The sequence below is a fragment of the Mytilus trossulus genome, chromosome 7, assembly GCF_036588685.1.
Source record: "Mytilus trossulus isolate FHL-02 chromosome 7, PNRI_Mtr1.1.1.hap1, whole genome shotgun sequence".
NCBI lineage: Eukaryota > Metazoa > Mollusca > Bivalvia > Mytilida > Mytilidae > Mytilus > Mytilus trossulus.
Window position 1 is genome coordinate 70,895,516 of NC_086379.1, and position 72,089 is coordinate 70,967,604.

Here is a 72,089-nt window from a genome sequence, read left to right on the forward strand (position 1 = left end):
TAAAATTGTTGTATAGTCATTCTTTGTCATAAAATCGCTGGAACAGTTAAAGATAAACATGTTAGTAATTTCTAAACACGTTAATAACTGCTCGTAGTTCTTTGATCATAAATATTTCATTGTCATTGAGCTTTGTTTCTTTTGTTAGCTTCTCTGACATCGGACTCGGACTTCTTTTAAACTTAGATTTACTGTACGTATGTCTATGTGTATCTTTATTCGACATTGTTTAAAGGTAAAGGAGGCGTGTTGAGATTTCACAATTTGAAAACAAGTTAAAACCCGCCGCATTTTTGCTCCTGTCCCAAGTCACGAGCATCTGGCCTTTGTAAGTCTTTTACGATTTTTAATATTTATTTTTTTTCGAGTTAGTACATAAATTTATTTTACTGGCCAAGTCAGGACCACCTCTGAGTACGCGGGTTTCTCGCTGCAATCAGCTGTTGTCTGTTATTTGGTCGGGAGTTGTTGTCTCTCTGACATTTCCCAATTTCCATTCTCAATAATATCTATAAAGGATTGAAATATTTATGTTTGAACGTTTTGGGTGAAGGGTATTCAAAAACATTTTTTGGACGTACGGCGTTTACAAAGTGTTTTTCCACTTATGATAGATCGGTCACTTAAAACTTGTCATATCAATTTCCAGGTAGATTGAGTCTATTACGCGGCTGTAGTTGAGCCTTCAATAATTTTTACCTCTTAATTGATCAACAACCTCCAACTAGATTGCAAACAATATTTGGAATCATAGGTCCTATGAAAGGATCTTATCTCGTTTTACTCTTCATCTAAATATGACTGCATCACTCCAACAATATTTGCTCCTAAAATATCAAATTTAGCTAACCAGTTCTAAAAATCGTTAAACCCTTCATACAACTGTATGGTTATTGTTCAGTGAGAAGACTTTGTTATAAATTAGTTAAAGAAATCTTCTTTCAGTAAGTAGATTAATAAAAGTTTGACTAATTTGGAAAAGAATTTTAAGGTTGAAAGTTCGTTCGTAGAAAATTATCACAATTTTTAACCTTAAGTGATTTTTTTAAAGCATTTAAATCCCTCGTAGCAATTCCATTCTTGATTTTTTTGTAATGATTTATTTCAAAAACATAAATCGATATGATACATTCACATGTTTATTTTGGCGCAAATTATACCATGCAATTTTAAAATAGGTGGCGCAAACTTAACACTGGGGAAAAATAGTTATGGCGCAAAAGGACGCATTTTTGGCGTAAACAAATCTCTCTCCACATGTCTTGGGTACAAAAAGGCCAACCTAATTCTGGGAAAATATAATGCGTCTTTTTTTCCCTTCACTGTCACATGAAGATTTAAAGAGTATTTGTGAGACCATTAATGCAGAACTGATTAATTGTGAAATAACGTTTTTGGTGTCGTTTTGTTGCTCTATCAATAAACGTATACTCATCATCACCTTTACTCAAAACTGATATATCATTTTTCCATTTCAGACAAAAAGTTGGAACTGAAACTAATGAAGCTGTATTATTTAGAGGTAACGTTAATAACATTATATATAAGATGCATATATGATTGAGACAGTTTTTGTCGAGCCAGCGACTTTTCTCTTATATTTGTTATGAGGCATCCGTATACAAAGAAGGTGGAAAACCAGGATACCTCATACTTTATATGAATGCCTCATATTACGAAATTTCTGTCAGTCATATTTCCAATGTCGTTGTCCTCATTTTCATAGTTCAATGACTACTTGAAAAACAATTAAGATATTTTGTAATGTTGAATCCTTTCTTATTATAGGTAATAGGATAACTATATTTGATATGTGCGTAGCTTGCAAGGTCCTCATGCCCGTCAGACAGTTTTCACTTGACCTCGACTTCATTTCATGGATCAATGAACAAGGTTAAGCTTTGTTTGTCAAGGCCATATCTCAGATACTAAAAGATACTGAAATCTAGAGTTCCCTGTGAACGTATGCAATAAAACCATTGTCGATGAGTCTTCTTAAACAAACAATAAACACTGGCCTGGTAGTGTTTGAAAAAAAATATAATACTGAACAAATTTGATAACTTGCAGCTATATGTACTAGTTACTGAAGAATGGAAGCGGTAAAAAAGCGAGCATGTATTAACCTTACACAAAATGAATGGCATATGATTATTGTCGAGTCTGCGACTTTTGTTGCCGAAAGCTTGACATAGGGATAGTGATCCGGTGGCGGCGGCAATGTTAGCTGTTTACTTCTGAAAAGCTTTATATGTTAAAAGGTTCCAGTCCTAGATGCTTCATACTTTGTATATAGATGCCTAATATGTCTTTGATCTCATTTTGGTGCAGTGACGACTTGAAACAAAGTTGTTATTTTTGTATTGTTAATTTCTCTCTTAATATGAGTAATAGGATACCTATATTTGGTATGTGCGTACCTTACACGGTCCTTCTGCCTGTCAGACAGTTTTAACCTGACATTGTCATCATTTCATGGACCAGTATAAAAGGTTAAGTATCGATGGTCAAGTCCATAATTCAGATACAATAAGCCAAAGGTCTAGTATATTCTGTGTATGGAATGATTATATGGTGAACATGTATAAGTAGCAGGTGTCTGACGTTGGCTGACCTGGACCTCATTTTCATAGCTCAGTGGTTATAGGTAGATTCGTTTGTTTTAGTCTGTTTTTCTTATAGGCTTTGCTTTAGGTATACAATATAGGGTGTATGGAATGATTGTAAGGTGTATATGTCTAGCTGGCTGGTAGCATCTGTCCTTGGTCCCATTTACATAGTTCAGTGGTCAAAGTTTATTTTTTTAGATTTTTTTTAGACACTCTATTCAATATGTCGGTGTATGGAAATATTTTCTGATGTGCATGTCAGTCTCACATCTTTTATTTGACCTTGACCTTGACATCATTCACGGACCATTTCTCAGTGTTACGTATTTGTGGTTTTTTTCTGTTTTTATTGAACTATAAGCAAAAGGTCAACTATATTTGTTGTATGGAAGAATTGTAAGCTGTACATGTCTCACTGTCTTACATGGTTCATCTTACCTTGACCTTATTTTCATGGCCATTGGTCAATGTATAGTTTTCTTGGTTAAATCTGTTTCTTACAAAAATTAAAAGCAATAGGTCAACTATTTGTAGTTTATTGGATAATTGTAACCCTAAAAGGTATATTTCTTGTTTGGTTTATATGACATTAACCTCATTTTCTTTGATCTTGTTAGGTTTATGGGATAGTTGTAGAAAAACTTTATATTTAGGACTATCAAAATTATATCAATGAGACATTTCAGCGTGTGCACTCTTATTTTTATAGTGTACGATTTTTGTATGATAATTCGTATGCAGAAAAAAAGCACGTAAGACGCACCAATTTGTGAGCCTGTTATTTTTAAATAGAATTTCGCCAAACTTTTCTTTTTCTTTTTCTTTAGATAATAGACAAGACACAGATCCGATGCGTTCTCATAAACCTGTTTTCGCAGTTTTGATTTGTGGTGTCGTTGCAGGTAACTAAGTTATGAATCTAGCTCTTAATTTCAAAGTCAGGGTATCAGTTTATACAGTATCTATAAGTTTGACTATCCCTCTGGTATCTTTCGTTCCACTTGCATGAACATTATCTTACAGTGAATTAATTTATTTGCTAATAACCGTCGTTAAAAAACAACTTATTTACCCAAAAAAGTATAGCCTTGTCGAATTCCCCGTAAAAAGTTTGAAATTTTCTGAAACCCACCCATAATTCATGTCCCTTGTTTGAACGTCTGTATACATAGTTTCAACCCACTTAAAAATAACTCATTAAAAATAATTTATTGAAAGGTCCAAGCCTAAAATCCCATTAAAACTAATCAAATGCTTTTGTAAAATCTTTACAAAAAAAACCCACAATTGGTCCTTTATTTTGTATGTTTCTTCGTAGGATATAACATCTTGATTTTGTCTCAGATTAAACCACAAAAATCATTTTTTACATAACAAGAGTGGTCCTTATTGATAATATGTGGAATAACCTTTTAAAACGTTGAGCAATAAGATATGGCAAAATGTTCAAATCTATATTTAGGAGATATATTGTACGATTGTTTTCCATCGTTTCCCTTTTTTAACACATTTACTAGTAGTGATTTAAGTTTCTTCTAAAATATTCTATAAAATAGTATTTTCAGTCCATACCAACCTGGAGGTTAATTTATTCTATTTTTATTATGTGTGCATTTGTGTGCATTCCTCTTTTTATACTTTTGTATGGAACTCTCATATATATAGAGTGAAGGAGGACGTATTGATTAAAGAATATTAGGAGGGAGGATTAAAAATGATAGATCTATATAGTTTTACTATGGCACTCAAATCATCATGTATGAGAACGATTTATCAGAGAGATAATACAAGGGGTACAATCAAGAAAATACAACTACTAACTTGTCAAGCGGCGAGTTCGACTGTAACTTCCAGTGTGTGCATATCCATCACGTGATTTTGATTGTACCCCTTGTAATAAGTGGCAAAATATTTTGATGTCTGATATTGATTACATATACTGTTTTGTTGTGGTTTAATAGATGAACATGGATCTTTTATTTCATTAGAAATGTTACAGCAATGTAACGATATGAATGGGTTTTTTTTTTAATAACACGAGTGTTATTTCTGCTATTATAAAAGCAGGAAGTAATTATAAAAAAGATAAATCTAAGTTATTTTGTCCATACAAGTCTTTTTTAAAAGTAGAAAAGGTTCTAAAGATATGTATAAAATACTCATCAACTCCAATAGGACAACTTAAGTGGAGTGAAATAATTGGCGAGGATCTCATTTGCAAACACAAACTAAATTTTAAAGTCATTGTCAATACCAAACTACAGTGGCTTCAGTAAAGAATCAACCAAAAAAATTTCCACAAATACATTTTGGTGTAAAATTAAATTTATTGATAACTCGTAATGTACTACTTGCAATATATTTATTGTTATACTTATATAGATATTCAATGTATTGCTAATATTACTGTATGTTTGTTTGGTGTATTGTATTTGTTGTATTTCTCTAAAATAATAATAAAAAAATAATAATGCGTGCATTCCTGTAAGATAATTTATCCCTTCACATATAAGTTGATCATTTTGATCAATTTATTTTCTTAAGGTACATTCATGGTATACCGCCATCTTAGATTGCACTGTCGCAGTTCACAAACAATAAAGTTATTTACCGAAAACTGCAAATTTGTAGACAGGAGTGCAATTTCATTGGTTAGACTGTTTATTAATTTCGAGAGAACATTGCAAATTTAATGCAACATTCAAAATACCAAACATTTATGTTTTAGAATCATTTTTTTCAAATAATCCTTTTTAATTAATAAATATACTAGACTGATACAGAAATTAAAAAAAAATACTTGTTGGAATAAAACAAGTTCGGGAACACCATTTTTTAATTTTTATTTTCTTAGAACACATTATAAAACCTATCTTCTTGCATTTTATTCATAATTTTATCTCATCAACTTCTTTTTATGCAAAACTATTTTGTTGTTTAATGATAATTTTTATAATCAAATTCAGGCAATTTTCAAAGACTTAAAGCTTAAAACAATAGCACAGTAACCTAATCTTTTTATTATATTTACAAAAATTGCATAGTACAATTTTCATTTTGGTTAAGTATTGGGAAATTCTATCTCGGGCAACATATGCCTACGATCTAATTTAAGGTGGTATGGGTGTTATTCGCCATCTTGGATTGTAAAAAACAGAGAACATAAGGTCCAGTTTTTCAATCAAGTTAGCAAAATCTGATGCAAAAATGCAGATAACTAATGTGAATTTCAGTTTAACAGAACAAATTTATAAGATTTGAACTTTGAAATTATTTTACAAGTGAATATTATTATTGCTTGATTTTTAATATTTTTAAATTGGCATTTTAACATGTTTAAGAGAGGTTACTCTAAAATAGGGAAATCTAAATGGAATTGTTCTATTTTGTATTGAAGCCGGGAGAAACCTACTGTTTATACCTGTATTATCCATACAAAATGTGTCATTCTGTCATAACGCTGGTGACCTATTATTTTCATTATATTTTTGAACATATTCCAATGTATACTACATTTTGTCAAATGTTGAACAAATTTTATCATTTGTAATTTAGACTACATGTACCATACCACCTTTCATACAAAAATCTTTAATTTTGTTAAGGTGTTTTTCTTGATCTGAATTTTTTTCCGATTTACATGTATCTCCCACTAGCTTAATAATTGCTTTTTGTATTTGTTTTCTTTTAATTGTAACCCAAGGAAATAAGAATGTATTTTTTTTCATTAAACTCTACCCATTTTTCTCTAGATTTCACTTGACCTCCTTTCACCTTTTCTTCATATATTTTATTATCCTGTTATATTTGATGTGTGTCCTTAAATTTTATTTTTTGACCCGGATTTGTTTTTTCTCAATCGATTTATGAATTTCGAACAGCAGTATACTACTGTTACCTTTAATTACCTAGCTCTTCTTCAAAATTTTATACATATCTTTCCGATTTCATTATCATTTGTTTGTCCCTTGCTTTTATTTTTTCTTCCAAGTAATTGTCCGAAGTACGTCTTCGCTCTTGGTTGACTTTGTTTGAATTTTTTAGTTATTTGTTGTAGCCTTCCTCGCCGCAATTTTAAAACCAACCCCTTTTAAATTGAAATTGTATGATTCCTTTTCGACAACATATTTTTCTGTCAAATTTATGGTCAGTTCTTAGCAATCAATATCTTGCAAAACAGAATTATTTATTTTCCGATACCCATTGCCCCTTCTTGCTACCACTGGTTTGAATTTGTAAATTATACGTTGATTATCAGAGAACTAAATAACAGCCGATTTAATTTTGCGAAATTCTACAAGGGGTTAAAAATCTGACCCCATCAATATCATGTCAATATTATTGGCTTAAAACTGGTATCTTCTTCTCCATGTGAATTGCTGTTTTAAATCAGATATAAGCCTTTAGCTGTCCGTTCTATAAATATTGGACAAAATTTTATACCGCGACCTCATCCTGTCAAATGAGTAGGTTCAGTAAGACCCCTTTTAGGCCCCAAAATACAGCAGTTTTACAAAGTTGTTAAAATGTAAGTTTTTAGTTATTTATTGGACAGTAAAATGCTTCTGCTTCATAAATATGGGCTGTTTTTGACATAACAATGCACATATATCAGGTACTAGCATCACGAAGTCATGCTAAATTACTGAATTCTACACAATTCTAGCATTTTAGTTAGATTTAAGACGGTTTCCGTGTAAAACGAAAGTGGCCGCATTCGTGTTCATCCTTAATATTGAAATGTAAGTTGTATTTAATGATAATACATTACATATATAAAGGTTGAAGATGAACACGGATGCAGCCACTTTAATTTTTCACAAAAAAACATCTGAAAAGTGACATTTTTGGCATATTTGGTAGTTTTTCATATTTGAGCTTGAATCGGATCGTTTTTAATGTCTAAATCAGTTAAAATCTTTCACATTAACTAATTGATTCGAATGAAATAGACACTTTTAAAAGTGTTTAAAAGTGGTAAAAATCTTTCGTCAGTTGAACCTGAAATTTGAGGCCAAAATCGGTCCTTACCGGACCTACTCCTTTACAGAATGGACTGTAATAGGCTTTTACTGATTTGTATCATCGACCTCACAACCTTTATTCATTATAAAAGGATATCGACGTCTTTTTCCTGCGTTTTGTCCATTGTCTGACATACTTCTCGACCGAACCCATCAGTATTTTAAAATATTGTTTCAAATTGAGGGATTTAAGCTCTGAAGATGTCAACATGAATGCAAACGCTCATATAGGAACACAGTATACAACGTATATAATCATAAATGAAGAATGTTGAAAAAAATGATATATTTTAATGTGTTTTGTATTAATTTTAGGTATATTGGTAGTAGGTTTCCTTACACATGACAGTAAGTATAATAAAACATATATAACCATAATTGAATATCATCATAAGTATATTATATATTTATATAATAAAAACAAAACATTAGAAACAGACAAACACAAAAATACCCACCAAGAATCAACAGCACCACCCTTAAACTAAATCTACTTTATAAATTACCATGTTTCTTTTTTCTATACACCGTAATGATTGATCAGTGTTTTGCTTTGTACAATTGATTTACATTTTTGAAGTTACTATTTATAATACTGCCACTGACGGGTATGCACTGAAACCCGGACCGGACCAGACTCCGGACCCGGACTGGACGCCGGACCCGGACTGAATGCCGGACCCGTACTGGGTAAAAATTATGAATTTTCATATAAATACCTTTTCTTTTTTTTATTAAGGATAAGGAAGATAATTTTTGGAGAACTGTAACACATTATAATAATTATGAGATCATCAAATTTTGCTCTTACTCTTGTATAGTCTAGCATGCAAGTTAGACTTGCAATGATTCTGAATCTTCAATTTACAGTTGTACAATTACTTTAAAAAAAAACTATACATGTATGAATGTTTACAAATGACTTTTAAAAAAACAGAAATATTTTGTTTATAAATTATAGGGAGAAAGTGGATTTTCTTAAACTTATTTTTTTCCTTTTTTTGTTCATCTATGAAAGACATATAATACAATTATTATGTTTCTGAATCTATCCAGAAGGAAGTTAATTTTGGCAGAAATATACAAGATGCATTACATCTATAATAATTATGAAAATGAATCAGACCTGTATAACCGTGACAGTAGTTTATATGGGCAATAGTGACGCGATGCATGAACCTACATTACGTAATTGTGTAATAAGTGTTAAGTCCGACGGAAATGGCCAGAATACCTGGTCATGTCACCTCACAATGACTCTGGCAATAATTCCGTTAGTCATGCTGGTAATCAAATTAGGGAAGGACCGAATTATAAACAATTACTTTAAAGTGTTATGACCAAAACCCGAGGACCAAAATGATATTTTGAAAACTGTTTTTACACGGAACACCGCTTGTTTGACTTTAAACTATGAAACGATTTAAACAATAATCTTATTTATAATCCCAGACGTTTATTTTATTGCATAAACGTAGGAAAACATATTTTTAAAAACGACTATAGTTGGTAGGAGTCCTTTTGTGCCATTTAATGTTTTTCAAGGGTACTCTTACCGCAAGATGTACAACTAATAGAGTAGAGTTTGCGAATACACCTAGTCCGGGGTTACTTCAGGTCACCATCCGGACTCGTCTTTTACATGTAATTTTTTGGTTAAACGTCGGATAAATATCTAATATTTTTTTTTATGTATTACATGCTTGATTAAAGGTTCCGTCAATATACTTTAAGACAATAAACAGTTTACATACAGTTAGTCGTCGTAATGCAATACACGCAGGTATAGTAAACTTCAAACTAGTCCGGGGTCATGTCAGGTCACAGTCCGGACTCACCTGCAATCGGAACAACTCGGCCTTTCTGTTTGCACGAAGAAATAACCTCGTATGCATTAGGCGGAGGAATCATTGTCCGGAAAATTTTCCGATTCGATTCAAAATTATATTTTTTCGACTGGACTGGTACATTTTTTTTACCACTACTGATTTAACTTGCTCCTGTCCGGAAAATTTTCCGATCCGATTGAATTTTATATTTTTTCGACTGGAATGGTACAATTTTTTTACCATTACTTATTTACTTTGCTCCTTCTTTCGCGCCAAAATATTTGGCAGAGTTAAAATTCTTGATTACTGTGATATGTAACCAAATTATAGCGCCACCTGGAGGATAGAACTTCTTTGTGTCGCGGATCACTACAATTCCGGCCAACAATTTAAGAAGAATTTCTCCGTAGTGCATACGAGACTATTGTCCTGCGTAGCCGAGTAGTTACGATTGGACTCACCTGTTCAAGATTGTGTATTACATGGTTGATCGCTGCTTAAATATCTTTTATTGATTTTTCCGATGACTATCGAATAATTTAAGAAATAGAGAAATGAATAAAGGAAAAGTAGAAAGCAAAAAGGGAAAAAAATCTTTCAATTGAACAAATAATTTAGTATATTTGTATACAATCCGTATACTCCCAGTCCGGGGTTATTTAAGGTCACGGTCCGGACTCGCCTAGTATTTTTTGTTGATTCTCTGGTAAACGTCTTTTATTAATGTTTCAGACGACTTAGAAAAAACCCAAATGTTACAAGTTTTATGTACGAGAACATCACACGGCTGGAAATTAATTTGAATTATAGAATAATATCTACATTTTAATTTCAGTCTGGTCGTAAAAAGTTTCTATGTTCACTTTTTTTGTTTGTATTTTTATCCCTTTAATTAACGGGTAATCCCAACCGCCCATTCCATCCCAATTTAACGTTTTGGGTAGTTACTTAAAAAAGAAGAATAAAAAGAACAATATTTTCAGAAGCTGTTTGTAGATATTTTCGAACAAGGATCATCAGAAATGACGAATTTAATACCATCCTCGAAAACAATAGGTTATATTTTTATTGATAACGTTTTGTTTGAATTTTATAAAAGTTAACCAAATCCTTCGGATAAGATGTTTTTACGGATAATGACTAGTTGTGTAAGTCCTGTGAAGTTTACTTCTGCTAATCCTAAAAGAAGAAAGACTGATGGTGTGTGGAAAAATACATATTATGTAAAAGTTTAACATTCGGGCAATACATACGTATGATAACGGTCGAGAAAACAAGTATTAGTGAAGTTTCCCAGAGATTTATGTGCAACAGGGTGATACAACAACTTCACTTGATATTCTGCTTTCCTTTGATGAAAGAGTTGTGTAGTATCAGTGATACTGAAAACCTCACACAAGAAGGCAACAATGTAGCGTCTTTAAATTAGAAACAGAAATCCAAATATGTGAATATACATGTATGATCCACATGAGCCCTCAAACCCTTAAACTCTTAATGGTCTCACGCTAAGTTTCCTTGTAGTACGTATTTGAAAACATAATTTTTCGTGGGAAAACAAAACATTTCAAACGGACAGAAAACTACAAAAAAATTTGAGTCGTCTAAACGTGTTAATGTGCGCTATTTTTAAGTGAGTAATACTTTATCAATGTTGAAGATAACCACGAGAACAGGTTAATTTCAAAATGCAGTCAACCTTTCGGCATGCGTTACCAATCAGGTACATTTACTGAAGAATTTGAATATGATCTTGCTGAATAAGGATGCCATATCGGCTGTAAGAAATTTGAAGTCTATGTTTAGACTTTCAGAAGGACACCAAGGTGTGTCTGCAGATATCAAGGATACATTACCAGACTATCAATTACTTCACGCTGCCGCTTGCATTTTTAGGTGGGTGATTCAAAACCTCGCGATTTCCACCGTTTACTACCCTAGTGCCAATAAAGAAATATATATAGAAAATATACCCGCATCGCTTCTAAGGTTCATGTGTTGGATGATTGAATCAGTAGAGCATTCAGAAACTACGATTTACTATTAGAACAAGGGTTTCTAAGCCATTCAAGAACCCGGGGGTTGTTGATAATTGCAATGGGCTAAGCGCGAGAAGGAAGACGTAGACACTCTTTCCGAATGGACTAAGACAGTGAGGTCGTTGATACAAATCAGAATTAAGAAACTGAATAGGTCTATCAATGCCCATGCTACTTTAATCTTTAAAGACCCAAATGTTGCAAAACACCTATCCTACCTCCATGACAAATATGTTGTTGTCCCCGCAGATAAAGCCCCAAACAACATCTTTTTTGTGTGTAAATCTCATTACATTAACTGCTTGATAAACGAATAAGTTATTGACAATTCACTTGGAAACATATACCGTCACGACACCTACCAAAGAGGAAATCCTGGATAATCACAAGTCTGTTCTATGTTCCTTTGGAATTTCATCCAAAGATGAAGAACTGGATCTTCCATCACTGTATTGGATACCTAAACTACATAAGTGTCCCTACAAACAACGGTATATTGCTGGGTCTTCCAAGTACTCCACGAAACCTACTCTACTTTTCGCTATATAGATGATGTTGTTTCCCTAAATAAATTAAAAATTTGGTGACTATGTGGAACCCATCTATCCCATCCAACTAGAGATAAAGGATACTACAGATAAAGTTAAGTCGGCCTCATATCTTGGCTTACATCTAGAAATTGACAATGAGGATCGGTTGAAAACAAAACTTTACGACAAAAGAGTTGATTTCAGCTTTCCAATTATGAACTTTCCATTTCTAAGTAGCAACATTCCAGCAGCGTCAGCATACGGGGTATATATCTCATAATTGATGCGATATTTCCGTGCTTGCTTGTCCTATCACGATTTTCTTGATAGAGGGTTGCTGTGTTCACAATGAAGCTATTTAACCAAGAATGCCAAATAGTGAAGTATAAATCATCCATTCGTAAATTTTACGGACGCCATCATGAGTTGGTTGACCGTTATGGAATAACCGTTTCACAAATGATATCGGATATGTTCCTTACGTCGTAACTACAATCCCCCTCCCTTTCATGAGTGTGACCTACCGAACTAGACTATTTACCGGATTTGTTATCACATAAGCAACACGACGGGTGCCACATATGGAGCAGGATCTGCCTACCCTTCCGGAGCACCTGAGATCACCCCTTGTTTTTGGTGGGGTTCGTGTTGTTTATACTTTTGTTTTCTATGTTGTGTCATGTGTACTATTGTTTGTCTGTTTGTCTTTTTCATGTTTAGCCATGCCGTTGTCAGTTTATTTTAGATTTATAAGTTTGACTGTCTCTTTGGTATCTTTCATCCCTCTTTTATCGTCTTTACATGACAGGTATGTCGTTCTTTCAGAAGATAAAGCCGCCAATAATATTGATTCCACGTGTAAATACCAGTATTTGCACGGTATCGGTACAAGGCCATCATTCGTAAATATAACATGCAGACATCTTATACGTTTCAGGTATTTCACATCCAATGTATTAAGCACAACAATGTCATTATCTACATCAAAAGCTAACCAAACCTTTAAATAGACTCATTAAGATGGGATATAGTTACGATACTATTGTGATATCATTTAAGATTGCATATTTTGGCTTTGGCTTTAAAATTGAGTCACTTCTTATATATTTTATATTCATAACGAAAAACATAAATACCACCTTGCAATGTTCTTTAATTTTACTTTCAGATATCTTGATGATGTCCTTTCACTGAATAACCCATATTTCAGGCAATTCTTACAACCCATTTATTCCAGTGAACTTGAAATTAAGGGTATTACTAATACTAGAAGTACAGTATTGTTTGTTTATATAACAGTATTATATATGGACTAATGATTACAAATGAGAAGGCCGGTTTTATGAGGTGATATTTTATTGATTTTGATTACACAAATACACAAATAAAGGCCGGTATCCGGTTTAAAGGGGTGGCCGGTTTTATAAGGTTACCTGACCGTTTATTTACATACACGCCGGCCGGGACTTGCGGTTTTGGAAGGTATGAAGGGAGAACCGGTATTAAGAGGGACCGGTTTAGAGAAGTTTCACTGTACTGATTACTACCTTGATCTTTTCTCCAGTATTGACACATATGGAGGACTTCATACTAACACCTATAACGATTTCAGCTTCCCAATTAATAATTGCCCATTTTTCAACAGTAACATACCCTCTGCCTCCTCATATGGTGTAATCATATCTCAGTTGATACTTTAGGCTAGTGATATTCACACTTTATACAGGAGTGTGCTCCTTACGCATAAATTTTTCGAACAAAATTATGAGGAGGAAAGAAAAAAAAGTAAATTCTGGTAAGTAAGGACATCAACTTTTTAGATTATGATTTACAATTTACGTTGTCTCGTCTTTTAAGTACCGAACTTGATCTTTTCCCGAATATGACTGTTTTACTCAGTCTTAATTCACATTGATGTAAGGCGTGTTTCGGTATTTGTTTAGCTATCGTTCATGTATTCATTTATAAAGTTTGGTTGGTAATTCTGATCGGATATCGTTTTGTGTCTTATCGTTTGTAATTCTATCTTTTATTTTCTTCTCGTATAAAAAATTAAAGATAATACATACCCAGTTCATTTGAATTGTTTAGTTAAAAGCAACTATGTTAACATAATTTATTATAGGATGAAACGTTTTTTTAAAGGATTTTTTATGTGTGTAAAAACTCGACCAATTTACTCAGAAACAAACAAAAGTCCACAGGACTTTTATGATACTCGTATGTTTTTTAGTGGTTTGGTCCAGTTTATACACCAATAAATCCCTCTTTAGAGGGGTTTAATCCTTATTATTCTTTAAGATTGGAGATCAGAAATATATTTTCCCGCAATCGTTACCTCTATCACACGTAAGTTGTATATTTGTGTCTTTGATTAGGCCTGGCGCATGCATTTATTTGTTGGCTAACGCGAAAACATGTAATCCATGAAATTTGATATCTGATAGAAAATAAACTACAAAAACTCTTGTTATCATCCAAACGAATGTTTTCGTGTTTGTTATTTTATTTCAGTTAACGATAAACATTCATTCATTCATTCATTCATACTTTGTAAAGAATCACTCTGATTCAAACAAAAAATTCTCTGAAACTTATATTATCAAGATGCTTGATTTCTTGATTGACAACATATTTGTTACGTTTTGAGGACGTGTTTTTCAACATACTGTCGACATTCCAATGGGAACAAACTGTGCACCTCTACTTGCCGACTTGTTTCATACATTTGTTCTTTGACATATTAGACAAAAGCTCAGGGGAGAATTAATTACATAAGGATTTCTAATGTGCTCTACTTACTATGTGCAACTTCAAAACTTTTGGGAAAATCAACGATCATTTAAGGTTTTTCTGGTCATATTTTTTGTAGTCCAGAGAATGAAAAGTATGAAAAATCTGTCCAATTAGTTATAAATAATATAGTAGCCAGCTAGATAATAACAATGGCACGTATTTCATCATTTATTGGGAAGAACAAAAATCCAGGGTGCTCGCATAAGGCAGCTTAACTGCCTTAAAACTACATCGACCAAAAACTTAAACCTGTAGCGGGACAGACAGACGGATTGACAAACAGATTGACGAACGGACGAACAGACAGAAGCACAGAGCCTCTACTATTGTACGTTGGACATGCGGGGCATAAAAAAAGCTCCATCGCATTGACAAATCCATGAATAAAAGTGCGACTGATATTTTTCTATCAAATTCGCATTTTAATAAACGGTTAAAAAACTTGAAAAAACTTTCAAATGATTTACATTACATTAACTAAAAAATAAAATGTCAGTTTGCACAGTTCAAGATGCTATGCTAAATAATACTACATTAAATTTAATCCGGGTATAATTTTCAGTCTTATTTTTCACCTGTCATTCAACCAAAACTCTAATTGAAAAAGCCTTTGTTCTTGATTACATTTGATCTCATCTATCAAATTTGTTTTACCTGTACTACCTATAATTTTGGACAAATGATAATGAACCCTTATATGTAATGTGTATGACTTTTGAAATATTAATTAAACATGCATCTTATAACATAAACAGACATATAATAATAAAATTTTAACTGCATTTAATAAAAACACATTAAATCACTCTTAAACAATACAATTTTTAGTATAACGTATCTAGTATAAAATTCATAAAATTGTCAAGAGTTAGCAGCGTAGTTTCCAGCTAATTTAAGTGTTTACAAAGATTTTTTAGTGCTATAATATTTCGTACAGATAAAAATTGTATCAATTTATAAGTAGAGGGTTGTCTCCAATAATATAATTTGTTTGATTTATTTTATTTTAATTAAAAGATGAAATTCGTCTTCAACTTAATAAAAAAACGTTTTCGACAAGTTTAAGTTCCCCGTTATTTACACATAACACTGTCGTAAATGTCTGACAATTAGTTCAATCAATGATTTAATGTTAAAATATTGAAAGAAGAAATGTTCAGCAGTTTTAATATCGTTGTTTCCATCTCAATAGTGGTATTTTCCGTTTGACAAAATCATTATTTAAAGTTTGGTTTTGCTATACATAATCCAAATTGAATGTCTAAATTTCGACTTTTTACTTTCCTTTTACTGAGACTTGGCTAATTTTTTCTATCTTATGTAATTTCTTTACGAATTTTCTTATGTGTTTTTCACACATTAGGTTGTACGTTCTTCATAAGTAAAATTTTAACAATATTGCTATCTGGATGAAGAAAGTATTTGTTATACAGTACAGTACAGAAAAGGCATATAATATAAACCTAACTCTCTGATATCTTTGCAGGTATAGTTGGATGCCAATTGAGCAAAAATGTATGTTCTGTAAAAAAAGATAAGGTAATTGGACACAGAATTAACAGAAACATAGCAATGTTTAAACCCCTTTCAAGTGTAGAAAAAAGTGATGGACATAGCCGTACTCCTCTTATAGTTGCCTGCATCGAAGGTAAAACAGATCTGGCAAAAACTCTAATAATGAAAGGTGCCGACATTAATATCGCTGACAATGACGGAAATACACCATTGTATTGGTCCTGTGACGGTGGTTACATCGATCTAGTTAACTTATTGTTAAAAAACGGTTCTGAAAAAGATAAACAGAACAATGATAGAATAACACCTCTAATGCACGCTTGTGATAAAGGATATATATCAATAGTTAAACGTCTTATCGAAAAGGGTGCTGACATACACATTACCGACAAGGAAGGAGACACTGCAATTGCATGGGCTTGTAACGGTGGTAAAATTGAAATTGTAAATTTATTGATACGTCGCGGCTTAGATATACATAAACCTAACATTTATGGACGTACACCCCTTTTGTGGGCATGTGAACAAAGACATTTGTCAGTAGTAAGGCATCTTATTAACAGAGGTGCTGATATTTATATTACCGACAAACAAGGAGATACTCTTTTTTCGTGGTCATGTTATGGTGGTAACATTGATATAGTAAACATATTGATAGATAAAGGTTGCAATATACATAAACCTAACAATTATGGAAAAACACCTCTGATGGACGCTTGTAGTATAGGACATCTGTCAATAGTTAACCGTCTCCTAGATAAGGGTGCTAACATTAACATTACCGACAAGACTGGAAACACACCATTTTCTTGGGCCTGTTTTGGTGGTAACATTCATATAGTACATTTACTAATAGATAAAGGTTGCAATATACATAAATCTAACAATTATGGAAAAACACCTCTGATGGACGCTTGTGATAAAGGACATCTGTCAATAGTAAACTGTCTTATAGAAAAGGGTGTTAACATTAACATTACCGACATGAAATATAACACGCCGTTTTCCTGGGCCTGCGCTGGTGGTAACATTGATATAGTAAAATTACTAATAGCTAAACATTGTGATATACATAAACCTAACATTTATGGTAAAACACCTCTGATGGAAGCTTGTGATAACGGACATCTGTCAATAGTGAACTGTCTCATACAAAGAGATGTGGATATCAACAATACCGACAACGAGGGTAACTCGATATTTACCTGGTCGTGTTTTGGTGGTAGCATTGATATAGTAAACATATTAATAGATAAAGGTTGTAATATAAATAAACCTAACATTTATGGAAAAACACCTCTGATGAAAGCTTGTGATAACGGACATCTGTCTATAGTAAAGTTACTTATTGAGAGAGCTGTTGACGTTAACATCATCGACAGGGACGGAAACACAGCATTGGCTTTGGCTGCATCAAATGATTACAAAGATATAGTTAACTTTCTCACAGATAATGCTCGTGGTAGACATGATGACTGTGATACCGTAAACATTACATTACACGAAAACAAAGATGAAAAATTATATGAAAGAATAGAGTTGAAGAAAGGTATGTTGAACTAGTATCTCAACTGTTTGTAAAACAATTGAAATGTCTTTCTTGTAAACGTGATGTTTTCGTAATGTACTTTGTACGACCTTTCGTTTGATATACGACAAGCATACCTTCTCAAACTTTTCTCTTTTAGCATGTAATGACCTCATTTGCCTACATTTTCGGGATTGAAAGTATGATATATGTAACATAGACTTGGTGATTTCCTTTGACAACACCATGTTCTAGAAAATTTGTGTTTTGCACTTGATAACCCTATCCAACTAATTTTTGGTGGTCAGGAATTTGCTATTTCAAATGTACACATCATGACCTTTCATTTGATGTACACCAACCCTATCTTAAAAGAATATTTTTTTGGCACTCAATAACCCCATCCAACCCATTTTTTGGAGACGTCAATTTGAAAATTGAAGTGTACGCTTTATGTTCTTTCATTTGATATGCGACAACCTTACCATCTGAGAAATTTGAATGTTTGCACTAAATGACCCAACCTGTCCCCCTGGGATGAAAATTTTCATTTTTAAGTAGAGTTTATTAAGACCTTCAATTTGATATATCAGATAACCCCATTTGACAAAGTACAAAAAATGATATATTATTGCGATCCCTATAATAGTTTTCATAGATTCACCTGCAAGTCATCTGTCGATTTAAACTTTTGGCAGTTCTATTGTCCCATCTAACAAGTTCAACAGGTTTTGTTCTCTGTAGTTTATTCACTGGGACCTTTAAATTTCTTCTAAGAGAAAGATTAATTTACCTGAACAAAAAATTGAAATGTCAATAATGAAAAATACGTATACCAATACTAAGTGAGGACTCACAAAACTGCATGTGGTGTTGTATTTATTCAATACCAATAACTCGTTTTTGATGTGTTCAATATTAATATTGATTCAAAAATTAAAAGTTGATTTTTGATCAAATATTAATATTTTAGTGTGTTTGATAAATTAAAACTTAAATATTATTATTTTTAAATTAAGTTCTTCATAAACATAAGTCTATAAATGAACAACAACAAAAACATGCAAATTCATTGGAAAATACTAAAAAATGTGTCTGAAATAAACTTTTTATTATTAAACCAGATTTTATATTGAACAGATTGGAAATATATTAATGATATTTTGAATAAATACAATATTGCATACAGTTTATGTGAGTTTAAAGAAGAATTTCAATAAAAAGAAGATATTTTTTTGTTCAGAAGAAATTTAAAGGTCCTGGTGAATATACTAATCAGAGAACAATACCTGTTGTATTTGTTAGATGGGACAATAGAACTTACAAAAGTTTAAATCGACTGGTAACTTGCAGGTGAATCTATGGAAACTATCATAGGGTTCGCAATAACTATATAAATAGAAGTTATGAAACTTACAAAGTCAATGCAAAACTTGAAAATTTCAAATTGAATTTTTGGCGGTTTTTTTTCCATGGACTGTTTTGGGTATCTGGTCAAACTATGTTAACCTCTTCAATTTCTAAAACATTTTAAGTTGTAAGCTCTTGTTGATTCAGAAATACATGCCTCCGCTCGCAAAACTTCAAACTGCATTATCTCTAAAACGACAATAGATATCTCAAATCTTAAATGATAAATGATAAATGATCTACAGTTGAAGGACAACATTATAGAAACAGAATTGGGACAATTTCAAAGTTCACAAAGGCCACAATTAATCATCAAATATATGATGCAATACCAAACTTGAGGGCATACGATACAGTTTTGATCCTGTATTTACAAGTTCATGAAAATTTGCAGATAGGCTATTTTTTACTTGATTAAATCAAATATGTAATAAAAATATACCTTCATGTGCTACTTTTTGAGTAAAATGAGGTCGAAATTTTGTATATTTGCTCAAACAAGCGTTGTATGGTGTTTGTTGTTTCCTAACGCTACAAAAGTAGAAATTAATACATCGTTTAGTCAGTGTTTTCTGATCCTGTTTGAACTTTCAATAATGCATGCACATGTTGTTGGTAAACACAATTTTTAACAAACGTAGAACTTACGTCGTTTATTGAAGGTGAAGTTAGAAACAAATGTAGCGTTTATTCTAACAAACGACGAACGACGAACTGTAGACGCATTTTTAGCGAGGTCATACTTTGACAAAGTTTATGTAGACTTTGCAAACGTATGTGAATTAGAAAGAAATTATCAAAACATGTGATCGCTTAGCCGTTTGCATCGTTTGTGTAAGAAAGAGATGCACCCCTAATTTGTGGAAACGAAATCCTTAACTCTATAATTTGGAAGGAAAGACTTTCCAATTATTCATAAAGAATTGAATTTCTTTCCTTTTCCAAAGAGAGACTTTACCGTATATTGTCTGATTATTAGGGTTTTCTATTTTCCGTGGAAAGACCTATTGCTTTTGTTCTAAAAAACAATCTGCCAAATTTTGTTCCTTCGCTGTTTTGTTATTACGCAAGCTGTCGCTTTGGAATATGATATCGAACAGTTTATATGCTATTAACAGTCTTGCACTGCGTAAAAAAAAACTACTTTTCTGTGCAAGAGTTATCTCCCCGAACACTGTTTTTCTTGTTATTTCTAAAACTTTCCAACTGTTTAAGATTACGACAAATTTATTTGACCAAATCGTTAGTTATATCCTCAGGATGTTTTATTTAATCTGGACTGAAGTTTTCCGGAGACTCCATATGAGAGTTATTTCCCCTTATGAATTTGATATAAATGAAATCCATATAAACTCATGAACGATGATGCGTTTAAAACTAGAGTCGCTTTATTTAATATTGCCATAGATCTGCACGAAAGTCAGGGGTCACTGCAGGTGGTCACACTGCTTATATATCTGTACTATAGACTGGAATAGGTGCCTGCAGGTAATATCCCCATATATCTGCACTAAAGCCTATCATGGGCGCCTGCAGGTCACATCACCATAGATTTGCACTAAAGCCTATCATGGGTCACTGCAGGTGGTCACACTGTTAACATATCTGTTCTATAGACTGAAATAGGTGCCTCCAGGTCACATCACCATAGATCTGCACTTAAGCATATCATGGGCGCCTGCAGGTGGTCACCCTAGTACGGGTCTAATTTAAGCTTTTTTGTGTACTGGCCAGCCGGACCAGTGGATTGAAAACTCTACTGGTCCGGCTCCATTTCAACTGGTCCTACAAAAATGAAATTAATTTGACAAACCTTATATAAATGACAGATGTTTAATTTTGATGCTTTCGTTTACATAAGTTAGACCGTAACAAAGGAATAGTCTTTATTCTGATTTTGATAACGGCTTTGGTAATCTCAATGATTTTCTTTATCAAAATCAGGATCAAGGACAGAAAAAATATCAACAGTGTATGCCACACCGCTTTTTTCTGTTCCACATCGAATTTTGTTTTCCTAGAAACTAGGTCTCGTCTGTTTAATCAACCAGCCAAACAATCAATCAATAAACCAACCATTGCATGCATGTGTCGGTCCGATGTGTTTAATACGGGGTCCAAGATCTCATTTGTTTTATGTTGGCTTTCAAGAGACCCTTTTCACGTGTTTAATTAGTTAGTCAATCAATCAATCAATCAATCAATCAATCAATCAATCAATCAATCAACTAACCAACCAACCCCAACCAATCAATCAAACAATCAGTGAATCAATCAATCAATTAAATAAAAAAATAACATATCAATCAATCGAACAATTAATCAAAGATTCAACGACTCATTGGTAAGGTTATGGCCCTCTGAAAATAAACCACAGTATGTTGGCCACCAAAACTCAGAAACCGTCAGTCGTAGACACCTAGGATATTCACCAATCATGATCAATTCTTGTGACTTTGAAAAAATCGTCTAGGTTAATTTTGTTTTCTTTATTTTTCTTTCTTAAAATAATATCTTTATTACACTTTTCTTTTCTGTTATGCCAAATTACTCGACCTACAGCAGTTGGCAGAGTATCCCCGTGTATAAGTCACTGGATAACCAGGGAATTTATTCATTGAATTCATATTTATAGATAGTTTGTTGGTTTTACAATTCATGGTTAAAATTACATTTTGCAAAATATATTTGTCTAATGATAACGGAAAGTGTACAGTTTTGTCCGGTTCTGTTTCTAAAGATTAAAACCTTTTTGTTGAAAACTGTTAAAGGGAAAACAGTAGTATAACATTTTCCTAGCATTATGTTGGCCTTTTGTGTACCCAAGGCAGGTGAAGGAAGTCAAATTAGGAGCGCTGTGATTAGATGTTATGGTACACTATATTTTTTATTTATCTATGAATAGCTGCAGTGTGTATTTCTGCAATATAAATTTTGAAACATTTTGAAATATTTCCTAGAGAACTATTCGAAAAGACTTACCAAAATTTCATAAATTTGGTGCAAAATGACGGTGGGCATGGATAACATAAACAAGCTCCGTTGGAAGTTGGTCAGGTCATACTGCTTTTTTGCTTTAATATCTAACAGAGAATAATAAAGTACTAAGACCACATATAACTGTTTTATCGTCAGGTTTTTATCATAAAAAGTGAAAAAAATTAGAAAATGTTAATATTGTCGCCTATGGCAGAATAAATAGTACCGTTTTCCCTAAAGCTGGTTGATCAATTGTCCTGATTAATTTATACGAATAAAAAATTATTTTTAGTAAAGTGTCACGTTTTGATTAACATCTGAACAATATACAGTAAAACATATACAATATTTAAAATAATCAACACCCAGCCAAACAAATTGACTTATGAGACACTGTAAAAATATATTACAAAGTTATAAACATGTATACTAATAACCATTTTCATTTCATTGAATTGTTTCATCAATATTCTTTTTAAAATACTGGGTAAAAAAAAACTTTCAGGTTTAGAATAAAAATTAAAAAAAACAAAAAAAACAAGTAAAATATTCAAAATATGTGATTGACAGAGTATTTTCATGATAAAAATTCATAGACAAGTAATTTAAATACTAAACAAGATCAATAAGTTAATAAAAATATGTTGTTTACTTTTGAATAAAAGTTCTTCGATAAAAGTTGTTTACAAAAGTTTCGATCAGATATCTACATACAGTTTCCTTCGAGTGAAAAATTTATGCAGTTGTTTACATAATAGTTTTTGAATCGTATCACAATTCATTATTACAATAAATTTTTCGTCCATACTAATATTTTGAAAGTTAACAATATGTTTTGAAGCTTCATAAAAAATGTCATATCTTAAATCACTGTACAAGTCACATTTCATTAGAAAATGTTTGTCGGTTTCAACTTCTCTTAAATTACAGAATTGACAAAGTCTATTTTTAACTGGTACTGGCGGCCTGGAGTAACGTCGTCTTTCAAGCGCTAATGGTAGCGAGCCCGCGCGGAACATAGCCATAAGTCTTCTTTGCGATTTCGGTAAATTTTGCCGAACATATGGTTCCACAGATACATTGTTTTTGTAGAGTCTGTATGTGCGCAGTTTATTGCCGTTTATCTCGTTGGCTTTGTCATTGAATAAATCTGTTTTCCACTCCTGATTGTCTAATTCTAAGAGTTTTTCATTTGCAATTTTCATCACTAATTTAGTAGATAGCGTAGTGTCTTGTACCAATAAGTCCATATCAATCTTGTCTATCAGTTTGTTTACCATGAATGTCCATCCTTTGCGTCGACGGGCCGAATATTTCCAAATTTTGCTCAACATTCTCGTTTCGTCCAATCTATATAACTTGCACAATAGACGTGTGCAGGACTTCCTCTGTTTGGTTTCACAAGATGTCCAACCCATATCCCCTCGAGAGGATAGATTTGAAGTGTTTTTATTTTACCGACGGATAGAAAATATTTACACGCACGGTTCTGTACAGATGTTATTTCACTGAAAGTCTTTGTTCCCCATATTCCACTTCCATACAAAAGTATCGGCTCAACAACTGTTGAATAAAGCTTCGTATAAAAGCCATGTGTCATTCCACCAGCAGCCACAACTTTACCGCACAATGCACCTAATGCTATACTGGCTGATTTTGACAGTTCTCTCGCGTTCTTCCGAAATGTTAGATGCTCGTCTAACCATATTCCAAGATACTTGTATGAATCTATTTTCATTATGTTGTGTCCATTACATTCAAAACTATACTCGGATATCGCTATCGATTGAGGACGAAAATGAACAACTTTTGTTTTATCTGCATTAACGGAGAGTTTCCATGTTCACACCATTCCGTAACAACGTTCAGCATTTGCTGCAGACTGTCTTCCTCCGGTGCTATCAGTGCTATATCATCAGCATATAATAAAATGCTCAACATAGTATCGTCTATACGTACACCACAGTTCAGCGCGTTGATCTGTTCTGCTAAGTCGTTTATATAAACGGAAAAAAGAGTTGGTGACAGAATACATCGTTAAACCAAGGGGTTAAGTCATCATTTAATCAGACAGTGCATTTGACGTCAGTGTAAAGTGACTGTATCGCTTTAAGAAAGCTTCCGTGTATTCCCAAGGCTTGTAGTTTGTGCCATAGTAGTGTTCTATTTACGGTATCAAACGCTTTTCGCATGTCGATAAAGGATACATGTGTGGACAGTCGAGATATTTTTCTATCGTTCAAAGTCAGGAATAACGCTTGGATGTGTTCTTCACAACTCCTACCCTTGCGGAAGCGATTTTGTTTTTTCGCATAAATGATCGTTATCTTCTAGCCACTTACTAAGACGTTGATTGAGAATAATACAGTATATTTTAGATGGCACGGATATCAATGTTATTCCACGGTAGTTAAGTGGTTTACGTTCATCGTCTGCGTTCGGTTTCAATATTGGATTAATTATTCCCCTTGTCCATTCTAATGTGACTTTTCCGAGCTGAAAGCATCCACTTATTATTTGGTACAATAGTTCTATTGCTGTGTCATTTTTAAGTACTTCCGCGGGAATATCATCAATACCTGTAGCTTTTCGGACCTTTGCTCTGGTTACGGCCGTTATCACTTCCTCTCTAGTGATCGGTTCATTTAATTCCGTTATATCCCGATTGACATTTTGACTTTCCGTTGATTGTGGAATCGTTTCTTCGTTGTTTTCATCGGAGTTAAATAGTTGTCTAAAATCTTCCTTCCATCGATCTAAAACGTTAACTTTGTCCGTTTCTATAGTTCCATCTTCATTTACAACAGCGCTAGGTATACAAGATTTCCGTTCGTTGCATATTCCTACTACTCCGATTGATCGCCAGAAATCACGTTGGTTACTTGAATAGAGTTTATCTTCTAGTTTTTGTCGTTCGTTATTCTGATATCGTCTTTTAAATTTACGGTTCATTCGATCAAATTGTTTTTCGTTCTGTACAATAAAAATCTTTTAATTTGCGCTTTTCACTGTTTGAACCGGAATGTTTTAACCATTTTTTTTCAGACATACATACTTTATTCCATTTGTCACGCAGAATATCGTTCCAATACGGTTTTAACATAGACTTTTTACGCTTATTACTTCTGTTATAATCTGTTTCATACACAGGTAATTTATTTTCCATTTCGCTTTTTATCAAAGATTGGAACTGGTCATAGGCCATTTGAATGTTTTCATTTATTTGAATTGAATTTTCTATATTGCTAATAGTATCGTTGATCAATTGAGTTATTATACTCGTCAATGCAGACACTTTAAATTTTCGTTTTAATCCTGTTGTATTACGATCACAATAACTCGCATTGCTAACTGCCTTCGGCAATAAAATGTCACAATACATTAAAGAATGATCTTGGATCCTATCAGGCATGACATTTAGTTCGTTAATTATGTTGAACATCGGCATTATTTTAAAATCTAAAATACATTCCATATCTTCATATGGAACGCAGACATAATCGACCACTGAACGTCAAGTCGGTGAAATATATGTAAAATCATTGTCACCAAAGCGACCATTTAACATCGCAAAATTAGCGTCACTAAGAAAATTTATAAAAGCATCACCTTGATGATTTTCTGTAAAGTCTACCACACTTCGGGGTTTAATGTTATCAACACCTTCGATATAATCTAAATTTCGCCCTACTCGAGAGTTGAAGTCGCCACAAATAACAATTCTTCCCATGTTTTGGTATGTATACACTTGTTCTAATAAAGTTTGAAAAAATACATGATGGTCCAGCGCTCTGCACGACTCGGCTGGGGGTAGGTAACATATTGCAATGCATAAACTTAAAAAATCTGTTTTAGTTCTCATTTTAATCCATAAAATTCCGTCAACTTCAGAGTCCAAAGTTTCGAAAGTGTAGCTATTGTAAATTTCGTCCTTCACTAAAATCGCCAACGCCACCTGATCCTCTATTAGCATTTCTGTTTATAGTTTTCCGATTGTTGCCAAAGAAAGTAAACCCCGGAATGTTCAACTTTTCGTCTTTTCGTAGAAATGTTTCGGTTAAGGCTAAAATGTCACAATTTGTGTATTCAAGTACTTGTTTGCGAAATTGAGAATTATCGTTACTTTTAAGCGACCAACCCCTTACATTCCATACTCCAAGCCGCAACGATTCTTATCTATTTTTAACTAAACGGGTTCCGACGAATTTGTAGTCTTTATCTTTACCTAGTTCTTTCAATACAGTTCTAATACTGGCTTGTATGTTTCGTGATTCAGCAGGCTGGTCATTATTTATGTAGACATTTTCATAAGCCCTGTTTGCCCTCAACTTCCGCTTGTTTTTCATAATTTTCGATTTATTGTCAAAATTATCTATTTCTACTATAACAACACCCGGATAGGAACCTCTACTTTCTTTTCTACAAACCGACTTAAGTGTAATGTCAGAAAGAGTAAGACCGTCTTTCAATAAGGCTTGCACTTTTTTCTTAGTAATATCTTCATTTTCTTTCTCTCTCTCGTCAAAATTCAAGTTCTTGATGACTATCTTATTTCTGCTTTCACTTTTCTCACCTATAGTTTTTGTTTTAACAGTTTTTTCTAACTCATCTATTTTATTTTGCATACCTAAAATATCAGATTTTACTTCTTCTCTAACTGTATCTATATTCTGTTTTAGCTTTTCATCAATCATTATTGAAACCTTTTCTGATATTTTTTCGGTAATCTTTTGTTCAAAATTTGTTTCAAGCTCATCTATTCTCTTTTCTAGCTTTTCACTCACTGTGTTTAAGTTTGTAGATAATTGGATTATAAGCATTTCTAATCTAGTAGGGGGTTCTACTACTATTGTTGGCGGTTTGTTCGATTGGGGAGAAGCTATCGATTTCTTCAGTCGTTTATTCATTGAATCATTATACGTCTTATTGATTCTCACGAACAACTTAAATCTAGTTAAAAATCGTATGTGGTAAGTCTCGACATTCTAATTGAACATTCTTTTGATTCATTATGCATAACTAAAATGTGTTTGGAGACAAAATGTTGTACATTTTCAGAAAGCATGCTGTTTTGGTTTATTGCCATGTGTTCAGATACATTGTCAACTTTTGCTTAAATTTTCCATACCTGAATTAAATGTGTATGTTGACCTTGGCCTTTGATCTTATACCTAGTTATGGGAAAACATCAGCAACCGTGATACTTACAGAAGTGTTGAATAGTGGAAAATGTTCTGGGCATTAATGCACAACTTTGTTACATCTGACCGAAGAGATTGTACCTTTCTGTAAAGGACATAACCCCTGTTTTAAGGTTTTGAAAAGTCACAGCAGCTTTTACTATATAACCCATGGGGTTTTCAGCAATGACATTGGGGATTAAAGACATGACAAAGTTCAAACGGTCAAAGGTCAAGGTCATGTCCGAGATAGCAAATTTTGTGTTTTGACCTTATTTAAAGTTTTTTTTAAGGTTTTTAAGGTTTAAATTGAACTTTGACCTTACAACTTGTTATAGGATATAAAAAATATACTTCAACAAATAGTAAATAGTGAAAAATGTTTAGTGTCAGACTTAGAAAAAAATAGCTTTAACTATCATAGACCCATGGTTTTAAAGGTCATGTCATAAATAGAGAAATTGTTATTTTTTTGGCATATTTCAACTGCTGTATGTGTGTTTCAGAACCTTTAATGCAAACATCTCCTATTGAAACATGTATCTTACATCACGAAAAGGAAAGACCTCTAAATTGTTCAAGAACTATTATTACTAAGATCTTTAACTTTCCTTGTAAACACTCGGAATATAGTGATTATGTTTTACACAGTATTGCGCAATTATTATAGCTAGAATTATCCGAATGCACAGTATTGCGCAATAGCAAACATTATACTATTCTACAGTATTGCGCAATAGCAAAAAATCTTCAATTGCACAGTATTGCGCAATAGCAAGAAATCTGTAGTTGAAATTAATAAAATATTTTGACCCATTTCAAATTTTAAAGACCTTTCACCACATTTATTTCATGTTATAAACCTTCATTATGTCCAAAAATTTTTTTATCACAATTATCCAGACAGTACCAAGCTTCAACAGGTCGAGAACTCTAGATTTTCTGACGTCAGAATATATTTGCATAGTAATTTCCAAAACACAAGGCCAATACGGCCTTGAAAAACTGACCAATCGACGCAATGAACTGCAATGCATTGTGGGCTACTACGAGTAAACTACTACTTAAAGCACGTGGAATTAGTGGGAAAAAGGTCAACTAATATATTGTCTGACACTCTCATTGCCAATGTTTTTATTCTGCAAATATATTTAATGTAAAATATATAACGTAATCTTCAATTTGCATGCTCAGATTAAAAAAATATTGTATGCTGGCTTCACGATTCGACTTTCTTTTTCGCCTTGCAAAAGTAGTTGAACCGGTTTTGTGCATTGTTATGAATTAAACCAGCATTAATTTCACGACATGAAACAGTGAAATATCCAATGAAGTGACCACTGTCCAGTAAGAAAATCATATGAGCTCTTTTAAACCGGTATAATGTCATTCCAAAATAATTTCTGCCTAGAAAAACACGAAAACTTTCATTGAAACACTTCTTTCTTTACTGAATGTGTAAAAATTTTATTTGGACCTGAACTAAAAGTAAGAACATCATAATATTCAGTATGCTAAAAATAAGTGTTATGAAAGCGGCAGGGGTGGATCCAGCCATTTAAAAAGGGGGTCCTAACCCTGGACAAAAGGGGAGGGGGTTCGTACTACAAGTTCCCATCCAAATGCCGCGTGACTGATCGTCCAAAAAAAGGGGATCAATCCCCCCGGAACCCCGCCCTCATGTAGCGGGTACGGTATACATATCATCCATCGATAATCTCCGTTTGTTGCTAATTTTATCACAAAATATACCTCAGAGATTTTTTATCGTTCGGCTGCTGTCCTGTTGACATATGTAAAATATCTCCAATATTAAAAGTCTGGATCATAGTGGGTGCCATATTACCTATGATTTTTTTTTCTAAAACGTGCTTTGTATATAGAAATAAGAAGGTGAGGTATGAGTGCCAAATGAGCCATTTTTTCAACAAAGACATAATTCAGTAAAGTAAGAAGTCATAGGTTCAATGCCAAAAAGTAAGCTTTAAATGACCCCAAAATTACTTGTGTAAAACAATAAAAAAAAAATCCCGGCCCAATTAAATATATAAAAGTAGAAGAAATCTATCAAATAAAAAAATATATATTGTATAGGAGCCTGTATTTCAGTGGTTGCCGTTTGTTTATGAGTTACATATTTATTTTTCGTTCATTTTGTTTTAATATAATTAAGGCCGTGAGTTTTCTCGTTTGAAATGTTTTACATTGTCGTATCGAGGCCTTTTATAGCTGACTATGCGGTATGTGCTTTGCTCATTGTTGAAGGCCGTACGGTGATCTATAAATGTTAATTTCTGTGTCATTTTGTTCTCTTGTGGACAGCTGTATTCATACCACATCTTTTTTTTTTTTATTATAGATCCAACGCTGCAATTTTCCATCTTGTCGCACATACATACATGTATGGATAACATCATTACAGCTTATTTCCTAATGCACGTAGAGCAAAACTTTGGTTAGCTTGCTTGCTTTGTTGGTATATTGTACAAAATATAAAATATACAAGTTAAACTATGCCTACATATAAATTGTTTAAAGATGTCAATCTTATTTGTCAAAGCTTTTATAAACAACTATACAAACAAAGCAAGCAAGCCAACCAAAGTTTTACTTTGCAGGTATAAGAAATCAGATGTAATGATTTATTCAGTTTGGCAAAAGTCCGAGCTGTTAAAAAACGAACAAACTGAAACTACATTGCTGACTTCACTAGCTTCAAAACAAAGGGAACAGTTTGGAAGTCCCATATACTGAAATGTGACAGAAATAAATCCTTATAGATTTTGTTAACACTGCCATGTATGTAAATATTTCTTCGCCTTTTTTACTAACACAAAATTCAAGGATCACACATTTGCCTTAGATTATCTATACGAAAATTGCTGTACTCGTGAATATCAGTCAGCACCGGCTGTTATCGACGGCTTATTTTACACCAGTTAGTTTGTCTCGTGGGTTATTATGTTTTTTTTCTTTTGTTTCGTTGCTGTCTGGTTGACAAATACATGAAATCTCGGTGCCATCATCAAACATGTTAATGGCTATATATCGGGTAATTCAAATCCTTTTTTCTTCGCATAGAAACAACTCTTATTTAATCTGAGCATGGAAGTAATACTTTATATCACGAACTATAAATGAGGATGCACAAAATGAAAAACTAAGCGAAATTGTGAATCCCGCTTTGCACGAAAAAATGTGTTGTATTGCAGTAAATAACACGTGTTCTTGGTTGATTGTAAACACGTAGTAGTCCATCATGCATTGTGACTCATTTAGTGGATTGGTCAAAAACCTAGGTAAAAATAAATTGCGTCACATGTAAATAAACAATTACATGTGCGAGAACATAAGTATGCTAATTTATGCATTTCCATATAAGGCAGTGGTCCTGACCTGTTCAATATTGTGTAAAAAAATCCGACAACTCTATCTTTTATATTTACGTGGCACTTAAAGGACTCCATAAATGTTCGAGGATCTCTTCATATTTGTAATTTATTTGTTGATCAATATCTGCCTTGTCCTGCAAAATTGATCACTGTTCTTTCATATTGGCTTTGATGAAAAGGGAAAACAACTGCAATGAAAAGTTCTATTTTTCGCAAAAATATTTTACGTAGAGTTATTTTTCAAGTTAATTCATCAGATATTAGCAATATCAGAAGTATAGAAAGAATGTAAGATATTGGAACAAATAGGACCTAACAGGAAATGTATTTAAAATCGTTCCTTGTGAAAAAATAAAAAAAATACTTTATATACTAATACTGTTATTAAGTTTAAGATAGTATAATCCTTCCAATGATATGTATCAGTTATAAAATGAGAGTAGATAAAGGAAAAATTACAGATTTTTTGTCAGATAAACTCAAATCAGGTTTAATTGCCAATACGACAAAAATATCTAATTATAACAAGAACTATCTTTAAAAAATGTATCTAACGTATTTACAATTGAGTATATGTTTAAAACTATCATTTCGATAACGTTCAGAAGCACAATGACTGAATGATGCAGGACCTCTTTAGTTAAATCGCCATCTGAATGTAACTGTTTGATAGTGTTATTAGCTGCTGATACATTTGGTGACCATTTTGTACAATGTAATCAATAGTATCTGGTGTAAAAATCGCATGAGCATACGGTAATGAGTGCATAAAGGGCGATTACAGTGCACTGAAAACCTGCATAGTTTGACATAACTTGTCCTTGGTGGCAACGCCCGTTCACTACCTTCATCTTGTGAACAACAATGCTCTAACTATCTAAAAATCAATGAATTACCAACAAAAGAACGTTACAAATTGTTTTGTGAATATTCCGATTATATTTAAATAAGTGATTTACCATTTAATTTTATCTGTTTGTGTTCAGTATTTTCGGTCCTCGTATCTTTCTGTTTACATTCACCAAAACCCCGCGGAAATCTCACATGCGTAGGTGCGTTCTAAAAGTCATGTACGTTCGTACAACAAAGTTTACATTAAAAATTATATAATTGTCCCAAATAAACAGCTGTCATGGATGCAGAAGCTATTGGAGAAAAAAATATTTTAATAAAAATATAAATCTTTGTAAAATCTAGTTCAAATATTTATAGTTTTTCACTTGCTTTCCATCACGATGTAATTAACGAGACGTTTTTTCAAACACAACCAAATCCGCCACCATGACAGCATTTTGTCTAATTACAGAAAGGATTTCCGAGCATCCGTATTCTTTTGCCATAGCGTTCTTAAGTTCAAAGGGTACACCCCGAAACTATACCGACTACGTCGGAAAAAAATGCTTCTAACTACTATTATCGACAATTAGTCTTCACACAACCTTTACCATGGAGCACACCCCATACTCTATAGCAAGCTATAAACAATGATAAAAGCCAACAGCATGAACAATTGGTTAAAACAAATGAATGAGAAAACCCATTCCTGATTTAGTCTTCAACTATTAACTAAGAAATACTTATGGCAGACAGCAACCAATAAAAATAAAATTAAGAATGATAATAGGAAACATGTCAAAGAGACAACAACCCGACAAAATGACTACCACTTAATCACAGGCTCTCAACTTGGGACATGCTCTTAACGAATGTGTGAGACAAGGGGGTTATTTGTTTACCAGTGCTCAACCCTAAAAGTCTAAAACAAATTTACAAACGAAACTGGTTCAGCAACCTTCACCACATACCATGTTAATTGACGGATTGACTCAACAGATTTTAGATTAAAGATGCTTGACCATAGTTGGAACAAAGCAAACAACCAAAACATTTAGGTTATTTTAATAGGATATTGTGGTGGCTTTGCTTAGAAAAGGAAGTGAGATCAATAATTATAGACTATGTAATAAAAACCGGGAAAAAACCCAGCTATTTGCTTGGTTATTAGTATAGTCCTGCTAGCTTATGCATGCTCTTTGCGTATTTCAAATAACAGTTATGACTTTATTTAAGTCGACGGAAACATGCAGCTTTTATATGGTATTTTATTCTTTTGAATTGCAAATTTTCTTTGGCCTTTATAACCGTCAGTAGATCATAAAACTCTCAAAGGTTAATTGTTAAAAATTTGTTTATAGCGATATTAATTGGTTATATAAGCTTTGGCAGTTTCACAATGAGGGATACTTGGATATTCTATAATTATAGTAACATTTAATTTTTCAGATGATTTTCCATGGATAAATACATCTAATGAGTTCAAGGTCATGTTATCAAAAGGAGAGTATGAATCTTTTGATAACAGAGTTTTTTTGTCAGGGGCCTGCAACTGTGGTAAAAGCACTTTGGCCTGCATTCTGATTGGTGAGGAAGAACCCAAAACGTGGAAATCAACAGATGGCTTGAGGGTGTATTTTGGCAGAAACGGCATCAATTTGCAAACAAAAGAAATGCTACCTTTAAAAAAAGGTACAGTACAAATACGTGAACACAATTGTATTCATTGTTTAGTTATTTAACAAAATGTGCAGATTTGCATATTAAAACATACCACATCTTCCTATATCTTTATACATGATATACAGGTAAGTTAAAAGACAAAATTGTTGATATTACGAAAAATAGAACTTTAACGATTCAAATAAAGCGTAATACACGATTTACGCATATTCAAAAATTTACCTCAAGATTGTTTTTATCTGCCATAATCCAATCGTTTAAAAATGAATTTTATTTTCAAATATAGGTACTGGTGATAATACAGTTTACTCAAATATTTTACGTGGCCAACCAAATATTCTGCCCAAAAGAAATAAAGAGCAACATAAAAGACCTTTGTCTCGTCCAAGAGACAACTATGGAAAAATAACAAATGCAAGAATAGAAGCGAGCAATGAAAAAGAATATCAAAATGTGGATATTACTGAAACGGAAAGTATACAGCCGTTCACCTCAGCTCAACCTTTAGAGAAAAGACATATAGATCAAAGTGTAGAAACAAACACACAAGAGACACCTGATGTTATACCAGATATTTCGAAGTTAGATCTTTATGAGGTTCAAAAAGAGATTTTGGAAGAAGTAAGAAACGGTCGTTATGTTATAAAGATAGCACCGTCTGATCTAGTGGACTTTGGCGGACAAAGGTCATATGATATGACCCATCAATTATTCATTCAAAATCGAGGTTCGTTCATCATTATGTTTGATGGGAGATATGACTTGAAGACACCGTTGCCAGAGTATCCCCAAGGTGATGTTACTTCAGAATGTAAGTACCAATGATAATAAATGCCGAAAAAGGCTATTTCATATATACATATCACTATGTATATTATACAAAATTAAACATGGATAGTCAACATATTCCTGTGAAAATAGTCGAGGCCAAATATACATATAAGTACAGTCGCCAACTGTACAGTCGTTAAATTGAATATAATTATAAAAGAAAAGTTTGGTAACGTAACTTACAAAACCTGGAACGGATTCCGTAAGTTCAATTGGCATTATATTGCCTTTTTAGGACTTCTCATTGGTTTTATTGTTTTCTCCAGGTGCTAGCGACTGTTGTATGAGTAAACTATACTTTCTATCATGCATTTATAACACAATCGGAAGGGGACAAATAAAAAATAGAATAAATATGTTTTTCAATTCGAGATCACGATAGAATATTACTGTTTTACCGAGATCTCGATAACGGCTATATCCTTTCTACGATAACGGCCATATCATTTCCTCGATAAAACGAAATTTTGTATTGCGTTCTTTGTTTATAATACTAGTAGATAGATATAGGAAGCTGTGGTGTGAGTGCCAATGAGACAACTCTCCATCCAAATAACAATTTAAAAAGTAAACCATTATAGATTAAAGTACGGCCTTCAACGCGGAGCCTTGGCTCACACCGAACAACAAGCTATGAAGGGCCCCAAAATTACTAGTGTAAAACCATTCAAACGGGAACACCAACGGTCTAATCTATATAAACAAAACGAGAAACGAGAAACACGTATATATTACATAAACAGACGACAACTACTGTACATCAGATTCCTGACTTAGGACAGGTGCAAACATTTGCAGCGGGATTAAACGTTTTAATGGATCCAAACCTTCTCCCTTTTTCTGAAACAATAGCATAACATCACAACATAGAAAAACATACGATAAAATATCAATTGGCAGACTTAACTCAATCAAAAAACGTATGATTAGTATCTTTTTCTTGATTTATATATTCGAGATCGCGAGTTATCACATATTACATGTACTTATTCTTATTGTACGTTTTGCGTATTCAAATCTGTTTTGTTGATTTAAAGACGTATACAAATGTATTTAAATCAAGCCCTTTGGGAGAAAAAAAAGATTATTGAATACTTTGTTTAGAGCATAATGCGTAATTTGGCTTATCTTTCAAAATCAGTTATGTTCCAGGTTTAACGTATGAATTTGCAACTCTAAATCATTTGAAGGCCACTCCGTATTCATCATAGTGATCCCGTTTTGACTGATTGAATATGTGCTGGATTTTTTTCTATAACCAGTCGTTAAGGTTATCTTAGCTATGAATGCAATAAAGTGTAATTCTACTTCAATCTAATCCAATGTAATAAGACCTACAGCAGTGTAAATAGTCGGAATATCAATATAGTGTATGCATAATGCGTATTGCATCCACAAACGATGGAGGTCTGGTTTTTGTTTTCGAAAGGATAACGGAGATGTATAAGTCCACTTTGTTTTTCTGTTACTTTTGTTTTTGCTTAGAATCGATCGTATACATGTATAGTGGTTAGACACTTCCGGTTAGTGTTTGATGTGTATACTTGTCTTTTGATTCTCTTTTGAAAGTAGAATATATTTGATTCTGTTATCAAAGTTATGATCGGAACTTCAAGCAGTGAAATGTGTATAATTTTCGTACCTTGTTTGCAGTAAGTCATTTCTTCTATTTTAAAGAGAATAACTGTTTTAAAATATCTATTTTGACGGCTAAATTGTGTATCGAACCTGATCAGAGTTTATTTTGTTTCATATATGAAAACATTGACTGTGCGTTATGGATAGATTACTCAAGTTTCTTATAAAGGCGCTAGAATGTGCATGTCAGGAGTATGCAATAATAACATATAGTTTCCATGGTGATAATGACAAAACAAGAATTTCTATTACGTTCTCGAATACTGATACAAATAAGCAGGTAAAACGTAAATCAGAATCGGCAAGAAAGAGAGACAATAAACGTTTGAAAGAATTTAATTTTATTCAAAGTAACACAGACGTGTTGAACGTTTGATGATAATGAAAGTATTGTTTTTAAATTGATAATATTAACGTTGAAGCTTGTACTGTGGATGAATGCGAGGAAAGTACAATGATTACAGACATTCATTTCCCTTATGGGAGCCTCTTCATTCACACATAGTATTTCAATTCAACACGTGGATAAAAATATAGAACGATGTAGTTGATATACCCGTAAAACAGGTTATTAATTAATATGAGGAAGGCGCTACCTTAAATGCCAGCTTTATAATGTCCTAGATATTGATTGGTTGTTGGTTGTTTAATGTTCAGTGTCAAATATTTCATGCATGTTCAGAACGAATGTCCAAGGCACTTATAACAAATAACATTTTGTTTATGTCTAAAATAAAATTATAAGTTCAGATGGAAAATGCTATTTTTCTTAAAAAAAATATTCTGATTCCCAAATTGATGAATAAAAAAGCATAGGACAAAAAAATATTTTGAATCCAGATCTTTGCCAAAAATGATTTTATCTTTCAGATATGCTAAATAAATTTAACTTTTATATATCTAAAAACATAAAAACTTCCCAAACCGCACATGTCAGTCTGTACACAGTATTTTTTAGGTGATGATAAGACTGTATTTGCCAATTTGTTATGATAAACCTTAATACTAGTGTTAAATTTTGACTAAATAATTTTAAATGATAGCGCTGAAGGGCTTCGGTAAAAAAAAAGCTGACTCGAATAAAAAAAAACATTTGTATTTCTGATCATCTTCAGTTTGTGAGTTCTACATCAATATCATGTACTATTAAATTCAGAGTCGGTTTTATGTCATTTCTTGAATATATTTTTTTGTTACATGTACATAATGTAGCTTACTTTTCAAGTTCTTATACGACAGCAAAAAAAAATTGAGAATGAAATGGGAAATACAAGCATGTTAAAAAAAACACATTTGGTTTCAGACAATAACTTGAGTTAAGTAAATGGATTTCCATGAAATTTTACCAGGAGGTTCATACACAAAACTCAAAAGGAAGATAAGAATTGAGTTTGGGGTTATAGTACATTATTGGGGGTATTTTATTTTTTTTATTTTGGGTTTTTCTTCCAAAAATTACCTTATTTACATCAATTATACTCATCTAGTACAGATTTGGCAGGAGATGCACTCAAAATAGGGTGTTTTAAACATTTTATCTGTAGTCTGTGCATTTTTCCTATGATGTACATGTACTTCTTGATAATGTTGATGTGAGTATCATGATAAAGAAAATATATTTGGTAACCGTAAGTATATATTCACAATTGACATGCACCAGAGCGAGAAAAGGATCTTCTTTCCCTTTAACACATGTTTTTTTTTTCTCTCACAGAAACACATGAGTTATTTGGTAAATAAAACATGTGTCAATGTTTGAAACTTTCAGTAATAAAAATTCAGTTTAGCTTGTTTGAATGTTTCACTGATTGTGTGAAAATTTTAACAGCAATGTACAAAACACTTGAATAAATTGCATTATATGCAGAATTATTGATAACTTTCCTTACAATAAATTCACAAGGACATAAAACTAACATATTGTCTATGCTATTCTGATCTGAGTTTTATACATACATATACTGGCATGGCTGTGCTGTTTCAAGTTGTCGTCTTTTTTTGCTTTCTTGAGAAGTATTTGTTTAACCTGTTCAGTCACTATAAAGTGTTACAATTCTTATTTAGACGCAACACATTAATAGTGACCAAAAAGGTACTGCTTTCACATGAGAGAAGCTAGAAAAAAATTAAATGTACACATTTTCAATATTTTTGTAGGACTTACTATCATATGAAATTAAGGAGATATGTAGTTAGAGACTTCTGCTGAATAGAAATATGTGGGTCTACCTGCTACCTGTTTTCAAATAAGTCCATATTGAAGTTTAAAGGATCCAAAATTAAAATATGTTTGATTTCAACTGACAAAAAAAATTGTGTTATTTATATGCTCAATATACATCTGCAGTCGTATCAGGCTGTGCATGGCAAAGCATTTTATTGCCTTTAGGTTTATACTTTTTTGTTTGTTTTGGTCATGAAAATAAATTTGTAGTTCTGTTGTGAAGTTGCTAACATGAGAGTACACAAATTGCACCTATATTGTGAGTTTTTTTCACCAACTTTTTCTATGAACCAGACAAAAGTTTATTCTGTGCTTATTTTTTAGACTATCCTTGTTTACAATATAGTTACACGGTCACCAATTTAATTTTGAGTTCATCCAGAGTCATAGAAAAATGGGTTTCAACTGACCTCCAAACAATCCATGATTCTGTAATGAGGTCAGTACCCAAATTTCATACATCATTACATTTTATTTCAAATCCTTAAAACTGGAATTAAACAAATGTTTTGTTTTATTTCTTCAAATATTTCAATAAATTTGACATTATACCATGCTTAAACTTTATGTTGTGAAGAAAAGGATGCTGGTAACAAATTTAATTTACTCATTTTAAAAAGATGATAATTAGATAACTTCTCATGGTGAAAGAAAATTTGTAAGATTTCCAGGTTTTTTTGTTGAATAGGTGCAATTTTAGTTACTGCGACAGAGTACAGTTTTGGTACTGTAATGTTATATAACCATAAGTGTGTATTGCTAAATAGGTTCAAAAGTGAACCTGATAGTGATATAGTGATAAAGTACTTGGTAGAGTGAAAATGTTTTTTGATCAGGTTTAAACTGATGCATAAAATATACAGCCTTTTACAGGTGACTGTTGCAGCTTGAATGTTTAAGGATGTAGCCCACAAATATGATAATCTCCCAGATGTGTATGCCCAGTACATGTATATACCTATCAAAGTCATGGTATTATCATTGGTTTTATTATGAAATTAACTCCCATCTTCCCATAAATCCAAATTTGGACAATATGAGAGCATACAATATATAGTTGGTACTTAAATGTACTACTCAGACTCAAGTTTCCATCTCCTGGGACTGTATCTATTAAAGGGATCTATGTGACACAATCAGTGCGGGGGGATAGGACCTTTATCGGGACTCCGGGATTTTTTTTTTTTAGCTCGGGATTTCGGGATTGACCCTTTCGGGATCAGGGAATTCTTGTTTTCGAATTTCGGGACGTCAGGATTTACTTTATTTAAATTCGGGACCTCGGGATTTCGTGTTTATAAGCCCGGGATTTCGGGATCAGGACCCCTCCTATCCCCCCTCATCAGTGAATAATCGTAATCATAAGTTTTGAATTAGTCTGTGGGTTTCATGACTTACCGTGATCACATTATCACTGTTCTTTGGTATGGGGAATTATGTGGCAGGTGAACATAAGTGAGGCCCCTCATGTGGGGGGGGGGGGGGGGGGGTCCTAGTAATCACATAATCACCATTTTTTTGCCAATATAATCACATAATCATTAAATATTTGCTTATCTTTAGTAATAAAATAATCATAAACTAAAAATACAGTCCTAGGTAATCAAATAATCATGAAATATTTGGCTTAATAATCAAATAATCATTAAAAAAAGGGCCAAGTAATCACATAATCAAAAACCCCATGAGGGCCCTCATAAGTAGTCATGGTCAACCACAACCGGTGCACCGGAGTTTAAGTTTTGAATTAGTCTGTGGGTTTCATGACCTACCGTGATCACATTCAACAGTATAACCAACGTCATTATCACTGTTCTTTGGTATGGGGAATTATGTGGCAGGTGAACATATTAAGTAGTCATGGTCAACCACAACCAGTGCACCGGAGTTTACCCCGCATGCCGCATGGCCATTATAAAAAAAAAACGAACTGTATTACTTTCAGAGTTTTTTACTGTGTTCCCATGACTGGACGGAACTTTTACACTAAATATGTTATCGTTTACTATGATTTTGTGACTTTTAAAGTCATATGAAACGAGCGAGTGTTGAAAAATAATTTTTGTCCAATTCTTGAACCAATGCATGAATACATCATAAACTTAGTCCTCTGTGCATGATTTTATCATTATTTTCGCAAATCATATCATATAATCGTCAATTTTTTTTCTCTCTGTTTGTTATGATTTAACAAATATGGCTGCTCATTAAATGCCGTGTTTTGAAGCCGAGTTTTACCGATTGTCACCTTATAGTAAACAAATCACAAAAAGCATGGGTCTTGAGCACGTGTTTAACATGTATAATCAGATATTTGTTTATTTCAATGACAGATCCATGCGTATTGTGGTCACCGGATTTTTACGAGGAGGGTTACGCTCGGGTCACTATGCATACGGAAAATATGTCGGCAAATTGCTTGCTGGAAGCAAGCAATTAAAAATAAGTAAACTTCTTCTAAATGTGGAAAAATTAAAGAACTTTCCTCAGAAAAAAGTATATGTACATCAGTTGTATAATGAAAACTATCCATTTAGTTATAAAAAAACATATGCATATTTTTTTAATTTGAGGTTTCTTATGACTTTAAATGCAGTACCTGTGATTATTTAGGTGATTTGTTTTGACCTCACTGATAATGGAATGTTGTAGCAGACGAAACATGGCGTCAGATGTTGTTTTCCTAACTTCGGTAATTTCCGTGGTACGATAAAATTTTAATTAACTACACAAGTTACCAAAATTTCTGAATTCTTGTTTTTGCAAACAAATAAAAATTCATGACGTATTTAACATCGAAATTATTCCGATCTGTCCCGTTTTTTCAAGATCGCGTTGAAACGAGAATTTTGGCAGCCATTAAAAAAAAAAATCGTACGAGATTAAACGAGAGTGACGAAACTTTTCAGATGGGTCGTCTAGAAAGAGTTATCGTTCTTTGTCCCAAAACGATGCTTCTACCATAAGTGCCAGCATAGCTGGCATAATAGCAACCGGAATTTACCTGTAGGAGAGACAATAGAGTTTAAAGAAAAACGTAAACAGATAGTGAAACGTAAAGTTTAACATAGTAAAGAAATTGAAATGAAAGAACAGAGTAGTTTGTAATAAAGATATTATAGAATCGAAAGATGAAGAATTCGGGAAAATTGTGTGTAAAAGATAACAACATCACAACGCCACTTTGCTTATTTGAATATTATACTAAAGAAATCGGATACGGTTCACGGAAATTACATTAAAATGATAGGGAATTTTGAAAAAATGTCTGTTTTAGTAGGGAATTTTGAAAAAAATGTCTGTTTTAGTTTTAATTTAAGTGATAGACAGGTTGCCGGCACGGTTGTCGGGGCAGAAAATGAATATTCACAACAATATACACCATTTAAACGAAACATAATGACAGTTGTTGCAAAAATACAGGTTCCTGAGCTATTTTAAAAATCGAAGCGAGAGGCCTTTAACAGTGCAGTGTAAAATACAGGCTAAAATGACTGTAACGTAAAATTTGCAAACTTCGTGTTGAAAATTGGCGTACAAGGTCATTACAAAAACAGGTTGCCGGGGTGCATACATGTGAACCTCCCGACGGGAGTACAAAACTCCCGTTTTCAGGGGTCTCCTCCCGTCCTCCCGTTTAGGAGAAAAAACTCCCGTGTATGAAATATTTCATGAATGAAAATTTTCAGACGCCATATTTGATCAATCTTACTACTGTACGGGTGTAATTGACACCTGTGTTAACTTTACCTGTACACCAAAGAAGATGTATAAGTATATGGCTTCACTTGACAGCTTGGGTGTCAAACATACTGGTAATCAACGATGTTTACCTCTGGCTAACTGCCATTGTGTTATAAAAACGATGTGTATTGGGAATATTGAAATACTTGTTTGTTACTTCCCTTTTTTTTATCCTGTTTTCAGTTATTTTGCTTTTAAAAATGTAAATTGTAAAAAGACTATAAATGATTAATATTTTAATCAAATAATCAAAAAAGGATGTTGATTAAATGAATTTTAATGTTTTGGGACAAATAGAAAAATATAAATTTATAAATTGTTTTAGCAATCTGGACCTCCTTTCAAGGATTAAATTGAAGTTTATATTCTAAATCTGTTTATCTCAACAGCTGAACGAACGTGCTGGGTCAGCTCTCCTTTACCCGCTATCTTCGATGAGGGTTTATTGCTAGATGGTCAACGACATACTACTAAGATGACAGAAACCAATCCATGCCGTACAGAGAGACGTAGTAGTTGGCGTACCCGCGTTAACATGCCTCCAAAACCATTGTCTATTATGGGGAGTGTCATGCCGATTAACGTCCGAGGGCTGTATCCTAGGCTGTTGGGTGATACGACCTACATTTCACTGCCTCAGGGCTTTGGTCCTGATAACGCTTCCTGTCATCTTTAGAACTACGTCCGAGATCATCTACCAGTACTCCATCATCGAGGTTAGCGGGCTGCCAAGCTGACCAAACTGGCCCTGAAAGCAGCCGTTGTGAAGTAGAGAAAACAACAAAATAGTCAAAAAGTAAAAAACAACTCACCAAAACCAAGATGGCGGCCTCCATTCGGCGTCCTTTGCTACCTGTTCCTGACCCACGGCACAAAATATTCAAACGCTCACCAATCGCCTTCGGGTACCGAGCCGACCGTGCGAGGGCTGAAAAGCCAGTCAAGGTCGTTAAACACTTCCACATATATCAACTTACTCCTCACATCAGATAAAATGTGTACATTTAAACTATTAAAAGTTGTAATTAGTTTAAATCCTAGTAAATTTGAAAAAAACTTGGGATTGAGAATTGTAGATGGTAGTATGCATTAGATGTTATTATGTAAGCTAACAAATAGCAAAACATTTTACACTGTTTAAAAGTCTTTTTAAGTTTTCTACAAATATGACTTTCATAATGCTTAAAAAAGCTATGCAGTTCTAGTGTTATTGTATGTTATTTTTTTAATTAATTTATGATGTTGCAAATATACATGTAGAGCTTATTTCTTTCTTATTTGTCTATAGAGTTACCAATGATAAGGAGATGGAGACATGAATACAAATCTATACAGATAGATAAATAAATATAATGATTTATTTGCAAGCAGTGAACAATCATTTATCAAAAACAAAACAAAACAAGAAACAGATTCTTCTTAATATTTTATTTTATTCAAATAGAACGGCAATAAGGGTATTATAAACATATTACAATTTGATGGAAATTTGAAGAAAAAACACAATTTCTACATCATATGGTTACATTTACGACAAAATTTATGTCGATAAAAAACCTCCTGATCTGAGTCCTAATGAAATTTGAAACTTGAATTTCCAAAGAATAAGCAAGTCCATATGGAACGCCATGACTGACTTATGTTAATGATCAGCATTATATTCAGTGCTCACAACATTATATTAAGTGTTCACACCATTATATGCAGTGCTCACAACATTGTATAACGTGTTCACAACATTATATTAGGAGCTCACAACATTATATCAAGTGCTCACAACATTATATTAAGTGCTCACACCATTATATAAAGTGCTCACAACATTATATGCAGTGCTCACAACATTATATTAAGTGCTCGCAACATTATATTAAGTGCTCACAACATTATATTAAGTGCTCACAACATTATATTAAGGGATCACAACATTATATAAAGTGCTCACAACATTATATGCAGTGCTCACAAATTTATATACAGAGCTCACAGCATGATACGCAGTGTTCACAGCATGATATGCAGTGTTCACAGCATGATATGCAGTGTTCACACCATTATATTAAGTGCTCACAACATTATATTAAGTGCTCACAACATTATATTAAGTGCTCACAACATTATACGCAGTGGTCCAAACATTATATGCAGTGATCACAACATTATATGAAGTGCTCACAACATTATATGAAGTGGTCACAACATTATACGTTTTTTGTTGTATGATGAGATTGATGTATGATGAGATAAATGAATGATGAGATCTTTCGGTAAACAAAGTCATGTTATCATAAGGCAGTATACAATATTTAAAACTGATTGAAATAAGTAAGGAAAAGATGAAACTAAGAAATACGAATGGCAAACTGTAAGTTAAATAATAAAAAGTTTATTTAATGAAATATCGAATGAAAATTTGTATGATATGTTCCTCGAGTTTATTTCCTACTGAAGAACTTTAGCAAGGTACCACTTTATAGTCCGTACTAATTTTTAAAAAGCTGTATTACCTTTTAAATAAAACAGTCAGCTTTCTATAACACATAAGTGCCATATTACGCTAGCTTATATGTGTCATGATAGTCATTTTTGGCATCGATTTTCAGAATTTGATAATTTTACATGATAAGTATCTAACAGATATCGAAAATGCAGTTTAAAGCATTTCAACTTTACATCAATTATTCCAATTTTTTACAAGCTTTTTAGCACGCCAAGTGCTATGTCTTCTAAATATGATCAGCAGTCTTATATAGAAATATAAACTTTCATAAGAAAAATTTACCCTTTCAAGACCCATTTAAACATTTTCATTTAAAGTTATCATCTCTTATGAAAACTGAGTGTGTGGGGATGAATAAAACGTTTACTACGTTTGTTCGTCAGTTTGCACGTTTAATATACATACATGTATATAAAAAAAGTGGTATGCTTGCCAATGAAACAACTTTCCACAAGAGACAAAATGACATCACAGAAATTAACAAATAAACGGCCACAATACGGCCTTCAACAATGAGCAAAGTTACTGACAGCTAGTTCAAAGCCACTAACAACTTATAAAAAAAACATGCATCTAAGTTTTGCATTTACGTAAAGTTTGAAACAAACTGTGAGTAAAAAAGAATGATTTACTATTATTGGATAGTAACGATTGTCCATGAAAAAAGAGTCATTTTCAATGCTCTTCAACTTTGTACTTGTTTGGATTTATAAAAAATATTTTGACATGAGCGTCACTGATGAGTCTTATGTAGACGAAACAACATCTGGCGAACTAAATTATAATCCTGGTACCTTTGATAATTACTTGACCTAAATTAATTCTGGTTAAGTAACATTAAGATACAAAATATAATCAACTACAAGTCATAGAAGAAGAATATCTTTTAGATCTCACTTCTTTGATAACAATGGACCTCGAAAAAGATTCAAATTTGTGTTTAGGTCCAGATGTTAGCAACAACACATAAAAGAGGAATGCTATTTGTTGCTGAGCACTTCTTTGATTTTATTTTAAGTCCACACAATTTTATTTATTTTTTAACAGAAGCACAAAAAAAACCGATACAAGTTATTATGTCAATATATAATTGTAATATAATTATATTAATGGAGAACTTCTAAATCTAGTATTGTTTTACTGTGAATTCTTCTCGTTGTTGTTATTGGCGTTCTAATCCTTCCCACATACAAGCTTGTCTAAAGGCTGTTTTTTTTGTTAATTTTGCTACCAATTTTTTTCCATATCCCATGTTAGGATCAATGTAAAAGGTTGAAAATTTCATATCTGAGTATTTTTTTCGTTATCTGAAAAGTCACCTTTGACGACGCATCTTGATTGTTTATGTAGGACTTCTTTCTCATGGATATGGATCACTCACGGGGAAAAAATGGAAAATTTTCGAAACTAATTTGACTTTTATGTATAGCAAAGTCCGAATCATATTATTAAAAGAATTTAAATTTACAAACTAGTTATTTTGCACCAAACATTGCTATGACATGCCTTTTTAAAATATGATTGAAAATATTATATGTTTAAGTAAAATTATATTTGCAATTGCTGACCAACGTTGATAATTAAAAATATGCAATGAACAGTACACTTCTGACAGATATTTGGTTCTCCTTGAAAAATACTGGGTCATAACATATCTTAATTACAAACCCTAGTAATCTGAATATATTTATTCAGAAATGCACAATATAATATATGTGTATAAATCTACATGTTTTAATACGACTGCAAAAAAAAAAATGATAAAAAAATAGTCGTATATTCCTATCACGTCGTCGTCGTCAGCGTCGCCGAAGACAGATGTTTTCCAGAAAATAACTTTTGTATAAAATCAATTAAATTTTAACACAAGTTTTATAACTGTCCCAGACCGTATGAGTATTTGGACCGTACGCGTACGGTCCGGACCGTATACGTATACTCGTATGGTCCGACTATACGCGTACGGTTGGACAGTATGAGTATACGCGTATGGTCCAGTACGAGCTGACCATACATGTTATTGTTAATTGGTTAAATTTAAACAAACATTTATCACAATCTTTATTTTTATTTTTATAAATTGTTATTATTACAATTAGATGGATAAAATAAACAAATGGACAAGTGAAATTAAATATTTGTTTAATTGTATATCTGAATCCTATGTTGGTACTCTCGGCAAAGCTACCACAAGTAATGTAATATATTTTACATTTATATGTTTGCAGTTCATTCATGTTCCTTTGCATTTGCAGTTCATTCATGTTCCTTTGCATTTGCAGTTTTTGTAAAGTTTCTAATATTCTAAACAATTGTCCTCCCACATTAATGCTTACTTCCGATATCGTCAAATTCAATGATCATCATTCAATTAATGTATTAATTTACTGATCAACATGCTAAAAACTAGATATTAACAGATTTAATTAGCGTGATTTTTTTTAATACATGTATTAAAAAATAAAGTTTTTAATTCAATTACAATTGAACTTTTCCATATTAATTTGAGAGTTAAGTTTTTTTGATCTGTTACATATTAATCGGACCGTACGCATACGGTCCGACCGTATGAGTATTTTGAAAAAGTACGCATACGGTCCAGACCGTACGCGTACGGTCCAAATACTCATACGGTCTGGAACATAATCACCAAAGAAAGGTTGGGATTGATTTGGGGGGTTATGGTCTTAACTGTTTAGGAATTAGGGGCCAAAAAAGGGGGTCGAAATAAACATTTTTTTTGTAGTTTCCAGTCATTAAGTGTATGAATCTCTCTGAAATTTTACCACAAATTTCCAAACTACAAAAGAGATGGTTATGATTTGCTCGGAGGGGTAGGTGGGGAGGTGTTATGGCGCAAACCGTTTCGAAATTAGAGGCAGAAAAAGGGAAAAACAAGGGTTTCTTGGTTAAAGGTCAATTAAGACAATTTGAAACCAGTGTAAGGAAGGTAATCCAAATATATTGAGGTAATCCAGACATGTTTGATTACCTCCCTTACACTGCTTTAAAATTATGTGTGAAGATTTTTTCCCCCATATCAGATTTCAGAAATAAAAAAAGAAAAAAGTGGGGGATACATTTTTCTTTTCTTGAGGATGGGGTCAGTATGCAACAGCATAGTATATTGCACAAAACAAACAAAAAATGAGGGTATTTTTTAAATTTTGGAGGGGGTCGGGCTATTCGCAACAGCGTAGTGCAAAAGCAAAAAATTAAGTATAAATTCAAATTATATAACCAATTTTTAGTTCTTTGACTACAGTTATTCTGTGTCAGAAATTTATCATGTGTCAAATATTTAATTTCATTCAAATTCAGACCTGAATCAAGCGTGAATAATGTGTCCATTTTTGTCCGAACGGTTTAGGGTTGGACCTCTGCGGTCGTATCCAACTGCATTCGGCGAAGCAATTTAATAAACACTTAAATACATATACATATTAAGTTGTGAATATGGTGTAACTGATCCTCAAAATAAATTTAAAATGCCCTGCATGGTGTGGAATAAATTTGTGTTAAATTGATCATACTTCTTAACTTACTTATTTCAATCAGTTTTAAATATTGTTATAGATGATAGTTAAAGGCAACGATATTACAACAACTGTTCAGCCATTACATTTAAAAGTTATGTTCCCGCGATAATCTCAACAATTGTATACTGCCTTAACATGATAACATATAACAATAACTGTTTAAATTTGTTTGCTGGGCATTAATTTACCGTAATTTACCAATTATGGATTCGGTAATTTCCGCTAAAAAACGAAGTTTACCGAATGATCTCATCATTCATTTATCTCATCATACATCAATCTCATCATACAACAAAAAACGTATAATGTTGTGAGCACTTCATATAATGTTGTGAGCACTTCATATAATGTTGTGATCACTTCATATAATGTTTGGACCCTTGCGTATAATGTTGTGAGCACTTAATATAATGTTGTGAGCACTTAATATAATGTTGTGAGCACTTAATATAATGTTGTGAACACTGCATATAATGCTGTGAGCTCTGTATATAATGTTGTGAGCACTGCATATAATGTTGTGAGCACTTTATATAATGTTGTGATCCCTTAATATAATGTTGTGAGCACTTAATATAATGTTGTGAGCACTTAATATAATATTGCGAGCACTTCATATAATGTTGTGAGCACTGCATATAATGTTGTGAGCACTTTATATATTGGTGTGAGCACTTAATATAATGTTGTGAGCACTTAATATAATGTTGTGAGCACTTAATATAATGTTGTGAGCTCCTAATATAATGTTGTGAACACTTTATATAATGTTGTGAGCACTGCATATAATGGTGTGAACACTTAATATAATGTTGTGAGCACTGAATATAATGCTGATCATTAACATAAGGCAGTCATGGCGTTCCATAAGTCCAAACCTTGTATGTGTAGTCGTTGAACTCTAGGTTCCCACGTAAAATTAAAATGTCACTATTTCAAGAAGAATAAACTCACGAAAGCACGAAAAATTCACTAAATTCGCGTTCATTGTATTGATTTTGACCGCTTGACAACTTTACGGAAATATCAAAGTGATTGTAAATAAGGACTCTGTGACGGGCAACTTATAATATCCGTGTTTTTAAGATTTTAATGATATCAAGCCTATCAAGCCAGTCCAGTTCAAACTACTATCACGTGGTACAATTCTCATTTACATATTATGAATATTAATTAGCAAAACCACTACTAATGTCTGGCTATGCTATCAATATTTTTAACTTATTTTTATCCTTAGTTGATGCTCTACCAGCTTATAGTATCAATTTCAACTTCTTAATTTATTAATTTTGACCTAACCTCACCTAAGTACATCCTTAATTTCAGATAAGTTTCAAAATATTTATTTATAGTGAATTGGAAATCATGTTTTGCAACCTATATTATTCCCTTTCCACTATGCAAGTGCGAGTGCTGCCTTGTAGCGGCATTAGCCTAATCTCCTGACCAAAATTTCCAAATCTCCTGATCTGAGTTTCACAGTCCATCACATGTATGGGGGTGAAATTTGAAACTTGAATTTCCAAAGAATAAGCAAGTCCATATGGAACGCCATGACTGCCTTATGTTAATGATCAGCATTATATTCAGTGCTCACAACATTATATTAAGTGTTCACACCATTATATGCAGTGCTCACAACATTATATTAAATGCTCGCAACATTATATTAAGTGCTCACAACATTATATTAAGTGCTCACAACATTATATTAAGGGATCACAACATTATATAAAGTGCTCACAACATTATATGCAGTGCTCACAACATTATATACAGAGCTCACAGCATGATACGCAGTGTTCACAGCATGATATGCAGTGTTCACAGCATGATATGCAGTGTTCACACCATTATATTAAGTGCTCACAACATTATATTAAGTGCTCACAACATTATATTAAGTGCTCACAACATTATACGCAGTGGTCCAAACATTATATGCAGTGATCACAACATTATATGAAGTGCTCACAACATTATATGAAGTGGTCACAACATTATACGTTTTTTGTTGTATGATGAGATTGATGTATGATGAGATAAATGAATGATGAGATCTTTCGGTAAACTTCGTTTTTTAGCGGAAATTACCGAATCCATAATTGGTAAATTACGGTAATGTCCAGCAAACAAATTTAAACAGTTATTAAAGTCATGTTATCATAAGGCAGTATACAATATTTAAAACTGATTGAAATAAGTAAGGAAAAGATGAAACTAAGAAATACGAATGGCAAACTGTAAGTTAAATAATAAAATGTTTATTTAATGAAATATCGAATGAAAATTTGTATGATATGTTCCTCGAGTTTATTTCCTACTGAAGAACTTTAGCAAGGTACCACTTTATAGTCCGTACTAATTTTTAAAAAGCTGTATTACCTTTTAAATAAAACAGTCAGCTTTCTATAACACATAAGTGCCATATTACGCTAGCTTATATGTGTCATGATAGTCATTTTTGGCATCGATTTTCAGAATTTGATAATTTTACATGATAAGTATCTAACAGATATGGAAAATGCAGTTTAAAGCATTTCAACTTTACATCAATTATTCCAATTTTTTACAAGCTTTTTAGCACGCCAAGTGCTTTGTCTTCTAAATATGATCAGCAGTCTTATATAGAAATATAAACTTTCATAAGAAAAATTTACCCTTTCAAGACCCATTTAAACATTTTCATTTAAAGTTATCATCTCTTATGAAAACTGAGTGTGTGGGGATGAATAAAACGTTTACTACGTTTGTTCGTCAGTTTGCACGTTTAATATACATACATGTATATAAAAAAAGTGGTATGCTTGCCAATGAAACAACTTTCCACAAGAGACAAAATGACATCACAGAAATTAACAAATAAACGGCCACAATACGGCCTTCAACAATGAGCAAAGTTACTGACAGCTAGTTCAAAGCCACTAACAACTTATAAAAAAAAACATGCATCTAAGTTTTGCATTTACGTACAGTTTGAAACAAACTGTGAGTAAAAAAGAATGATTTACTATTATTGGATAGTAACGATTGTCCATGAAAAAAGAGTCATTTTCAATGCTCTTCAACTTTGTACTTGTTTGGATTTATAAAAAATATTTTGACATGAGCGTCACTGATGAGTCTTATGTAGACGAAACAACATCTGGCGAACTAAATTATAATCCTGGTACCTTTGATAATTACTTGACCTAAATTAATTCTGGTTAAGTAACATTAAGATACAAAATATAATCAACTACAATTCATAGAAGAAGAATATCTTTTAGATCGCACTTCTTTGATAACAATGGACCTCGAAAAAGATTCAAATTTGTGTTTAGGTCCAGATGTTAGCAACAACACATAAAAGAGGAATGCTATTTGTTGCTGAGCACTTCTTTGATTTTATTTTAAGTCCACACAATTTTATTTATTTTTTAACAGAAGCACAAAAAAAACCGATACAAGTTATTATGTCAATATATAATTGTAATATAATTATATTAATGGAGAACTTCTAAATCTAGTATTGTTTTACTGTGAATTCTTCTCGTTGTTGTTATTGGCGTTCTAATCCTTCCCACATACAAGCTTGTCTAAAGGCTGTTTTTTTTGTTAATTTTGCTACCAATTTTTTTCCATATCCCATGTTAGGATCAATGTAAAAGGTTGAAAATTTCATATCTGAGTATTTTTTTCGTTATCTGAAAAGTCACTTTTGACGACGCATCTTGATTGTTTATGTAGGACTTCTTTCTCATGGATATGGATCACTCACGGGGAAAAAATGGAAAATTTTCGAAACTAATTTGATTTTTATGTATAGCAAAGTCCGAATCATATTATTAAAAGAATTTAAATTCACAAACTAGTTATTTTGCACCAAACATTGCTATGACATGCCTTTTTAAAATATGATTGAAAATATTATATGTTTAAGTAAAATTATATTTGCAATTGCTGACCAACGTTGATAATTAAAAATATGCAATGAACAGTATACTTCTGACAGATATTTGGTTCTCCTTGAAAAATACTGGGTCATAACATATCTTAATTACAAACCCTAGTAATCTGAATATATTTATTCAGAAATGCACAATATAATATATGTGTATAAATCTACATGTTTTAATACGACTGCAAAAAAAAAAATGATAAAAAAATAGTCGTATATTCCTATCACGTCGTCGTCGTCAGCGTCGCCGAAGACAGATGTTTTCCAGATAATAACTTTTGTATAAAATCAATTAAATTTTAACACAAGTTTTATAACTGTCCCAGACCGTATGAGTATTTGGACCGTACGCGTACGGTCCGGACCGTATACGTATACTCGTATGGTCCGACTATACGCGTACGGTTGGACAGTATGAGTATACGCGTATGGTCCAGTACGAGCTGACCATACATGTTATTGTTAATTGGTTAAATTTAAACAAACATTTATCACAATCTTTATTTTTATTTTTATAAATTGTTATTGTTACAATTAGATGGATAAAATAAACAAATTGACAAGTGAAATTAAATATTTGTTTAATTGTATATCTGAATCCTATGTTGGTACTCTCGGCAAAGCTACCACAAGTAATGTAATATATTTTACATTTATATGTTTGCAGTTCATTCATGTTCCTTTGCATTTGCAGTTCATTCATGTTCCTTTGCATTTGCAGTTCATTCATGTTCCTTTGCATTTGCAGTTTTTGTAAAGTTTCTAATATTCTAAACAATTGTCCTCCCACATTAATGCTTACTTCCGATATCGTCAAATTCAATGATCATCATTCAATTAATGTATCAATTTACTGATCAACATGCTAAAAACTAGATATTAACAGATTTAATTAGCGTGAATTTTTTTAATACATGTATTAAAAAATAAAGTTTTTAATTCAATTACAATTGAACTTTTCCATATTAATTTGAGAGTTAAGTTTTTTTGATCTGTTACATATTAATCGGACCGTACGCATACGGTCCGACCGTATGAGTATTTTGAAAAAGTACGCATACGGTCCAGACCGTACGCGTACGGTCCAAATACTCATACGGTCTGGAACATAATCACCAAAGAAAGGTTGGGATTGATTTGGGGGGTTATGGTCTTAACTGTTTAGGAATTAGGGGCCAAAAAGGGGGGTCGAAATAAACATTTTTTTTGTAGTTTCCAGTCATTAAGTGTATGAATCTCTCTGAAATTTTACCACAAATTTCCAAACTACAAAAGAGAGGGTTATGATTTGCTCGGAGGGGTAGGTGGGGAGGTGTTATGGCTCAAACCGTTTCGAAATTAGAGGCAGAAAAAGGGAAAAACAAGGGTTTCTTGGTTAAAGGTCAATTAAGACAATTTGAAACCAGTGTAAGGAAGGTAATCCAAATATATTGAGGTAATCCAGACATGTTTGATTACCTCCCTTACACTGCTTTAAAATTATGTGTGAAGATTTTTTCCCCCATATCAGATTTCAGAAATAAAAAAGAAAAAAGTGGGGGATACATTTTTCTTTTCTTGAGGATGGGGTCAGTATGCAACAGCATAGTATATTGCACAAAACAAACAAAAAATGAGGGTATTTTTTAAATTTTGGAGGGGGTCGGGCTATTCGCAACAGCGTAGTGCAAAAGCAAAAAATTAAGTATAAATTCAAATTATATAACCAATTTTTAGTTCTTTGACTACAGTTATTCTGTGTCAGAAATTTATTATGTGTCAAATATTTAATTTCATTCAAATTCAGACCTGAATCAAGCGTGAATAATGTGTCCATTTTTGTCCGAACGGTTTAGGGTTGGACCTCTGCGGTCGTATCCAACTGCATTCGGCGAAGCAATTTAATAAACACTTAAATACATATACATATTAAGTTGTGAATATGGTGTAACTGATCCTCAAAATAAATTTAAAATGCCCTGCATGGTGTGGAATAAATTTGTGTTAAATTGATCATACTTCTTAACTTACTTATTTCAATCAGTTTTAAATATTGTTATAGATGATAGTTAAAGGCAACGATATTACAACAACTGTTCAGCCATTACATTTAAAAGTTATGTTCCCGCGATAATCTCAACAATTGTATACTGCCTTAACATGATAACATATAACAATAACTGTTTAAATTTGTTTGCTGGGCATTAATTTACCGTAATTTACCAATTATGGATTCGGTAATTTCCGCTAAAAAACGAAGTTTACCGAATGATCTCATCATTCATTTATCTCATCATACATCAATCTCATCATACAACAAAAAACGTATAATGTTGTGAGCACTTCATATAATGTTGTGAGCACTTCATATAATGTTGTGATCACTTCATATAATGTTTGGACCACTGCGTATAATGTTGTGAGCACTTAATATAATGTTGTGAGCACTTAATATAATGTTGTGAGCACTTAATATAATGTTGTGAACACTGCATATAATGCTGTGAGCTCTGTATATAATGTTGTGAGCACTGCATATAATGTTGTGAGCACTTTATATAATTAATATAATGTTGTGAGCACTTAATATAATGTTGTGAGCACTTAATATAATATTGCGAGCACTTCATATAATGTTGTGAGCACTGCATATAATGTTGTGAGCACTTTATATATTGGTGTGAGCACTTAATATAATGTTGTGAGCACTTAATATAATGTTGTGAGCACTTAATATAATGTTGTGAGCTCCTAATATAATGTTGTAAACACTTTATATAATGTTGTGAGCACTGCATATAATGGTGTGAACACTTAATATAATGTTGTGAGCACTGAATATAATGCTGATCATTAACATAAGGCAGTCATGGCGTTCCATAAGTCCAAACCTTGTATGTGTAGTCGTTGAACTCTAGGTTCCCACGTAAAATTAAAATGTCACTATTTCAAGAAGAATAAACTCACGAAAGCACGAAAAATTCACTAAATTCGCGTTCATTGTATTGATTTTGACCGCTTGACAACTTTACGGAAATATCAAAGTGATTGTAAATAAGGACTCTGTGACGGGCAACTTATAATATCCGTGTTTTTAAGATTTTAATGATATCAAGCCTATCAAGCCAGTCCAGTTCAAACTACTATCACGTGGTACAATTCTCATTTACATATTATGAATATTAATTAGCAAAACCACTACTAATGTCTGGCTATGCTATCAATATTTTTAACTTATTTTTATCCTTAGTTGATGCTCTACCAGCTTATAGTATCAATTTCAACTTCTTAATTTATTAATTTTGACCTAACCTCACCTAAGTACATCCTTAATTTCAGATAAGTTTCAAAATATTTATTTATAGTGAATTGGAAATCATGTTTTGCAACCTATATTATTCCCTTTCCACTATGCAAGTGCGAGTGCTGCCTTGTAGCGGCATTAGCCTAATCTCCTGACCAAAATTTCCAAATCTCCTGATCTGAGTTTCACAGTCCATCACATGTATGGGGGTGAAATTTGAAACTTGAATTTCCAAAGAATAAGCAAGTCCATATGGAACGCCATGACTGCCTTATGTTAATGATCAGCATTATATTCAGTGCTCACAACATTATATTAAGTGTTCACACCATTATATGCAGTGCTCACAACATTATATTAAGTGCTCTCAACATTATATTAAGTGCTCACAACATTATATTAAGTGCTCACAACATTATATTAAGGGATCACAACATTATATAAAGTGCTCACAACATTATATACAGAGCTCACAGCATGATACGCAGTGTTCACAGCATGATATGCAGTGTTCACAGCATGATATGCAGTGTTCACACCATTATATTAAGTGCTCACAACATTATATTAAGTGCTCACAACATTATATTAAGTGCTCACAACATTATACGCAGTGGTCCAAACATTATATGCAGTGATCACAACATTATATGAAGTGCTCACAACATTATATGAAGTGGTCACAACATTATACGTTTTTTGTTGTATGATGAGATTGATGTATGATGAGATAAATGAATGATGAGATCTTTCGGTAAACTTCGTTTTTTAGCGGAAATTACCGAATCCATAATTGGTAAATTACGGTAATGTCCAGCAAACAAATTTAAACAGTTATTAAAGTCATGTTATCATAAGGCAGTATACAATATTTAAAACTGATTGAAATAAGTAAGGAAAAGATGAAACTAAGAAATACGAATGGCAAACTGTAAGTTAAATAATAAAATGTTTATTTAATGAAATATCGAATGAAAATTTGTATGATATGTTCCTCGAGTTTATTTCCTACTGAAGAACTTTAGCAAGGTACCACTTTATAGTCCGTACTAATTTTTAAAAAGCTGTATTACCTTTTAAATAAAACAGTCAGCTTTCTATAACACATAAGTGTCATATTACGCTAGCTTATATGTGTCATGATAGTCATTTTTGGCATCGATTTTCAGAATTTGATAATTTTACATGATAAGTATCTAACAGATATGGAAAATGCAGTTTAAAGCATTTCAACTTTACATCAATTATTCCAATTTTTTACAAGCTTTTTAGCACGCCAAGTGCTATGTCTTCTAAATATGATCAGCAGTCTTATATAGAAATATAAACTTTCATAAGAAAAATTTACCCTTTCAAGACCCATTTAAACATTTTCATTTAAAGTTATCATCTCTTATGAAAACTGAGTGTGTGGGGATGAATAAAACGTTTACTACGTTTGTTCGTCAGTTTGCACGTTTAATATACATACATGTATATAAAAAAAGTGGTATGCTTGCCAATGAAACAACTTTCCACAAGAGACAAAATGACATCACAGAAATTAACAAATAAACGGCCACAATACGGCCTTCAACAATGAGCAAAGTTACTGACAGCTAGTTCAAAGCCACTAACAACTTATAAAAAAAAACATGCATCTAAGTTTTGCATTTACGTAAAGTTTGAAACAAACTGTGAGTAAAAAAGAATGATTTACTATTATTGGATAGTAACGATTGTCCATGAAAAAAGAGTCATTTTCAATGCTCTTCAACTTTGTACTTGTTTGGATTTATAAAAAATATTTTGACATGAGCGTCACTGATGAGTCTTATGTAGACGAAACAACATCTGGCGAACTAAATTATAATCCTGGTACCTTTGATAATTACTTGACCTAAATTAATTCTGGTTAAGTAACATTAAGATACAAAATATAATCAACTACAAGTCATAGAAGAAGAATATCTTTTAGATCGCACTTCTTTGATAACAATGGACCTCGAAAAAGATTCAAATTTGTGTTTAGGTCCAGATGTTAGCAACAACACATAAAAGAGGAATGCTATTTGTTGCTGAGCACTTCTTTGATTTTATTTTAAGTCCACACAATTTTATTTATTTTTAACTGTCCCAGACCGTATGAGTATTTGGACCGTACGCGTACGGTCCGGACCGTATACGTATACTCGTATGGTCCGACTATACGCGTACGGTTGGACAGTATGAGTATACGCGTATGGTCCAGTACGAGCTGACCATACATGTTATTGTTAATTGGTTAAATTTAAACAAACATTTATCACAATCTTTATTTTTATTTTTATAAATTGTTATTATTACAATTAGATGGATAAAATAAACAAATGGACAAGTGAAATTAAATATTTGTTTAATTGTATATCTGAATCCTATGTTGGTACTCTCGGCAAAGCTACCACAAGTAATGTAATATATTTTACATTTATATGTTTGCAGTTCATTCATGTTCCTTTGCATTTGCAGTTCATTCATGTTCCTTTGCATTTGCAGTTTTTGTAAAGTTTCTAATATTCTAAACAATTGTCCTCCCACATTAATGCTTACTTCCGATATCGTCAAATTCAATGATCATCATTCAATTAATGTATTAATTTACTGATCAACATGCTAAAAACTAGATATTAACAGATTTAATTAGCGTGAATTTTTTTAATACATGTATTAAAAAATAAAGTTTTTAATTCAATTACAATTGAACTTTTCCATATTAATTTGAGAGTTAAGTTTTTTTGATCTGTTACATATTAATCGGACCGTACGCATACGGTCCGACCGTATGAGTATTTTGAAAAAGTACGCATACGGTCCAGACCGTACGCGTACGGTCCAAATACTCATACGGTCTGGAACATAATCACCAAAGAAAGGTTGGGATTGATTTGGGGGGTTATGGTCTTAACTGTTTAGGAATTAGGGGCCAAAAAGGGGGGTCGAAATAAACATTTTTTTTTGTAGTTTCCAGTCATTAAGTGTATGAATCTCTCTGAAATTTTACCACAAATTTCCAAACTACAAAAGAGATGGTTATGATTTGCTCGGAGGGGTAGGTGGGGAGGTGTTATGGCTCAAACCGTTTCGAAATTAGAGGCAGAAAAAGGGAAAAACAAGGGTTTCTTGGTTAAAGGTCAATTAAGACAATTTGAAACCAGTGTAAGGAAGGTAATCCAAATATATTGAGGTAATCCAGACATGTTTGATTACCTCCCTTACACTGCTTTAAAATTATGTGTGAAGATTTTTTCCCCCATATCAGATTTCAGAAATAAAAAAGAAAAAAGTGGGGGATACATTTTTCTTTTCTTGAGGATGGGGTCAGTATGCAACAGCATAGTATATTGCACAAAACAAACAAAAAATGAGGGTATTTTTTAAATTTTGGAGGGGGTCGGCCGGCTATTCGCAACAGCGTAGTGCAAAAGCAAAAAATTAAGTATAAATTCAAATTATATAACCAATTTTTAGTTCTTTGACTACAGTTATTCTGTGTCAGAAATTTATTATGTGTCAAATATTTAATTTCATTCAAATTCAGACCTGAATCAAGCGTGAATAATGTGTCCATTTTTGTCCGAACGGTTTAGGGTTGGACCTCTGCGGTCGTATCCAACTGCATTCGGCGAAGCAATTTAATAAACACTTAAATACATATACATATTAAGTTGTGAATATGGTGTAACTGATCCTCAAAATAAATTTAAAATGCCCTGCATGGTGTGGAATAAATTTGTGTTAAATTGATCATACTTCTTAACTTACTTATTTCAATCAGTTTTAAATATTGTTATAGATGATAGTTAAAGGCAACGATATTACAACAACTGTTCAGCCATTACATTTAAAAGTTATGTTCCCGCGATAATCTCAACAATTGTATACTGCCTTAACATGATAACATATAACAATAACTGTTTAAATTTGTTTGCTGGGCATTAATTTACCGTAATTTACCAATTATGGATTCGGTAATTTCCGCTAAAAAACGAAGTTTACCGAATGATCTCATCATTCATTTATCTCATCATACATCAATCTCATCATACAACAAAAAACGTATAATGTTGTGAGCACTTCATATAATGTTGTGATCACTTCATATAATGTTGTGATCACTTCATATAATGTTTGGACCACTGCGTATAATGTTGTGAGCACTTAATATAATGTTGTGAGCACTTAATATAATGTTGTGAACACTGCATATAATGCTGTGAGCTCTGTATATAATGTTGTGAGCACTGCATATAATGTTGTGAGCACTTTATATAATGTTGTGATCCCTTAATATAATGTTGTGAGCACTTAATATAATGTTGTGAGCACTTAATATAATATTGCGAGCACTTCATATAATGTTGTGAGCACTGCATATAATGTTGTGAGCACTTTATATATTGGTGTGAGCACTTAATATAATGTTGTGAGCACTTAATATAATGTTGTGAGCACTTAATATAATGTTGTGAGCTCCTAATATAATGTTGTGAACACTTTATATAATGTTGTGAGCACTGCATATAATGGTGTGAACACTTAATATAATGTTGTGAGCACTGAATATAATGCTGATCATTAACATAAGGCAGTCATGGCGTTCCATAAGTCCAAACCTTGTATGTGTAGTCGTTGAACTCTAGGTTCCCACGTAAAATTAAAATGTCACTATTTCAAGAAGAATAAACTCACGAAAGCACGAAAAATTCACTAAATTCGCGTTCATTGTATTGATTTTGACCGCTTGACAACTTTACGGAACTATCAAAGTGATTGTAAATAAGGACTCTGTGACGGGCAACTTATAATATCCGTGTTTTTAAGATTTTAATGATATCAAGCCTATCAAGCCAGTCCAGTTCAAACTACTATCACGTGGTACAATTCTCATTTACATATTATGAATATTAATTAGCAAAACCACTACTAATGTCTGGCTATGCTATCAATATTTTTAACTTATTTTTATCCTTAGTTGATGCTCTACCAGCTTATAGTATCAATTTCAACTTCTTAATTTATTAATTTTGACCTAACCTCACCTAAGTACATCCTTAATTTCAGATAAGTTTCAAAATATTTATTTATAGTGAATTGGAAATCATGTTTTGCAACCTATATTATTCCCTTTCCACTATGCAAGTGCGAGTGCTGCCTTGTAGCGGCATTAGCCTGCATTTTTTCGAAATCTTCAAGGATGTCCTAAACGTAATTTTAAATTAATTCAACAAAACTGTAAATTAATAAGGGGAGATGATAACCTGATAAACGGCATAATAATCTGAGAAAGTTTAGCTTTCGATTTACTTGTCCCATATATCAATTTAATAAATCAAATAACAATTACGTTTTATCGAGATAATGATATCTCTTTTATCTAGATCTCGGTAAACAGAACTGATTACACAAAAAAGTGTAAAATTAATCTTACGATAAAAATATTTAGTTAATTGGTGAGGAGTATTTCAGAGGTACGATACATTTAACACTAAAGATTTTTTTGTGAAAAGGGCTGCTTGTACCCTTGTTCGTCAACTTTGCCATCTTCGCCAACATTCAGAACAGTTCCCTTGTCCGCCAAAAATTGCCAACATTCTGAAAAAAAAAATCTGTTCGCCAACGTCGAAAACATTCTGAACAGTACCCCTGTTTGCCAACGTTGCTACCATTCTGAACAGTAACCCTGTTCGCCAACGATGCCAACATTCTGAACAGTACCCCTGTTCGCCAACGTTGCCAACATTCTGAACAGTAACCCTGTTTGCCAACGTTGCTCACATTCTGAACAGTAACCCTATTTGCAAACTTCAACAATATTCTTTACAGTACCCCTGTTCGCGAACGTCTCCTACGTCGCACACTTTCTAAACAGTAGCCCTGTTCGACAATGTCGCCAACAATCTGAACAGTACCCCTGTTCGCCAACTTCGCCATCATTCTTAACAGTACCCATGTTCGCCAACATAGATATGACATGTACACATTGCATAACTTTTTATCTTAAGGTGGTACCCAACACCTTCGCTAAAATCAATTTTGCTTGTTGAATTTTCATAACATTTTGACAAAGTATTACCTTTGACCCTTAAACAAAAATATAAAAATTTGAACCAACCATTTGGTCAGAAATATTACACTGGTAATATAGCAGTTCGACAAACACTAATTTTGATCATTGAGAAGCTTCATATTCCCCTAACAACATGATTTTAGCTTATTTTACAGAGTTATCTTCCTGTAGTGTTAGGTACCACTTTAATATATATTAATACTAATGAAGATCTATGGCAAAAACACAAACACAACTTTTTTTTTAGAGTTTTCTCTATTTATTATACATGTTATAGTTTTCAAGATATTCATGATAATAAGCTAAACTGAGAAAAATAAGTATTTTGTTTTCAATTTAGGGAAACTACTCCAACAAGTCTTAAAACGGTTTTGACATATAGAACAAATAGTAGAGTTCAACATTCTAAACATTTTTGTCCTGTCATATTTTGTCTATTTATATATAAAAAAATGAAAGAAGATATGGTATGATTGCCAATGAGACAACTCTCCACAAGAGACCAAAATAACAAAAAAGTTAACAACTATAGGTCACCGTAAGGCCTTCAACAATGAACAAAACCCATACTGCTAAGTTAGCTATAAGAGGCTCCGAAATGACAACGTAAAACAGTTCAAACGAGAAAACTAACGGCCTTTTTTATGTACAGGAAATGACCGAAAAACAAACATGTAACAAACAACAAACGACAAACGACAACCACTGAATTACAGCGGTTTTCGAAATCATAGTAAAATCTTGAAATTTACCCCAATGTCCTATTTTTCCAAGTTGGCCATTATCAGTTGTAATGAATATAGTAACACAATTCACACCTCAATTTAATTCCAAAATATTCCAAGTTACAGTGAAGTGATTGGATCCAAAGTATAAACAGTAAGATAAAATTGACTACAAAGAAAATGCAATCATCATGAGTTTATACCAATAAAAATGTTCAAATCATTCATAAAAACATAAACATAGGTGTGCAAATATAGAAAACAATCATTGTAAGGATTTACACAAGTAATGAATAAAGTTCGTATTTTCGAAAATAAACAATTGTCAGATTGGCAATATTTGTCATTGTCTCAAGTTCACATAAACAGCATTGAAATAGTTAAATATACTTTCATATTATCACGAAATGCATAGAATAAATGTAAAAATCAACATACCTTATTTGTTAGACTCTGATATTTCTATATTATTCAAAAATAAAGGGCTCAAAATTGTCGTGACCCATTTCTCAATTTTCAGGAAAATATATAAGTAGGGGAAAGAAACTAATGTACCTAGGTTAGTTTCATCAAAAATCAATAAATTGGCAAATCGAAATTTGTTACAATTCTAAACACGAAATGGGCATATACAGCCATCTTGGTTGACAGGTGGGGTTTTCATATTACATAATGATGTTTTAACATAACTCAATATGAAAGCCATAACATAATGATATTTCGATATTGCATGATACAGTGGCGGATCCAGAAATTTTCATAAGTGGGGGCCCACTGACTGACCTAAGAGGGGGCCTGCTCCAGTCACGCTTCAATGATTCCCTATATAAGCAACCAAATTTTTTCCTAAAAAGAGGGGGGCCGGGCCCCCTATGGTTTTGTCATTACTCGATGTAGTTTTACCATTATTTTTATGTGGTTATGTCATTAGGCAATGTGGTTTTAACATTACTTGATGTGTATGTGATATACGAAGTTGTTTCATTACATGTGGTTTTGTTATTTCTTAATGATGATTTGTCAATTCTTTATATGGCTTTTACATTATGAATGATGTTTCAAAATTTGACGATTTTACCCTAAATGATGTGTTTGTTTCAGTATTTGATGTGGTCATATCCTTCTTTTATTTGGTTATCCCATTACTACTATGAGTTGAAACCACGTGACCATTTTGGAAAAAAAAGTTCTCTTTTAAAACAGATTTCCATATGTCGTTCGTGTAATGCGCTTTAGATGAGTACCGCTATCTATTAGTTAAAGTTCAAATTAAAGTTAAAGTTGTTGTACATATAAAAAGAAGATGTGGTATGATTGCCAATGAGAAAACTCTCCACAAGAGACCAGTAATGACTAACACTTTGTAAATGCGAGCGATGTTGGCGACGTTGGCGAATAGTAATAATTTCGTTAATGTAGGCAATATTTGCGACGTTTGCGAACAGTAACGAATATGTAAATGTCGGTGACGTTGTCGACGTTGGCAAACAATAATGATTTTGTAAATGTTGGCGACGTTGGCGAACAGTAAATATTTTGTAAATGTTGGGAAATATTACGAACATTTACACAATTCTGTATCAGAATGAAATGATAAGCAATCGCCTAAGGTTGCCAGGACCCAAAGACCAAGATGGATAAAATAACGTCACTTTTTATATTGAGATCCAAAGTTTGAATAGGGTGTCCCAACCACCTCCCTTCTTTTTTATTAAACTATTCCATACGGCAAAGCTTTTGTCCACATTAGGCAAAAATGAATTGTAATTGCAGAAGTTTGCCTAAACCCAAAGATTTCAGTCGGTGAAGGTACGGAGCTTTCTTAATTGGGGCTCAAATTTTTGATGGGGTGACCCTACCAGTTTTCTTTTTTAATTCATACAAAAATCCCAACGGAAAAGCTTTTGTCTAATCTAATTCCGTACGGCAGAGCATTTAAACACACTAGGGGGATATGATAGGAAATTGCCTAATCATATTACCTTGACCAAAAGATCCAGTTGTGTCAAGTCACGGAACTTTTTAAATTGAGGTCTAAATTCGAAGTTACCCATACACCTGCCTTCTTTAATTCATAAAAAAATCTCAACGACAAAGTTTTTGTCCATTCAAGGCAACTAAGGATATGCGATTGGCTAAAGTTACCTAGACCCAAGATCACATTGGTGAAAGTGAACCAACTATTTAAATTGAGGTCCAAAGTTGTGGTAAATCGTCTAAAATTGAGGCCCAAGGTTGGAATCCGGTATCAAAAAATAATCCGCACGGCAAAGCGCTTTTGTCCACATTAGGTCACGGGGGGGGGGGGGGGGGGGGGTCTCTTCCTATATAAAGGTATATACATATGTGCCGCTGGAATGGGTCCCTTTTTTGATCCGTCAAATATATCAATGGGGTGCAATTTTACCGAGGAAATATATCAATAGGTAGTAATTGACCGATTGTGATATATCAATGGGTCATAAATATATGAATGGGTTATGATTTCGCTGTGAAATATATGTATAGGTAGGGATTTCACAATTATTCAATATATGAATGGGGGGTGTTTTTAAAATCCCAGCTGCACACCTGTACCCAAAATCCCATGTTGAGACCCCCCCCCCCCCCCCCCCCCCCCGTGCATTAGGTACACATGATGGGTTGTCTTGACCCGAAGCCTTATATGGGTAACGAAATTGAACTTTTTACACCTCACTTCCTTAGTTTATAAAAAAATCCTAACGGCAAAGCTTTTGTCTCCACTAGGTACAAATGGTAGGTAATTGCCTAAAGTTGCCTGGAAGAAAGATAGAAATTGTGAAGTTCCGGAACTTCTGCATGCGAATCACATTTGTGGTTTGCACAACCCATTATATCCTAATTTTTAACCGTATTTTCGACAAAAAATTCGGTTATTGATTTGAGCATGTACGGCGGGCGGCTGGCTGGTCGGTTGAGCTGCCGGGCGTGCGACAGACAAATATTGTCCGTACATTTAGTCATGAACCGTTCAACAAAAGATTTTAAAATTTTGATATGTCGTTACTGATGACAGTTAATCAAATTAGTAACTTTTTAATCCAGGGTATTAAGGTTCAGGTAATCTTTGGCAATTGCCCATCATTTGTACCTAGTGGGGACAAAAGCTTTGCCGCAGGGATTTCTTTATGAATTGAACTCGGGAGGTGGAAGGGTCACCCAGCCCAATTTTGAGCCTCAATAAAAAAAAAAAAATTTTATGACCTGGGTTCACACAACCTTAGGCAATTGCCTATCATTTGTACCTAGTGGGGACAAACGCCTTGCCGTAGTGACTTTTATAAGAATTAAATTTGGAGGTGGTAGAATGATCACACCCCAACTTTTGACCTCAGTTAAAGAAATTTTGTAACTTTACCCACCTGTTTCTTTAGGTCCACGCAACTTTAGGCAATTGCTTATCATTTGCACCTAAAGGGATCAAAAGCTAAGCTGTTTGGACTTTTTTTTATGAATTAAAATTTTGAGGTGGTAGGGTCAACTTATTTCAACTTTGGATCCCATTTAAAAAAACATCTGTTACTTTATTCACCTTGGTCTCTGAGTCCATGCAACCTTAGGTAATTGCCTATTATTTTTTTCTAAGTATGAACAAACGCTTTGCCGTTGGGACTTTTTTTATGAATTAAAGTTGGGAGGTGAAAGGGTCACCCAACCCCAATTGTTTACCTCAATTTAAAAAAAAAAGGAACTTTAACCACCTGGTTCTTTGGGTTCAGACAACCTTAGCCAGTTGCCTATCAATTGTACATAGTGGGGACAAAAGCTTTGTCGTAGGGATATTTTTATGAATTAAAGTTGGAAGGGTGTAGGGTCATTATAGCCTAACTGTGGATCTCAATTAAAAAAAAAGTCGTTACTTTTCACACCTGATTCTTTGGGTAAAGGCAACCTTAGAGCTATGCAGTTGCCTATCATTTGTATATTGTGGGAAAGTTTTACGGGATATTTATATAGCTATTTTACATAGGCTTGGATTAAAATAAATTGTCGTTTAGATTAACCAAAATATGTATGTCAAATCGTTTTTCATTCTATTTGTGTGTTACTCTTATATTTAATATTCTTCTTATATATCGAAATACAATAAATAAATTACCAGAAATACTATTTACTTTTGAATAATAAGAAAAAAAAACTAGCTAGACAAGTACTTTGGCAAACACTGCATATAAGGGTTATCAGCTTTTATTTCTACAGGAAATCTTACATTTTTTATCTTTTCCTTTCAGTCGTACATATATTAAGCTTAAAGATGTAATTGTATCGCTACACTAGTTTAATGTGAACTGTTGATATTAATTGTTTCATCATTATAACGACAACAAACCCATCTCTAATCAGGGATAAAAAAGGATTTAATAAAAAGAATTTTAGATGCCCGGCTTTAAAAAAGTTGTATAAATTACACGATTAACTAACTAATTTTGTCTGTGTTAAAATGGAACTGCATTTCATCTACCTACTGGGAATTAAAGTCAATTGATTTATTAGTACGTTTCGTTTTTTTGCCAGTTTTTTTAGGCATGATCATGTTGGCGCGTTTTCTTCTCGTTCGCTAGCTTAATAGTCAGTTATAATTGTAATATCATTCTATCTTTCAAAGGTTAAGATGAATTGTGCTAATGTATGACCGTTGTGTGTTTTCTAGCTGATACCTATTATAAATGAATCATTTTATATTTCAGCAACAATTATGCATTGGATCAACTCAATCTTAACATACTGTCCGGAAGGTGATAATATTATGCCTATGGTTCTATTTGCAGCAACACACAGTGATAGTTGCACTACAGTATGTTATCATATTTCATTTGTTTATTTTAAATAATAATTATCGTCCTTGGTATGCTTATGTTAAAAGACAACAGGAAAATACAAAACATTCAATAAAAAGTACTAGTGAATGACAAACCTATTACACCTTTACAAAATAGAGAACTACTTAAAGCCAAAAACAATCTTAAATAGATGCAAACATGGAGCCACACATATTAACCTAGTGAAGTAAGAGTAAGACATGACGACCTCCTTTGAACTAGACGTAGATTTGCATTTATAAATCACTCACAGCCACAATGGACACCTCAATTAGGCAAGAATTTTACTGCCAGTCGGACGAGGACCGAAAGTGATTACTTGAACTCTGAAATCTGCTGATAATTCGTCAAATATTTTTATTTTTTTACTAAGAAAAAGAACATATAAATATGGATTATTTTACTGCAACACGTGTATCACAATATGTCTCCATTCGATACAGGGAAATTTTATTATTTAAAGCGCGAGGCTTGTCGAGGTTTTTTGATGATTAAAAAAATAAACTGTTGAGAGAGGAGAAATATCGTTATTCACATGTTAAACTGGTGGAATCTGTTTCTCTAATTTTTGTGCTTTTTTCACATTTCCTGACCGGTGTGAGAAAAATAGTTCTCCTCACTAGTGAAAAATTTGTTCTCGGCAAATGATTAGTCGAAATTTGATTATGACGTCAAAATGTTTTGTTTTCTTCTCAATTTTCCTATTGTGACGTCATGAAAAAAGGCGACCTTGCCTGATGACGTCGCGTATAAAGAGCACAATTTTCTAAAAATCTTTGAAAAAAGAACGATAAAAAGCATTAGAGAAACAGATTCCGACACTATAACTCGTGTATTACGATATTTCTCCACTCTCGACAGTTAAATTTTATTATTTAAAGGGCTCGGCAAGCCTCGCGCTTTAAATAATAAAATTTAACTGTCTCGAGTGGAGAAATATCGTAATACACTTGTTGCAGTGTAAGAATCTATATTTCTCTAATTATTGTATTTCTTATTCAACAAAGATTTTTTAAATGATAGTTTTTTGTTATATATGACGTTATCAGGCATTTTTGTTTTTTTTTCATGACGTCCATAGTATTATAATTCAGAAGAAACCAAGCCATTTTGACGTCATGATCACATTACGACGAATCAGTTGACGAGAACAGATATTTCACTAGTGAGGAGATATATTTTATCACATTAATCAAGAAATGTGAATATAGCACAAAAAGTAGAATTTCTTCTCTAAAGGATATTTGTTGCATTATATTTTCTCTACTACATTATGCTATTATGTGTTCTATATTGATATCCCTATGCATTTTTATGAATGCTGTAAGAAAGCTATTCAACCAAGAGTTCCAAATGGTGAAGTTAAAATCATCCCTTCGTAAATTTTACGGACGCCATCACGAGTTGGTCGACCGTTATGGAATAACCGTTTCACAAATGATATCGGATATGTTCCTTACGTCGTAACTGCAATCCCCTTCCCTTTCATGTGTGACCTACCGAATTAGACTATTTACCGGGTGCCACATGTGGAGCATGATCTGCTTAAACTTCCGGAGCACCTGAGATCACCCCTAGTTTTTGGTGGGGTTCGTGTTGTTTATTCTTTGGTTTTCTATGTTGTATCATGTGTAGTATTGTTTGTCTGTTTGTCTTCTTCAATTCTAGCCATGGCGTTGTCAGTTTATTTCGGATTTATGAGTTTGACTGTCCCTATGGTATCTTTCGTTCCTTTTTGTAAGAAATATTTGAAACTATTAGATTGGTTTATTTAACATATAGGGAAAAAATGTTCCAAATGGAATTTTTCTGTTTCAAGAAGACAATGTTAATTAATATACCTCACCTTACTTAAAATGCCAGATTTTGATTGGATAATACAAGAGTGTTCATTAACTCTATCCCATGGCTGAACGGGAGACAATTTTCGAATGTCACCTTCTCGAGCAGACCAATCAAAATCGACAATTTAAATGACAATGAATTGAATTTACACCAAGTTATTAAAGACAATGTCTAAGTTCGAAGTTGTGGCTCAGAACGTTTTTTTATTGACTATCAAAATTAGAAAAAAACAATTTGATACGAATTTGCTATCACGTAGATTATTTAAAATATCTTACGTGTTACACCTTTTTCTAATAGGAAATGATATCAAATATGATTGTTGCACTGTATTTACTGTCATTGTCGAACTGGGCGAGCTATATGAATGTTACGTTTGTTTTGTTTTGCATATCCTCAGAGATATACTAGTATTTTGGTCAAATTTGTTGATTCTACCTTTACAAAAAATACCGTACATATGTTGCACTCATGAGTACTTAAAAATTATTCTGACAAACTACCTACCTACCTATTCTCTTCACTTCTGGCGGAGCACAAGGTCACCTTAGGTCGTCATCCACTGAGAGCAGCTCTGTCTTTAGCCTTTGTTTCTGCTTCTCCCTTGGTCATGTCAAGCTCAATCAGTTCAGCTTCAATCTTTCTACGCCAGGTGGTTTTTGGTCTTCCTCTTGGTCTCTTCTCCATCTAAGAGCTGTCTAAGGTACATGTGGATTTGTTCATTTCTATGAGATATTCATTTGAAATCCGGTTTGGTCTGGACATTTTACAGATTCGCCTGAGACAATTGTGGTTGAAACTTGAGAGCGATCCCATATCTGTTTTCGTTTCTCTACAGCATTCACTTCCATACGGAAGACAGATTTGAAATGACTGTTATATAGCCTGATCTTAATTTTCCTGTTGTATTGTTTGGACTTCAAAATGGGTCGTAGTCTTTAAAAGCAGATCGTGCATTGGCTAGCCTACTTTTAATATCTTTTTGTGTTAGATTTTCTGTACTAACCAAAGTTCCCAGATAAGTAGATTTATCTACCATTTGGATTTCTGTGCCCTCCGCTTAAAGTCATAAGTAGGATGTTGTGTTCTTGGGTCTTTTTTGCGTTCAAATCTAGTCCAATTTGGCTTGCAAAATGGATGATCCGATCTGTCTTTTCCTGCATATAATCTTGTTTTGATGACGGGAGTGCTATATCATCAGCAAAGTCGTGGTCCTCTAGGGTTGTAAACATTAACCATGCGATGCTTCTTTTTTTGTCACTGGTGGTCTGCGCCTCACCCGGTCAAGGGCAACCAGGAATAAGATGGATGAGATCATGCAGCCCTGTCATACTCCAGATTTTACTTCAAACCAGTCAGTTTACTCGTTGTTGAGTATTGCATCACATTCAAAGTTGGTATAAAAGCATCTTATCAGTGTTACAATCTTGTGTAGTACTCCATATGATAAAAGGATTGTCCAAAGGGTTTATCTGTGTAAACTTTCGAAAGCTTTCTTTAAGTCAATAAAGTTGATATATAGAGGTGTCTTCCATTCTTTACACTGCTCAATGATGTTTCTAAGCTTTTCTTAACCCAGCGTGTTCCTGTCTTAACCTGTCATCTAGTCCAGAGTCTATCCTGTTTAACAGTACTCTGTAAAACACTTTACTGGAGATTTAGAGTAAGGTTATCCCTCTCCAGTTGTCCCAATTCCCAAGATCATCTATGTTGGTTAATCTTACAAAAAGACCTTTTGTCCAGTCATCAGGGATTTTAATTTCCTCCCATATGTCTTCGAAGAGATCATGTAGTACATGTATGATTGTTGCTGTGTAGATGTCAGCTTTCATTAGTTCAGCTTGATTCTCATCTATGCCTGCTGCCTTTCCTGATTTCATGGATTGAATTGCCTATGTTATTTCTTTTTTAGATGGTGGGTCAGTGCTAATATCTAAATCTTCAAATTGTCGTGCTCCCTGTTATTCATTTATTGGTTCTGGTCTATATAAAACAGACTTGAAGTGTCCTCCCCAACATACAGCCTGTTCCCTGTCAGTTGTAATGATTGTTTTCTAGTTTTGTCCTTTACTGGAGGTGTTTGTTTTGATTGTCCGCATAGTTCTTTTGTGATCTTGTAGACTGTACTTAAGTCAGCTCTTGCATCAGCCTTTCTACTTCTTCGGCTCGTTCTGCAAGGTGGTTCCTTTATCTTTTCTAGCTCTTTTTTTTACCACCTTATCTTTCTCTGCATATTCTTTCTGTGTTTGTTTCTTTAACCTTGATGAGCTAGTGCTGAGGGCCTTATCTTTGAGTTGTGCTCTTTCTTAGATTGCTTTCCATGTGTCTGATGTTAACCATAATTTATTGCTGCTCTAACGGAAGCCAATGATCTTTTTACTTGTGTTTTGAAACACCTTTTTGTTGTTTTCCTATTTCTTTTCAATGGAACAGTATTCAGTTTGATCAATTTCATCTAATACTCGAAATCTGTTTCTGTGTTCAATGACGAACTTTTGTTTGATTTCAGGTTCTTTCAGACGGTTGACATTGATGATCTTTCTCCCATGTTTGTTATTGTCTGGTACCTTTTTCAGCTTTAGTTGGAGTTTAGCTATAACTAAATGATGGTTGGTGTTCACATCTGCTCCTATAAATGCTCGTGTATTGAGTAATGATCGTCTCCATTTGCCATTTATGGTGATGTGGTATATCTAATTATTGTACCTTTTGTTGGGAGAATTCCATGTAATTTTGTGTATGTCTTTGTTACGGCCAGAAATCGCCTTTAAATTGTAGCCAACAAAAGACACAAATCAATAATAAAATTTAACAATATTTAATATACAAAAGTTTACAAAAAGTTTTACACAAATATTACTGTCAACTTAACTGTCAAAATATGAGTCCAATCTGTATCCGGAAATCTTTCGGAATCCAATCTGAATATTACGTTCACTTCTGAGGTCACAATCCAGTATGATGTTGTTTGTAGAATAAAAGTGTCAATTCAAATGCTGTGAATACTAATGTCTATCAATGTCTATGTCCAAGTTTAATTATGAGAGTTTAACTTTAGTGTCTGTATATATATAGTTGTGACGGATTATTCTAGAACACGCTAGAACGGAACATTGTGGAAAATCCTGGAAAGTTACAACGGAAGTTTCTGGAATAACGTAGAAGTTTAAATTACGCATCTTTTATAAGGATTATTCTAGAAAGTTCTAATCATTCTGTGATTGTTCCAGTGATTCCTAAACTGCACAGTTATAAGATTATTTGGTAAACAACTATCAGGCCATACAACACAAATTAGGCCAACATAAATAAACATAATAATTACCATATCATAACACCTCCCCCCTTAAAAGAAGTTTTAGTGTAACAAAAACTTATCATGAATAATATGAACAAAAATACATAATATATACAAAGTGATTTAATAAGCTCTAGATAAAGCATCAGCTATTACATTATCTTTACCCTTAATATGTTTTACAATTACATCATATTCCTGTAACAATAAACTCCACCTAGTCAACCTCTGATTCTTGTTTCTCATTT

The 72,089-nt window shown here is 33.0% G+C and overlaps 2 protein-coding genes across 2 annotated transcripts; one reads left to right on the forward strand and one right to left on the reverse strand.

Annotated features, from left to right (window-relative positions):
• Nucleotides 1-16,399: 16,399 nt before the first annotated feature.
• LOC134726641 (ankyrin repeat domain-containing protein 17-like) lies at nucleotides 16,400-17,905 on the forward strand. The gene has a single exon (XM_063591052.1). It carries the CDS (start codon nucleotides 16,400-16,402, stop codon nucleotides 17,903-17,905), a length of 1,506 nt encoding a protein of 501 aa, XP_063447122.1.
• Nucleotides 17,906-24,539: 6,634 nt separating this feature from the next.
• Nucleotides 24,540-25,211, reverse strand: LOC134726642 (uncharacterized). Its single transcript, XM_063591053.1, has one exon. The coding sequence runs from the start codon at nucleotides 25,209-25,211 to the stop codon at nucleotides 24,540-24,542; it is 672 nt and encodes a 223-aa protein (XP_063447123.1).
• Between the last annotated feature and the right edge of the window lie 46,878 nt (nucleotides 25,212-72,089).

Bases quoted from the DNA above. Each gene is read 5' to 3' on its own strand.
- LOC134726641 (XM_063591052.1), top strand. From the start codon at position 16,400: ATGTTTAAACCCCTTTCAAGTGTAGAAAAAAGTGATGGACATAGCCGT.
- LOC134726642 (XM_063591053.1), bottom strand. From the start codon at position 25,211: ATGAACCGTAAATTTAAAAGACGATATCAGAATAACGAACGACAAAAA.